The 68,198-nt window shown below is 33.0% G+C and overlaps 11 protein-coding genes, 1 long non-coding RNA gene and 1 pseudogene across 18 annotated transcripts; 5 read left to right on the forward strand and 8 right to left on the reverse strand.

The window, feature by feature from the left end:
* Window positions 1-1,090: 1,090 nt before the first annotated feature.
* LOC130512922 (uncharacterized) lies at window positions 1,091-1,756 on the forward strand. The gene is made up of 2 exons (XR_008946556.1): window positions 1,091-1,456; window positions 1,599-1,756. It is a non-coding gene; the product is annotated as an uncharacterized LOC130512922 (long non-coding RNA).
* A 7,926-nt stretch (window positions 1,757-9,682) lies between these two features.
* On the forward strand, window positions 9,683-11,497 carry LOC108860065 (protein IQ-domain 26). Of its 2 annotated transcripts, XM_018633970.2 has the most exons (4): window positions 9,683-9,783; window positions 9,920-10,317; window positions 10,511-10,693; window positions 10,775-11,497. In XM_018633970.2, exons 2-4 carry the CDS (start codon window positions 9,955-9,957, stop codon window positions 11,360-11,362), a joined length of 1,134 nt encoding a protein of 377 aa, XP_018489472.2. In that variant the 5' UTR covers window positions 9,683-9,783; window positions 9,920-9,954; the 3' UTR covers window positions 11,363-11,497. The 2 variants fall into 2 exon arrangements, with proteins under 2 accessions (XP_018489472.2, XP_056842694.1); XM_056986714.1 differs by having other exon boundaries at window positions 9,734-10,317.
* Window positions 11,498-12,639: 1,142 nt separating this feature from the next.
* On the reverse strand, window positions 12,640-14,388 carry LOC108857496 (PYK10-binding protein 2). 2 transcript variants are annotated; one of them, XM_018631484.2, is made up of 4 exons: window positions 14,233-14,388; window positions 13,906-14,140; window positions 13,361-13,801; window positions 12,640-13,095 (listed from the first exon to the last, which is right to left on the reverse strand). In XM_018631484.2, exons 2-4 carry the CDS (start codon window positions 14,104-14,106, stop codon window positions 12,844-12,846), a joined length of 894 nt encoding a protein of 297 aa, XP_018486986.1. In that variant the 5' UTR covers window positions 14,107-14,140; window positions 14,233-14,388; the 3' UTR covers window positions 12,640-12,843. The 2 variants fall into 2 exon arrangements, with proteins under 2 accessions (XP_018486986.1, XP_018486987.1); XM_018631485.2 differs by having other exon boundaries at window positions 13,906-14,115; window positions 14,233-14,327.
* Window positions 14,389-18,484: 4,096 nt separating this feature from the next.
* On the reverse strand, window positions 18,485-20,053 carry LOC130512360 (histidine-containing phosphotransfer protein 4-like). The gene is made up of 6 exons (XM_057010268.1): window positions 19,922-20,053; window positions 19,636-19,766; window positions 19,476-19,544; window positions 19,123-19,194; window positions 18,870-18,942; window positions 18,485-18,742 (listed from the first exon to the last, which is right to left on the reverse strand). The coding sequence occupies exons 1-6, from the start codon at window positions 19,964-19,966 to the stop codon at window positions 18,695-18,697; spliced, it is 438 nt and encodes a 145-aa protein (XP_056866248.1). The 5' UTR covers window positions 19,967-20,053; the 3' UTR covers window positions 18,485-18,694.
* Window positions 20,054-27,896: 7,843 nt separating this feature from the next.
* LOC108860698 (transcription factor MYBS3-like) lies at window positions 27,897-29,129 on the reverse strand. The gene is made up of 2 exons (XM_018634555.2): window positions 28,651-29,129; window positions 27,897-28,370 (listed from the first exon to the last, which is right to left on the reverse strand). Exons 1-2 carry the CDS (start codon window positions 28,973-28,975, stop codon window positions 28,093-28,095), a joined length of 603 nt encoding a protein of 200 aa, XP_018490057.1. The 5' UTR covers window positions 28,976-29,129; the 3' UTR covers window positions 27,897-28,092.
* Window positions 29,130-29,857: 728 nt separating this feature from the next.
* LOC108860772 (CASP-like protein 3A1) lies at window positions 29,858-31,434 on the forward strand. 3 transcript variants are annotated; one of them, XM_057010325.1, is made up of 3 exons: window positions 29,858-29,920; window positions 30,335-30,791; window positions 30,899-31,434. In XM_057010325.1, the coding sequence occupies exons 2-3, from the start codon at window positions 30,520-30,522 to the stop codon at window positions 31,251-31,253; spliced, it is 627 nt and encodes a 208-aa protein (XP_056866305.1). In that variant the 5' UTR covers window positions 29,858-29,920; window positions 30,335-30,519; the 3' UTR covers window positions 31,254-31,434. The 3 variants fall into 3 exon arrangements, with proteins under 3 accessions (XP_056866305.1, XP_056866306.1, XP_018490126.1); XM_057010326.1 differs by having other exon boundaries at window positions 29,861-30,421; window positions 30,501-30,791; XM_018634624.2 differs by having other exon boundaries at window positions 29,861-30,269; window positions 30,358-30,791.
* A 338-nt stretch (window positions 31,435-31,772) lies between these two features.
* Window positions 31,773-33,401, reverse strand: LOC108857583 (aquaporin TIP2-1). Its single transcript, XM_018631579.2, has 3 exons — window positions 33,199-33,401; window positions 32,859-33,109; window positions 31,773-32,280 (listed from the first exon to the last, which is right to left on the reverse strand). Exons 1-3 carry the CDS (start codon window positions 33,323-33,325, stop codon window positions 31,912-31,914), a joined length of 747 nt encoding a protein of 248 aa, XP_018487081.1. The 5' UTR covers window positions 33,326-33,401; the 3' UTR covers window positions 31,773-31,911.
* Window positions 33,402-35,960: 2,559 nt separating this feature from the next.
* LOC108856222 (uncharacterized) lies at window positions 35,961-38,771 on the reverse strand. 3 transcript variants are annotated; one of them, XM_018629988.2, is made up of 14 exons: window positions 38,620-38,771; window positions 38,438-38,486; window positions 38,245-38,359; window positions 38,080-38,162; window positions 37,959-37,996; window positions 37,797-37,876; window positions 37,655-37,722; window positions 37,315-37,585; window positions 37,111-37,223; window positions 36,969-37,034; window positions 36,777-36,867; window positions 36,636-36,703; window positions 36,511-36,548; window positions 35,961-36,420 (listed from the first exon to the last, which is right to left on the reverse strand). In XM_018629988.2, the coding sequence occupies exons 1-14, from the start codon at window positions 38,649-38,651 to the stop codon at window positions 36,237-36,239; spliced, it is 1,296 nt and encodes a 431-aa protein (XP_018485490.1). In that variant the 5' UTR covers window positions 38,652-38,771; the 3' UTR covers window positions 35,961-36,236. The 3 variants fall into 3 exon arrangements, with proteins under 3 accessions (XP_018485490.1, XP_018485488.1, XP_056842580.1); XM_018629986.2 differs by having other exon boundaries at window positions 38,080-38,168; XM_056986600.1 differs by having other exon boundaries at window positions 38,080-38,168; window positions 38,245-38,355; window positions 38,434-38,486.
* An 889-nt stretch (window positions 38,772-39,660) lies between these two features.
* Window positions 39,661-40,979, forward strand: LOC108860123 (putative F-box protein At3g16210). Its single transcript, XM_018634028.2, has one exon. The coding sequence runs from the start codon at window positions 39,746-39,748 to the stop codon at window positions 40,832-40,834; it is 1,089 nt and encodes a 362-aa protein (XP_018489530.1). The 5' UTR covers window positions 39,661-39,745; the 3' UTR covers window positions 40,835-40,979.
* Window positions 40,980-43,398: 2,419 nt separating this feature from the next.
* Window positions 43,399-44,350, reverse strand: LOC108856856 (60S ribosomal protein L37-2). The gene is made up of 4 exons (XM_018630753.2): window positions 44,201-44,350; window positions 43,983-44,118; window positions 43,693-43,794; window positions 43,399-43,598 (listed from the first exon to the last, which is right to left on the reverse strand). Exons 1-4 carry the CDS (start codon window positions 44,201-44,203, stop codon window positions 43,555-43,557), a joined length of 285 nt encoding a protein of 94 aa, XP_018486255.1. The 5' UTR covers window positions 44,204-44,350; the 3' UTR covers window positions 43,399-43,554.
* A 315-nt stretch (window positions 44,351-44,665) lies between these two features.
* LOC108856854 (BAHD acyltransferase At3g29680-like) lies at window positions 44,666-46,598 on the reverse strand (annotated as a pseudogene).
* A 585-nt stretch (window positions 46,599-47,183) lies between these two features.
* On the reverse strand, window positions 47,184-48,009 carry LOC130495006 (probable inactive poly [ADP-ribose] polymerase SRO2). The gene is made up of 3 exons (XM_056985892.1): window positions 47,977-48,009; window positions 47,596-47,875; window positions 47,184-47,458 (listed from the first exon to the last, which is right to left on the reverse strand). Exons 1-3 carry the CDS (start codon window positions 48,007-48,009, stop codon window positions 47,184-47,186), a joined length of 588 nt encoding a protein of 195 aa, XP_056841872.1.
* A 519-nt stretch (window positions 48,010-48,528) lies between these two features.
* Window positions 48,529-49,538, forward strand: LOC108858905 (MD-2-related lipid-recognition protein ROSY1-like). The gene is made up of 4 exons (XM_018632759.2): window positions 48,529-48,705; window positions 48,810-48,908; window positions 48,999-49,162; window positions 49,265-49,538. Exons 1-4 carry the CDS (start codon window positions 48,606-48,608, stop codon window positions 49,370-49,372), a joined length of 471 nt encoding a protein of 156 aa, XP_018488261.1. The 5' UTR covers window positions 48,529-48,605; the 3' UTR covers window positions 49,373-49,538.
* Window positions 49,539-68,198: the final 18,660 nt, after the last annotated feature.

Consider the following 68,198-nt stretch of genomic DNA (forward strand, 5'->3'; position numbering starts at 1 on the left):
ATTGCTAGTACCTACAACGCTGTATATACAGTGAAACTTATTTCTCCGACATAATCTTTAACCATAGAGAACACTTGACGAATATATCTTGAAAAACAGTAGGAAATTTGGCCCACATTAAGAAAAGCAGTAAGATTCTTAGATATATATCCTCTGTTACACTAGTCATAATTTGCCTTATCTACAATATGAATAATATATCCGTATATGTATGTGTATTGTGGTGATAAGAAGTCAGTTATTCATGGACCAGCTCTCATATTCTAGGCGCAACAAATGTTTCAATACTGATCACTGACTAAGTTGTAATTTTGCTGAGTTAGGGGGCTTGACGTTGATCAATATGCATTTATAACTTTTCTCCATACGTATGTTCAGTTTTTTTTCTCAATTATGCATACTATGTGATTACAGTTATTAACATGAAATATTTTCAGTAAAAAACATGAAATATATGAATATTGAGAACGGAAACTCAAAAGCAGTACTGATCATGGCTATTGACAAGGACACAAGATTCTCCAATATATAAAGAATTCACCAAGTGGAGGCGCCCATAACTGTTGAATTGTTGACAAGTACATATTATTGTTTCTAAGGAAATAATGAAATTGAGGGTTGAAATCCTTCTCATTAATGTATATCCCACATGATGGCCCTTTGCACATGTCAAAATTTTTTTTTCTTTAAACGTGTATATGAACAACGCAGCGGAATGATGCAATGCAAGTTTATGGGAATGTTCTTCTCGACACTCACGAGCCAAAGAAAATAATCTTCTTAATATTTGGACGTGAATATATAAGAAGAATTGACATTGGCCTAACCAGCTTAATGTGTGCTTACGTAACTAGGTATAAACTGAATATATTATAAGGTGAAAGAGGGTTAAAAAAAAAACTTTTTTTAAGTTGTGATGGACCTATCGGATTACTTGTGTGCTCATAATGTATATGTATAATCATTGAGTTATATGAAAAATATTTCTATTGGTAATGATCTCTCCTAGCAATCGAGTGCTTCTAGAAACATCATTTTGACATATTATAGGTTAAGACTTATTCGCTTCATCAGTTAAAACATTCAGAAGGTTGCTTTTTTTTTTTTTTTTGTAAACCCAAATTCAGAAGTTTGCTATATCCTCCTTTATATATGTGTGTAAATTTATTCAAGTAGAAATATGGTTCCAGAAGGGTAGTATTGTAAATCCAAGCGAAGAACATGGAAGTTTATGAAAAAGAAACGACTTATGTCTTCTTATTGTTGTATCTACTTCCTCGGAACGAAGCAAGAGACAAAGTGAGGATACTGGATTTGGCAAGGAAGATGAAGAAGCAGCAGAAGCAGAGGTCCCTGAGAGATGGCCTGAAAAGAAACCTTTAAAGAATCCCAATGTCATAAAAGGGGTCATGGCACACAGGGTTTATTCAGGCAAAAGAAGAATTTAAAAGAAAAGGTATATATATATGTAGACTTCGATCAAAACAAAAAAAAATATATATATATAGACATAAAACTGAACTTTATACATTTTAACGTTTTTTTTTAATACATTTTAACGTTAATTAGTATGTTGATCTGGATGCGTTCTTGTGCAGCATGTATTAGCATAGATATGGAACTTGAAGCTCATTTCGATTATAACATTAAAGTTCATAACAATCGGATTCAACGCATATTGACAAGGTTTCGTTTAGCTGTTCATTTTTAAGTTTGTTGGATACCTTGAATTTATTTATCAAGTTCGACTTTCGAATGAGTGCATATTCTTTTATAAATTTAAAATTCATTGATTAGCAGAAAATAAGATTGGCTATAGCTAGCAGAGAGAATGAAACTTGTAAAGAAATAGAAAATATAGGATTCTAGGTTAGCTGAACCACGTACGAAGGAGGTCTTCCAATATGTGAGAATTGTTGTTGTGGAAAGAGGATATCCGAAGGTGATATGAGAAGATGGAATTTATTTTGCTTTTCGTTACTTTAGAGATAGATATCGGTTCAAAATGTGTGGTTTTAAAGCTATTAATGGCATTTCAAGAAAAAAAATCTACTAATGAAAACATAAGAGCATGTCTAACCTACTTCTATATTATTTTTGAAAAAAAATTATATAAATGGTTTTACTTTAGTGTATGTCTATGTAATAATGTTCTTTTATTTTTAGGAAAATATATTATTTTCATTTCTATATTCAAACATGAACGAAACTAATCTTGTTTCAGTACAAAAATAATGATGGGTTGTAAATAGTGTAAACTTCGTATTATTGTATAAGGGTTGTAGATGATCTAACCAATTTTACTAATTTCTTTCTCTTCTTTTACCGTGGATAAAAAGAGATATGAACGTATATTCATAAACTTGGAGATATATATATTTTTTTGTTTTGTTTTGTTTTGTTTGGAATGAGAATGTGCGTGTTCGATCGCTGGTCTATAGTATAAGACGAATTGGAGCTATATATTGGAAGAGTCTTATAGTTAAAAGTAGAGATGTCATGTTCGCGTCTCAGCAGCTATAGCTGTAGATAGAGAATTTAGCAATCAAATATTATCCTGGTCCAGAGAATTTATGAGTTTTGGTTCATAATTTTAAAATTAAAATATAAATAATAGTAAAAATAAAAGGAATCTGATGTGTGAAACTAATGGTAAACGTACTAAAAAGTACTAAAACATTTTTATCGTGTGTAATCAAATTTATAATGCAAGTCGTCCGTTCCCCGTCAGATCGGACTCATCTCCCAAACTACATTCTAGTGGGCTGTAGTCGGACAACGTAATGGCTTATGCATGGAGGTTCACAATTCGTCTCACCTGGAATGGTTCTAAACTTCTAATATATGCTTAATATTTTTTACTAGTAAGGATGAAAACTGTGACACTTAGAAAGTACCAGTGCTGGCTGAACTTGTCCTAATAGAGTTCATCGTCCAAAATATCAAGACTCGTCTTATACGGATTGGACGAGACCGGTACGGCAAATCCCTTTTTTAGTTTTAACTATGTAGCTGGATCATGTCACAAATCTACATTTTTGTTCATTTTAGATGAAAAAGATAGATAGTCTCTTGAGTTGTTTATTTGTCTCGTTAAGTGAAGTCATTGATCAGTTTTCTTACTAAAATTATATATTTTGGTACCGTGAAGTCATTGATCAGTTTTCCCATAACGACTCTAGAATCTATACCCGAAACCAAATAAACCACATCCAAGAAGTACAGAGAAGAACGTTAAAACTTAAAAGGTACATTGTTTCACAAAGTAAGTTTCATTTTTCGAGGTAGACAGACACAATGCTAGCATGCTACTACATTCTTTTCATAGTTTCCAATTCCATATTCACATTCGTTTTTCATAGTAAGCCACACTTTGGCATAAGCATATATCTTACCCATGATGATGGAAATGTCTTAGCGTTCGTCAACCAAGACCATAGTTTACAGTTTGGCCATGGTTGCTTTATATAATAACCTTTTTCGAACTACAAATCGTCAAATTACACTCATTTCACTTCTAAACCAGACTTGACTTCCAAACACGTCAAAATAGTTTCAAAAATAATGCAGTTAGCTTATGTTTTCAAAATTTACAAATCTTTTAACTTAGGAAAATGATATATTTTAGTTAGCATTTAAAAATAAATGGGATTATGCGTTGAATAAGGAAAATGGGGTACTTAAATTAACTAATAACGGGAATTACGAGAAGGGTATCTCTAAAATCGAGTAAGAACACAATGCTCTATAAAGACATATTTTGCTGAAGGCAGACACAGCACTTTTGAATCTTTGACGATGTGTTTATTTTTTATTTCCTATTAGAAAAAATACTTTTAAAAGTATAGTTTACTCTGTTCGTCTTCATTGTTCGTCTGCAGATCCGTGTTCCGTCGTGTTTGATGTGCTGTCTTTCTTTCTCTATTTTTCTTTCATATTTTACAGAATAACTCGAATAATTGATTAATATAAAAATGGGGTTCTTTCAAAACCAACCTAAAAATTCAAGTCAACCCCAAAACCAACCTCTTTTTTTTGTCATTACTATTCACCATTGAAAATTCCTATCCATCCTTATGTTTTTGAAATATTTACAGAATTGCCATTATTGATTAATTTTTTAATTATTTCGAAAATGGTAAAAATCCTATAACACCCTAAACATTTCTTCTTATTTACAACCATGCCATTATCATCAATTCTTCAACCACCATTAACAACCATTTTTGAGCTCTTTACACCTCTATCATTCAATTCTCAACCATTTTTGTGTGTTTCTAAACAAACAAATCTTCATTTCCTCTCATTTCCTCCCATTTCCTCTTCATTCTCATCTAAAAAACTCACATAACTTTCATTTTCATAAATACAACTTCAAATTTTCGAGTGTTATCTCTTGTGGATCGTCAAAGTTCCTTCTTTTTGCTCATATTTGGAGTTTGGACGGTGGAAAAGGGTGGAAACAAGTTTCACACCGCAAAAAGGTAACTATTTACATAGTTTTCGTCATTTTTCAGATCTGTGTCGCGAAAGTAGACAGCTTTGTACGTCTACGGGCATATGTAGACTTACATTGCGGTCTACAAGTCAACGCACATGTTAGTTTTGCAATTGACCAAAATGCTAAAAACCTATAAAGTAGACTTCTTTGGAAGTCTACGACTTTTCCTTTGATAACAAAAAAAAATAGTGCGTAAACTTACCAAGAAGTCTACATAAAGAGGTTAGTTTTTGCATTTGACCGAACTTTTGACTTTTCAAAGTAGACTTCTCAAACAGTCTACAATGTGTAGACTGCTAGTGAAGTCTACAGAAGGTCAGTTTTGCATTTGACCCAAACTTTGACTCCGTTTGTTAAGTTAGTTTTGTATTTGACTAAAATTTTAAAAAGTTGACCAGGATGGAAAAAATGTGTAGATTTCTTATTCAGTCTACTGAACCCAAGAAAAAAAAAGTAGATTGCATATGAAGTCTACTATTTTATTTTAGTCAAATGCAAAACTAACCCATCGGATTATTGCGTAGACTTCATATAACATCTACACTTTTGTAGACGTTCATGACAGTCTATTTTTAGAAAGTCAACTTGGTCAATTGCAAAAACTAACCTGTTCTAAAAAATAAAAAAATTGTAGACTGTTTATGAAGTCTATCTCTCAACTGTAGACTGTTTATGAAGTCTACGTTTTAAAGTCAAATTTGGGATGAGTTCTGGTCAATTGCAAAAACTAACCTTTTCAAAATGTAGACTGAAAACAAAGTCTACTTGTATAAAATCATAACGTTTTTTTAAATACAGATAGTAACCCGTGAATTTTGCAATTACAAAAACTAACTCAAACTGTAGACCTATATGAGAGTCTACATTCATAAACTGATAAAAAGTCTACGTTGTTGTTGACCGAAACGAAAGTCTACTCTTGAAAATCTATAAAAAGTGAATTTGTGTATTATTTATAACGTATTTTCAAGATTTTTTTGTTTGAAATTGTGTATTAGTTAATACTAATTGTTCTTAACTATTTTTAAAAGATAATCTTTTATAATTAGGAAACTATCGAATTTTTGGTTTGAGTATGTAGTTAATTAGCTAACAATGTGTAGACGTCTTTGGAAGTCTACGTTTATAATTTTATCAAACATAAAATTATTGTTCGCTAATTTTTTAAAATGTATTATTTTTGCACGTAATGGTTAATTTGCATGTTGTGTATGGAGAATGGGTGATGAAAGGCTCTTTGTGGGAGTTTGTGGTTGATAAATGGAAAAAGGGAGAATTTTCTTTGTGCATGATTGTTGTACATATGGTGAACTTCTTGAAATGGCACAAGAAGATTATGGGTCCGGATACTCCTCTTATGCATGTCACGAGTGATAGACAAGTACGGAACTTGATCGAGTTATGTAAGACCCACATTGTACGCCTTTGTGTATCAAGCCAGTGTCAAGTACAAGCTGGAGGTGACGACGAGTTATGACTTGTATTGTTGCTTTGGATGTTGTCTTATGTGTTGAACTTATGTTTGATTTGTGGGTCTTTAGTCAGTGTTGAGTTTGTAGGGTATTTTGACATGTTTATTGCATGTCTGATTTCGACCGAGCAGACTTACGTTTTAATCTTCTTTTAACGTAGACTTCTTGGTTAGTCTACTGTATTTTCGTTGAATTTGTGATGAATATTTTGAAAACAAGAGCAATACTGATAATATCTGATACAAATGATGCTGCATGATAGTCTAGAAGTAGACTTAAGTATTGGTCTTCTTTTACAGAAGACTTTCACAGAAGTCTGCTGCATGCAAATTACATAGTCTGTTACACCCACAAGTCTGGTACAAAAGCCTACTACATCAGTTTTAATTGTTTGGTTGATTAGAGTGTCTTGTGTAAAAATTGACAGCTAACAAAAATTAATAATATCATACAAGTGAAACACAACTAAAAATGAATAGAATATTTATAAATTATGCATCAAACAATTATTTACAAATAAATATTTTATTATGAAAAATTATTACAAATCATTTTATTAAAAATATGTTTTTAGTGTGTTTGATTTTTCATAATCTTGATGCCTCAAATAAAGTCTTGGAAAAGAGTACCTGCAAAATAAGATAAAGTTATGAGAAAAACATAAGAATAAATATAAATCATATTTTAGTAGACTTTTTATTAAGTTTACTTAAAGTTTATGGTTTAGTAGACTTTAATTGAAGTCTATACTAGCGGAAAATTTTCAGATCTATTAGTGTACATTTAGAAAATTTGAAATACTTTTTTGTTCTGGAAGTATGAAAAATATATACATTAAAATATGAAATAAGTTTAAATGTAAAAAACTTTAAAAAATATATTTTATAAGACAAAATAGTAATGAATTAAAGAAATCTGGTTTTAATATGTAATTTTATTTAAATATAAGTATAAAAACATATTTAAAATCTATAGATGTAAATATTACATTTTTGGGAGGAGGAGATAACAACCATGGGAGAAAATATCTGCAAAATTAGATAAAATTATTTAAAGAACATAGGAAAAAATATTCATATTTTTGTAGACTTCCAATGAAGTCCACTTAAAATTTTGTGGTTTAGTAGACTTCATATGAAGTCTACTAGCCTTAGCTTATAAGCAAACTTCACTAGCAGTCTATACTATCTGATATTTTTCAGATCTGGAAAAATATGTATATTTTTAAATGTGTATCTAGTTTTAAATCTGTAAATACTTCAAAATAGAATTTATAAGATAAAATAGTGTAAATTAAATGCACAGAGATTGATCTATAATTTTATTTGAATATAACATATAAATACACATTTAAAATCTATAGATCTAAAACTTACATTTTTAGAGGAGAAGATGAAAATCATGAATGATAATACCTACAAAAAAAGATAATATTGTGAGAAAGAGATAACATAAAATTACACATTTAAAATCTATAGATCTAACACTTACATTTTTAGAGGAAAAGATGAAAACCATATATAATAATACCTACAAAAAAATAATATTGTGAGAAATAAATAACATAAAAGTACATACTTAAAATCTACAGATCTAAAACTTACATTTGTAAAGGAGATGATGAAAACCATGAATCATAATACATAACATAACAAGATAATATTATGAGAAAGATATGAGAGAAGTGAGAGAATTTTAGAGAGAAGGGAGAGAGTTTTAGAGAGAAGTGAGATATGCAGCCATTTTGGAGAGAGGTTGTGTAAATTTCATTTATATAGGGAGACAAAAATGAAACTAGGTTAAAATTTACGACACTGTAGACTTCTTTTGATGTCTACTAAAATTAAAATTCTTAGAGTATATCTTATTGTAATTTAGTAGACATTTTAGAAAGTCTACTATGTTAATTTCATTATTTATTTTTTCTTTATTTTTTGATAATTTTAATATATGATTTATTTATTTTTCTTTATTTTTAATAGTTATAGTATATTATTTTACATTTTTATTCTTAAGGAACTCACTTTATTTTAAAATAATGATATTTTGTAAACAAAATTTAAAAATGCAAACTGAAAAAGACGTCTCCAGATATAAAGACTTTATTGTAGGTCTACGAAACCCTAAGCCACAAAATTCAAACCCTAAATGTTAAGGCTTGGTTTAAATTGAATTAGGTTAGAATTTACTTGGTTAAATCCGGTTAGGTTAAATTCGATGAGAATAGACCTTAAAGATAGTCTACGGTCACAAAAGTAGATTGATTTGTAAGTCTACGAAACCCTAAACCACAAACTCAAATCTTAAATGTAAATGTTTAGTTTAAATTGGATTAGGTTTGAATTTACTTGGTTAAATTCGGTTAGGTTAAATTCGATGAGAATAGACCTTAAAGACAGTCTACACTCACCAAAGTAGACTGATTTGTAAGTCTGTGAAACCCTAAACCACAAAACTCAAACTCTAAATGTTAATTTGATAATCAAAAGAGTTTCAATTTTATTGTATCAAATATCAAATTTACAAAATATAAACTACTCAGTAATAATATGTTAATTTAAAAAAAAAATTTCAATCTAAATCTAACCCTAAAAATCTAACCTTTAAAGATATAACATGTTATATGACATTTTGTTACTAAACCATAAACATTGTCTCACATGGTTACCAAATCAATATATATTCTTTTTAGTTGTTCACTTATATACAAATTTAGTTTATTAACTTTATATTAACCTTTACATTGATGATTAATTAATAATTTCACAAAAAATAATTTTATATATTTTTAAACATAATTAACTAGATCAAATTAAAATGTAGACTACAAATTAAGTCAACAGTGTAGACTGTGTACGACGTCTACGGATATGTAGACTGTGTTTATTATGTGTAGACTTACGAAGGACAGAACAGTAAAATGACTTTATGTTTTTTTGTTTGGTCAAAAAGGCTAAATAGTAGTTTTAACACCCTTTTAGGTTGGGTTTGCAATTGATTGAATATGGGGTTTACTTTTAGGGTTGCAATCAATATTTGGGTTGGTTTTAGCAATTTCCCCTATAAAAATTAGAGCCCTCCATATTTTCTCCATGACATCATTTTGTCTTATAATTCAATTCTTCACGAGGTTGTGTCAGAATTTTGTTATTATCATATTTCTTTCCTTTTCAAAACAATAATTATTCACTGCCCTAAAATATTGGCTCTGTGCAAAATAATCTGTAAATCGGATTTATTTGCGCTTAAAGGTTTATCTCCTTTTATTTTTATAGTAAATGATTCGCTTTCAAAATTCTGGGCGATGACTATTACAACTGTTGCTAGGTCGTTGAAATTGATTTCAAGTTTTTTTTCAAATGAAGTAAATGTTTTTACAATAACAAAACGAGAAAGAAACGTTTGTCCTTCTTTTTTCAAAGTATTATTTCTTGCAACTTATAAATTTAAAATCGAGTTAATCTATTCATTTATTTGCTGAGAAAAGGAAGTTAGCCTTCAATTTGACGCTTAGGTTATAATATTTGTTAATGTTTTTGAGTTAAAATACATAACATTATACTTGAAGCTATATCGTATAAACAAAAGATTAGCTCTTTACCAATAGGTGCTCCTAAAAACAAAAAATTCCCATAACAAATACAGAGAAATGCTTTTAAAAAAAAAAAAATCCCATAAATAAACCTATTTGTCCTTTGCTCAAATTTAAATTCAAACAATACTCATATATAAATGTGAACCTGATATATATATTTTCAAGAATGTAATTCCATTGCTCCATCCATCTCTCTCGCTCTTTTGTTTTTTACGGTGCTTCTTTCACTAAGCATCGTTTTCAGTTTCAGTGCCATAATTTTTGTTTTCCTCTCCATTTTCTGCAGATAAGTTCTTCTGAGTATTTGTGATTTGTCATCTCTCATTCTTTTTTTCTCTTTAAATCGCGCAGAAAACATCTTTGACCGTTCTTGAAGCTGAAAGAAGATGGGCAGAGCATCGAGATGGTTTAAGGGCATTTTCGGTATGAAAAAGAGCAAAGAGAAAGAGAACCGAGTTTCCGGCGACGGAGGAGGAGAAACCGGTGGGTCCCTCATTCGCGGAAAAACACTCCAAGCAGACTCGGTCTGGCTCAGAGCCTACTTGGCAGAAACAGACACAGAACAGAACAAACACGCCATTGCGGTTGCTGCCGCCACTGCCGCAGCCGCAGACGCAGCGGTTGCAGCGGCCCAAGCTGCCGTCGCGGTGGTCAGGCTAACAAGTAACGGAAGAGGGGGAGGATATTCACGGACCACAATGGAACGGTGGGCAGCCGTTAAAATTCAAACAATCTTCAAGGGCTATTTGGTAAATTACTAACATTTCGTAGAACTCTTTGTGTCATCAATTCCGACACAAAAGCATGTCTGTACATTGCTTGCTCCTTATACATCTCCCTTAATGAAACAGTACACGTATTTGCTAGATTCTTTTGGAATGTGATTATTGAGTTTTTCTTGGAGTTTCTTGAAATATTAAATTATAGAATATATTGTTACAGGCGAGGAAAGCGTTAAGAGCGTTGAAAGGTCTAGTGAAGCTACAAGCTTTGGTGAGAGGATACTTAGTCCGCAAACGCGCCGCTGAAACGCTTCATAGCATGCAAGCTCTCATCAGAGCACAAACGAGCGTTCGATCTCAACGGATCAACCGCAACAACATGTTACATCCTAGACATTCTCTTGTAAGAAGAACAATATTCACTCTTTTACTCTCAATTCTATCATATAAATAGTCAAACATATGTTTTTTTGGTATATAATAGGAGAGATCTGATGATTCCAGAAGCGATATCCATAGCAAGCGAGTATTAGTATCTGTCGAGAAACATAGCAACAACAACACGTACGATGAGACTAGTCCCAAGATTGTTGAGATTGACTCTTACAAGACGAAGTCAAGATCGAGGAGAATGAACTTTGATGTATCTGAACATGGAGATGATTTCGAGTGGAGTTTTCCAGGAGATAAATGTAAGTTTCCTACGGCTCAAAACACGCCGAGGTTTTCTTCATCAGCCGTGAATAATCATCATCACTACTATTACACACCACCTTCGCCAGCTAAGAGCGTTTGTAGAGACGCTGGTTTAATAAGACCAAGTCATCCGGGTTTGATGTCACCGAGCTATATGGCTAATACGCTGTCGTTTAAATCCAAGTTGCGCTCACATAGTGCACCGAGACAGCGTCCTGATAGAAAGAGGTTGTCGCTTGATGAGATTATGGCGGCTAGAAGTAGCGTTAGCGGCGTGAGGATGGTCCAACCGCAACCGCAACAAGAAAAACGCTCTTCTTGTTCTTATGATCGTCAGCTTCCTCAAGAACCGGATGATTTTAGATACTATAATTAGAAAGAAACGTCATTCTCGTCCTTAAAGAAGAGATCGTCAGTCTTTAGACTTTTCTTTTTTATATTTGGTTATTTATTTCTCGTTCTTATTTTTTGTAAATTTTTGCTTTTGGAAAAGTGTTACATTTTTTCAATTTATTTACGAGACTACTTTAACTACTTACTACATACGAGACGTCTTCATGTTAAAATGCTTTTATGAACTAATTTTATACAACAGAAAAGTAAGAATTTTTTTTAGAAAGTTCATGCATTACAGTAGAAAATTAAGGTTAAAGAATGAATGTTAAAATGTTAACTGAAATTGGATAGAGAATTTGAATATTCAAAGATGCGAGTTATCGAGAAGATATTCTTAGCAACTTAACAATGATGACGAAATGAGGTTGAAATTTGCGATAAATTGAGTCAGACAAGTACGATATGACGTTATCATTGTTATGAATTTTTCAAAATCTTTTGTAATGTGTCTGTATCTAATCATTGTTTAAAACCACCAGGGGATATGATTGGCGGAGGCAGATGCGTGCATGCGTCATCATATTCGTTCTTCTGAAACAGACTACAATAAAATTTTACTGTATTTCATAGGCTTTTTGATAAGCTCTGTTTACCATGTAAAAGACAAAAAGGATAAGAGCTACATTTACCTCGCAATCTTCCAAAACGAGTCCCTAGTACCCTTTTAGTTAAGGTTTATCTACCTTAATCATAGTTTAGACTTTTAGACTCTAGACGAATATACTTTTACATTTTTAAAAATCATGAAGATGTTTGTTTTACTGGTTCCAACTCTTTCCTCGGATGCAAAAAAGATCTTCTTTGCTTTGAGCTGCTTCAAGAAAATCCACTGCCGTAAAAGAAAAAAAAAAAAAAAAGATCTACTGTGCAACCATAGATTCCAAACAATCCGGCTTGTTAGGCCCATAAAGTTTAATTAGTTTGACGAGATCTGTTTGTTACACACCCATAAAATTTAAAGCCCATGATCATAATGCATCTTATGTCACATCCGTTTGTACGTTACAATATCATATTTTATCGAAATATGACCTTGTTGCTGAAATCGTAGGAGATGAACATACATGGAAAGAAAACTATGCTTGATTTCAAATCCGTACTTAGTTCTTCTTCCTTTCTACTATTTTATTTACATCAGATGATTTTCTTTTTCTTATGGACTAGTTCCAAATTTGTTTTGTTTTGAGTTACTTTAATTACAGTTTGAGCTCAAATATCCAAGTGAATACATCAAGGCAGTGGATGGCACGTACGGTATAACCGAGATGGAATAAACTTCCTTTATTGAAATGGATTACACACACATCAAAGAAAAAACAACATTACAAGAAACGTTACTTAAAACACTTATTCAAAGGTCGCCAGAGGCACGAGGAGACTTCACATAACAAATTTAAAAGATAGATATAATAGCTTATTTTAGATTCACAGAATGGAAGCAAAGTGAAAGATGTCATATGATCAGTTGGTGACTGGCATGACATAGACTCCAAGCTGATGAAGCAGGTCACTGACTTTTCCATGGAATCCCACGATCTTGTGGCCTTCCTCTTTTAGCTCAAAGGCTGTGCCAGCTTCAAGTCCAAATGGAGTAGATGTTTGCTTATTAGTCTTGAACCTAAGCATATTTATGACCATTGCATCACTCCCAAAGATTTTATCGTAGGTGCCTTGGACAGCCGTGATGTACTCACTTGGATAGTCAAGTTCGAACTGCAAATCAATTAATGGAAACCAAACAATTCAATAATGGCTTATCTGGTATATTCATCTGTAACACAAACAATGATATTTTTTTTTGAAAAAATTATGGTCTTCTAACTTAAAACTAATACTTATCATTGTAAATGCAACCCCATTTCGTCCCTTAATAAGCATTTTATATGTAAAACACACATCTTAGGATTTATTCTCTCTACAACACACACACATATATATATATATCACAATTAACAAAAATAGAAAGAAAGCATGATACCTCTTCGAATCCGAGTAGAGTACTCGTTCCATGTTCAGCTCCGACGATGTCCTCAGCGCCTTTGTCGTACACAAACTTAACGACTGATATACCATCTTCGGCCTGTCCTACGTACACCTTCTTAACACCATCGTAAGCACCATCATCCCATGCAGTTCCTGCATCAGCACCAAGTGCCGGCAGCTTCTTGGCAGGGGTCAACGGGGTTGAAGTCAACGGAGCAAAGTAAGCTCCAAGAGAGTTGACACAGTCTCCGGCAAACCCATGAAAGCCAATGATCTTCTTGTCTTGAACTTGGAGAGTGAAATGAGTACCGTCATCGTATCCAATGACATCAGAGGTTTTCTTGTTGGATATGAACTTAAGCCCTTGAATGAAACCATCAGGGTTATACCAACCTTCTACAGAAACTAGATGCTCCTCTGGATGGTTAATAACAAACTACAAAGATCGAGATAAAAATGTGACACACTGAAAAAAGTAAACTTGTATATAGTTATATTTATATATATAAAGGTCAAAGGGAGAGGAAGAAGTAAAGGAACCGGATCAGCTGCGATACTACGGCCTTTGACTCCGCGAAGAGGGGCTTCTTCGGTTTGTCCGTTCTTCACATAATCAAACTTGACGTATTGAATGCCGATTCCACCTGCTCCGACCTGAATCTTGGTTACGGCATCGTGTTCGGATCCATCGTCCCATTGAATACCTCCTTTCCCTCCTTGTGCTTCCACCTTTTGGGCCATCTTTGTTTGCTTTACGATCAATATTAAAAGTTACCTAATTAAAAAGATGTTTTTTTTTTAAATTAAAAAAGATGTTATTTGCGCTATAAATGAAATTGTACAAACAGAGAAGAAAAGAGAAATGACCTTCAAAGGGAGAGTAGATTGTTACAGGTGCTATGCTCAATTGCAGAGAACTCTACGTGCATTTATATTGACATCATGGAATATATCCATATATCCGCATCTAGAACATTAATCATTAGGCGAAATAATAATCTACAAGTTCGTGATCCACGAGGGATATTTTATAAATTTTACTCAAGAAAACTTATGTTTAAGTATTCATATACTTGTATATCTTCGCAAGTAATCGTTGTTTTGGTTGGGCCAAGTTAAGACGATATTATGGCCTTTTTGATTAGCAATTTCAGTCTTCGCAGGGCCACTCGCATTTCAGTTTCATTATGAAAGATCAATTATTAGTAGTTCAGTTTTGTTATAACAGATAAATTATTAAATTTACAATTAAATAGTGATCTTATCAGGAGTCTATTTTGTTTTAACATGCATGCGATCTAAAGCAAAATACTTTAAACACAAATTTTAATCTAAAATCTAATTACATAGATCAAAATTATGTAGATTACAAATTTAAAATTGAAGTACTTTAGTTCTATCCATTTATCACGTGAATCATAATTTATTAGTTACTTGATATTATGTACAATGGTTACTTGGTACTTACCTACTCATTGACATTAGTAATGATATATTAATTACTGATACCTACTCATTGACATTAGTAATGAGTAGGGTACAAATTTATAATATCACAAATCTATAATATTAAGAGGGTACCCATTTATAATATCACAAGTCAATAATATTAAGAGGGTACCCATTTATAGTACTATCACAAATCTATTATTATACAATGTAATCATCTTATCATAATGCATAGTAACTAACCCTAATTATTTCGCCAAGAAAAAATAATAAATGTTGAGATATGAAAATCTTTGAAGATGGCAACATCGATTAGATGTTGAAAATTTGAAATCAAGATAAGAAGAAACCATATTAAACTCAACAACCATAATAATAATATAATTACTATAATATAGTTACTAGGTTAAGATCTGCGACAATTAACGAAATAAGCATTATATGTATTTATATTTGCTTATTTTATTATTAATTATGTTTTTATATATTATAAAATAATAAATAAATATATCTACTAACTAGGAAGTCATTAATTATCACGAGTAGTATAACTCACAACTAAAAAAAGAACAATAATAATAGATTAGAAAATTGCTATGCATAAATATTCTATCATCACTTCTATGACTATGAGCAGCTCACATGTTCTTTGTAGCCATTCCTTGTTGGACCATCTTATTACTATATGGGCACTCTGTTACTTTTTTTTTTTTTGAAACTGGGCACTCTGTTACTATACCGTATGTGTTTATGTGTTCTCTTCTTCGCCAATAACAAATGTGCTGAACAAATGTCTCTGATCTTTTTATGTCGAATTGGTTCAAAATGTTGACCCATGTGACCTCTAAGTTGATATTTTCTGCAGGCTTATACCTTTGACAAGAGTGGCGCTAAACAGAAACTGGTCTTTAATGAGCAGAGTGAACAAAATTTAGAGGCAGACACTTGTTCCAAAGCGGTCACATATGCTGAAAAACATGAGGAAGTCAGGGAAATTAGCACAACTTGAATTTGCTTTTCTCACTGCTTAGATATTACACTCTGTTCCTTTTGAGCTGTTCGTTACAGTGGTATGTATTTTAAGAAATTCGATGTGTAGATCTGTGAATCACAACTGGTTTAGCCAATTTTCACCATTTTGTTTTTGAAGCAGAGTATATATTGCTTGAAACTTCTTGTTGAATTGCTGAGCGTCTGTGTTGAGTCTTGAACACACAACCTTTTTCATGGAAACCGAAAAGGGTTCTTGCAGCCGGAAGACATCCCGTTTTGAGGCAGAGAAGTCACAGCTATCTTCCTCGCTCCAATCGCGTACACTTGCTGCATCCACAAAGATTCACCATCTCCTCTTACAACGTTACCTTGATAAATGTAGAGAAGTTATTGAGAAGCATAGAACCGTGATGGTTCTTTCCTGAAGCTTCGGGACTTAGATAATTAAGCTGGTGGGTATTTACTGAAGCTCAGTGTTTCAGCTGTAACAGAGAAACACACACACACAATATACTTCAGTTCTGAACAACTCAAGGGAGCTTTAAGAAACGATAACTTGGGCTACAAGTAGAAGCTTTTACTAGTAATGTCAGTGACTAGTTTGCCGTTGCAGAAATGATCGGTGGGTTTGTGGTTAGCAAATTTGACGGCCATAAGTTGGTTAATCCTCTCTGAAAGTGTCGGAAGATAGTTGTTTTTCCGACAGTGACCACATAGTCACCAAATGTTGCAGGAACAAGAGTCGTTGAAGCCCCTTGAGTAAATAAATTTTTTGAGGATGGAGAAAGTTGAGTCCAAGAGGAGAAGAAAAACGACGTCGACGTCGTGTGATGGTCCATTTTCTTGATTTGGTTGTGTGAATGGTTCACTTTCGTTTATATATACATATATGCAGTGAAGAAAGAAGAAGGTTGCATACTTGCATAGATTTTAGGAGTTAATTTACTTCAGTTTTGTGTCATCTCTCTTTTAGTTCATTATTTTTTCAACTACTTTTCTTTTTTCTTTAGTTTTTTTTTTGTAAACTCTTTTTTCTTTAGTTACATAGGTAATTTTATTAAACAGATTCACCTTTATATGGGAAAAAGCTGCACATGGATGCCACAAATAAGATTTTGTTTGTGCGAGTGAGTTAGATATAGGTAGGCTAAAAATGAGAATGGTTGTGTGTCCCTTGGGAGATTATTATAAAATTTATAAATATCAAGAACAACATATAGTTTTTTTTTTGAACAACATATAGTTATGTACAAAGGCTATTCCAGAAGATAAATTTATTGCTCTCTGCTTCTACAAGTCACATATATAGCTGAGTTAGCATCTTCATCGATAAGGGTTTAGAACATTTTCAACTCATCCATATGTAGTATTTAAAAACAAACTTTACTTTTGACCCGCACGTATGTACGGATACTTTTTCATTTTACAAATATATAATTTTGATATCATCATAAACATTTAATATGTATATTTTATATTTAGTGTTATATATTGTACAATTCTTTAGTTTTATTGTTTAGGTTTTATATTCTTCATGATTAATATATAAATCATAAAAATTTAATCAGTTGTTAAAATTTCAAATTTTCCAGTAACATATTTTGTAAATAATACATGAACTAAATACTAGTATTATTATATTTTGTATATAATCATTTTAAGTAATATATTGCTTTGAGTTTCAAAATAAATAAAAAGATAATATATAGTTGTAAATAAACATTTAATATATGTTAATTATTTTAATTTTTGCATAAAATATTTGATAATTTACGATTTTTAGCAATGAATGATGAATTTATTTAAAGAAAACAAATTTAAAAATAAGTTAATCTACCAATTTAATATTACTATCCACTTCTATTTTTTTTTCTTAAACAAAAAATACTACTAGGAAGTAACATTCTTTTACCTTTTACTCTATATTTTTAAAAATACTATTTTGAAAAAATCTTATATCTATTTTTATTTATTTTTAAAAAAGATATCAAATTATATTAGAGATGTTGGTCTTAACGTGGGTCTTTAACCAGCACTTTATTTATATTTTAAAGCAACTGAATTGTGGAATAGACAAATGGCAATGTAGTTTCGCATCTTGTTTTGTAATTCAATGAAAATTGTTTTTTCATTTCTCCTCTTTTTCTTTCTTACTTTTTATTTTCTATATCATTATTTTGGATGATTTTTTTTTTTTGTAAAAACTACTAATGTGGATGACCTTATTTAGATATCTCTCTGTATTTTAACAAATAAATGACCATTTTATGAAAACGTTTGATCTATATCTCTGCGACGAACTTTTGTAATTTTTCACTGTTAAAAGAAACCCCATGCATCAGACCTATGTGTAGTTAGCTTATCCCATCATATGAAAAAACTAAGATATGTTAAGACTAAAAGTAATAGAATAGAGAACTTCTAGACTGGTAAAGAAAATTAATACATTATTTTGCTAAAAAATGCATTATAGTTTGCATAACTATTATATCTTCTATGTTTTTTTTTTTTTTTTGCTTTTATGATGAGTACTGTATTCGCAGTAGAGACTATACTTTCGAAGTGCCTACACAATAATGTATTTAATTATTGTTAAAGACTTAAAGGCGAATCCATAAAGGCATGTTTATTTTTGTTTGCATACCTTCATTAATGAGAAAAGCTAAAATGTTACGAATAAGAGGCAAATCGCAAATAAAATAATATCTAAGGAGAATATTAGCCATATAAGGAAAAAAACATGAGAGAAATTTGGACCGTTTATTGACATGCATAATATTAAAAATCCAAGATCTTCTTTATTACATACATTGAGGAACTATATATGTATTTATAGCATTTTCTACTACAAAATTCGCTGACGATTCCTCATTGATATGTCCCTGTATTACTTGGGCCTACGTGCTATCTCCTTAGGCCCCGCCTGTCTTGCCAACTGTTCATTACAAAATCTAATTCAGGTATATAACTAAACAGTTACTGTGATAAAGAAAGTGATTAGAGGTACTGAGTGATCATCACATAATTTGTGATTCGTTAAGCATAGCTAATAATTTGCTTGCCTGGAAATATTGTTCAAGCTTCTTTCTCAACGTTGCGTGCTCCTTCTTCAGTTGCTTGAAAGTCCTCAAGCATCTGCACTCGTCGCAAGTACGGAATAATGAGAAAATTATCTAGGGTATCGAAAATTGAATAAAATAGAAAAGTTCAAAGTTCAACGGATATTGCTGCAATTTTTACTCCATATTTTTGTTGTTTTAATTTTCATCCCGTGTTCCGTTATAAAAAGAAGCACGAAGTGTAAAGGGAAAGTACCCTTCAGCATTTCCAGCTCTGCAGTATTCCCTAAACATAGTGCATTCAGTTTTCACCTTACTCGCACCGATGCTACAAGAAAAAGCACATTGTGTCATTACTAATTACGTCTTAACAAATACTACTATCTATTATTCTATAAAAACTAGAATAAAAAATATTTATGTTAAGTCTTAGTCAATTTTATCATAAAATCATGAATGAGAGTGGAAGTAATTAATTTTCTTGATCGAATATGGAAGTAATTTAAATCTGCTTGTGTTACACTCTTTTTCAACTTAAACACATACTACTATGTACTCAAGTAGTCGCATTTCTATATGTAAATTCAACAAATTTAAGGTGAAATTTACCTTGTGCTGCTGCCCTTAAACTGATGCATGTAATTATCCAGCCGATTGAAATCAAATGATCCTCTTTCCCTGCATAGTTAAAGTAATTTGTGTACATTAAATTAAACTCCAAGTCGTGTTCAAAAATAGAAAAATAATTATGAATATTAAAGTTACTCACAAGGCTTGCTCAATGTTATTGATTAATCGAGCTGAATCTTTGAAGTATAATGTTGCCACTTCTTCAACAAAATTAGGGTTTGCATCATCTTGGAGCTCTTCTAACTCCATGAATTGTTCATCGAGATATCCCTGCATGTATTTTTTCCATTTGAGTTTAAATTATTATTTTCTTTGAAGAAATTCACAACTGGTACTACTTTAAATACTACACTAACACTAAAAAGGAAAAACATATGTTCAAAAAAACAAACAAGAAAAAAAAAGGAAAGGAAAAATCATTGTACCTGATCAAAGAGGGACTGCTTGATGAGTGCCACTTGCCGCTGCATTTTTGTTTGAAAATATTAACAACAAGTGAGTATTACCAATCTACTAATTCTTTTCTTTATGTTAAGTAATTCGAGTGGCGGTGCTATACTGAAACGGTGGACATCGGGGATATATATAGGGGAAGAATATAAAATAAATTATTAATTTCATATTACATAAAAAGGTGAAAGCAGAAAAGAGGAGAATATTTATAAAAATGATGGGAACCTGCAACGTAAGGGACATGAATTGTAGGTATTCTACGACACACGCAATTGATGTATTCGTTATTATCGGCTTATTTTGGTATGACAAATGGATGCATTTTCGATAGAGAAAACTGCCAAAATAATCGTGAACTTTCAAAAAAATGCCAAAATAACTTCAAACTTGTATTTAAGTAATTTAAATCATCAATTTTTCAAATCTGGCAATTTTAATCTTACATTTATGTTGACTTAGCCATTTAAACTCAAATAAAGTCAACAGTTAACTTTTCATTAACATCCGTTTGTTCAATATGTTGCCGTTTTGAAAAACACCCATCTTCATAAAAAAACCCAGATCGAGCATATCTCTAGACGCAAAAGAAAACCTACACTCCTAAATTCCTAATGACTTTATTTGCCTTAACTGAAGAAGAAAAGAGCACATCAAACTCATGTTTTGGACAAACTAAGTTCAAACACGCAATTGTTTCTAACATCTGTTTCCGCATAGTACTGAAGTTTTGTCAGTTCTAGAGATGGAGTAGCAGGTTATGTATACTACAATTAACAAGCCTTGGGATCCAGCTGGTACTTCTATGGCCAAAACTCCATATTAAAGACTCATATGACATTGAGATGGCGAGATACAGTGAGAGAGAATCAGACAGTGTTGCTGGTACATCAAAAGTTACCAATGAAGCAGTAAATGTAAAAACGATTTTTTTTGCTTGAATCTATTTAACATTATTTCAAAAAAAAAGTTACCGATTCTGTAGAAGTTACTTGTATCTTTCCAAAACGTGATTAACATATACATACAAAGATTGCAGTGTGATCATGAGTAAAGAAGTGTTCTGCAACAATTTTAATCCTTGAGGAATTTAAGAAGATAGAGCATTCACTTCATAGAAATCTTTCTAGTGGAGAAAAAGAGGAAGAAACATTATGGATCTCTGTTTTTCTCAGAAAAAGAGGAGTAAAGGCAAATGGTTAACAGCAAGCTGGATGTTTATATTCTAAGAACCAAGAAAGCGACAAACAGTAACAGAAGCTCATGTACAAGAGTGTGTGAAGACCCAGAAGAAGAATACGATGCCAAAGTCTTGGAGGTTTACGTTCAGAGGTTTGATTACAAGAAGCAGCAAAACAGGAGACACAAACTTGCTATGAGGTGGAGATTTCTCTGAGAACGTACTACTATGCTGACGCAAACTTTCTTTGAGGTTCACATTAACATTAAGGTCAATGTTTTCTGAAAGGGGAAGATTTGATACAGGTAAAGCTACTGGATACGTCAAGGAACATGTCATGTGTGGGAGAGTAACAACTTGTTACATATAAAAAACAGAGTACGCTTCATTTTGGGAACATCAAGAATAGTTAGAAATGTTTGCTAGTTCGTCTCTTTTGCTCTGTAATTTTCCAGGAAAGCTTTGCTCTCATTTTTATTTTAGAATCTATTCTTCAATTAAGATATTTTACAAGTGAGATGAGAATCTGTGTTTCTTGAACATTGATTCTTGAGTCTATCAACATATGGATGAACCGTATCACATCACCGATCCAAAAGTGAGACGAACACGACCAACTCGCTTGGTCTTAGCCATCCTTACCAATTGTTGGTGAAGCTTCGTCGTCAACAGAGAGATGATCGAAGATTAGGGGTTTGAAAATTTGAGATTTAGAGATCAAGAAGCTTTACTTCTAAGTTCTAACTCTGTTTTGTTTAAATTCAACGACATATAGATTAACACTTAACAGATGTTTAATGTTTATTAATAAAAGTTAACGGTTGACTATCGTTGAGTTTAAATGGGCAGAGTCAACAAAAATGTAAGATTAAATTGGCCAAATTCGAAAAGTTGACAATTTAAATTGCTTATATAGGAGTTTGAAGTTTTTTTGGCATTTTTTTGAAAGTTCAAGGGTTTTTTTGGTGGTTTTCTCATTTTCGATATAATCTATTTTATTTAGTACTCCTTTCGTTCATATTAAGTTGTGTTGTAGAATAAAACTTTTGCTAAAATAAATATTATTTTAGAATTTAATGTAAAATTTATTATTTTAATATATTATAATGATTTTATATTCACTAATTTATTTTTCTATTAGTTAAAATATAATGAGATATATAGACAAAGATATTTAGAAATATAAAATAAAAAATATTTTTTTAATTTATGTACATAAATCTAAAACGATACTTAAAATAAAATATATAAAATATATATTGCTGGTAGAATCAAATGGTATGTATCTTCATATAAGCTAATTTGTACGGTAGTGTCTAAGTTTAAGTTTATGATGAGTTGATTTCAATATATCAGAAACTTATTAAAGTAGATTGTTCACTTAATGACGACAAAAAAAGATTGTTCCCTTAATTACGTGTCCGTTATCAAAAATGAATACTACTGTAGTTGATCGATCTATTTCTTCTAAATTATTAAATTAATCAAAGGATCTCAAGAATGGCGAATAATATAATATATTATTTAATTAGGTGCATCATAAACAGGTAAATTTCGAATTTATATCCTAAAAACTGCACACTTGAACTATGCAAAACACATCATTGGGAATGGGGGCAAAATATATACTAATAAAATGTATTTGGAAAAAGATAACCCTGAAAGTGAAAAGAAAAGTTATAATTTTAAAGAGTATACAATTCAAGAGAAATATATTCTTAAGAATGACCATTTCCGTCTTGATTAATTACTGAATATTTTATACATGTTTTCACACAATTTTCTTTACTAGCATTTTCTTACAAATTCTTGAATGGCTTTAATTTCACGAACAAGCATTCTCATTAAAATTGAGCGTTTAGTCACATGATTATTGAAAGTAACAAAGTTATATACATCACCTGCATACAAAACATTTATATGACTCAATAGGAAAAGAAAAACTTTATCTATCATTATTAACGTACTAATCTCCAAAACATCCCAAATGTGAGAAGCAACTGATAAGTGATATGTGTTTGAAAGCTAAATATTTTCTCTAATTAACGGCACACCAAAGTTGTTGAGAGACAAAAAAGTTTTAAACCACGTCAAATATTTATTGCAATTTCTAATTTATAAAATTTTATGATTGTACTAATTAAGGAGAATGTTAGTTTAAAGAAATTCTAGAACATGAATTAATATTCATATTATTTTGTTAAACACTTTACTTTACTGTACACTTGTTTTTGCCAGTTTGAACTTTCCATCACATTAGTCGGATAACTTTAGTTGTGAAAACAATAATTATGAGATAAATTCATTTTAGTTAATCTCAAAAACGTTTAGCTTCAAAGTTTTTTTTACTGTATAAATGACTGAAAAGATAAAATCATTTTGATGATATAAATAGTCAAATTAATTTTTTAAAATTATTTCATATATACCATAAACTGAGATGTTACAATTACCGTTTTCACAGAATGCAATGAAAACGTTGTGTGCAAAAATCCTAACTTATGTTTGTGTAATCCCATGTAAAATCTTTTACTCATCTAATTATCTTCTTACCATTTGTAATGTTCTGATCGTTTATTAATGGAGTTTTCATATCCGTCATTCGGTTTGTGGATAACATTTCATATGACTGATGGTGCATTAATTTTTGGAGTCTCAAATAATTTGTTTTCTAATCATACAATCATCACATGATTTTTTCATATATTTTAGTTTTATTTACACGATATCGTGAATCAATTTTCAATAGATTATTCTTCTTTTAACTACTCAAAATAAAAATGTTTTAACCCTGAAATTTTGAATAACCGAAAATACAAATACAGTTTGATGATTAGTGGTTAAATCTATTTTCTTAAGCTATTTTACATATACTACAAACCACAATGTTAATATACAATATATAGAATATGAAACTGAAACGAGAAATTTGAAGTTGAAATCCAGTTATAGTTATTTTTCAGAGAAATCAGAATACTTAACGTTAACCCTCACATCCATAACTAAATATAACTTTATTATATAAAGATCTTGCTAGAAAAAAAATCAAGTTATCAGTAAAATTTATTTATTATATCATATTTTCAACTCCTATATTAAACACTGAAAAATTGTTAACATAACATTGAAATCATAGTCTAAATTTGAATATGAAAATTGTATACTTCATTTTTTATTAGTCGGAATAAATTAATAATCCTACACCAAAACCTAGACTAATTCCTAGCTAGGAATGATTTCGGATTAGTTTTTGTCTACAAATAACTAGCCACAATTAAATCACAGATAAACCATAATCGCCAACTAAAATAACGAATCCTCAACCATTAATTAAACAAACATGAATTGGTTTAAATCCATCTAACAACCAAAACTTTGAAGGTGTGTGCAGGTAAGAGTGTGTTGAGGAAGGTTAGTGCTTGTGCGGACGCATGCGGATCATACTTCTAATTCATTTTTTCTAATATTATAAAAGTTAAAAGTTAATGGAGGATATGAATAATATGAAATAGGTGCCAAAAAAGAGAGAATAAGATACATATGGCCAACGAAAAATAAACTAATAATAAACCATAATTTTCTGTTATTAGAAATAAGGAACAAGTATCTAAAAAGGAAAAAAAAAAACTGAACCAAAAGCAGAGCACATTACAAGTGTGATCTAAATGATTGACACAATGACACATACGATCTTTTTTATCATCACAGCATAATTTGTTCCTTCTCTCTCTGTCTCTTTCACTCTCAGACAAGCATCGTGACATCGAATTACAGAAGAGAGAGATTGATCATATACTTCCAACTTTATTTATTCTTCCGCCCACCAAACCAATCTCAAATAAAGACTTGTCTAGTACATATTGTGGGTGTAAGTGGGTTTAGAATATAAGTTTTATTATTGCTTGCTGTCTCATCTCGATTATTCTCCTTAATTCCGACCTTCGCTGTTGCAGAAATTACACCATTAAATGAAAAAAATCATGCCAAAAATATATTTAATCATTAAAACTAGCTTGATAAATTTCTACAACATACTCCTTTTATTTGAATTTTCTTAAAAAACTAATTACCTTTTTGTATATTTATAAGTTTTAAGGCTGTCTAACTTTAACTGGTCAGGATATGATATGTAGAATTTAATTTTCATGCACTATTAGAAAATCAATAGACAATTTAAACTAGATTGATGATATTTCTCCTTTTGTACATTATGAAAAACTATAAATTTCAAATATTTATGTATAAATGTGATAAATAAATTTCTTTATAATTAATACACTAAAATTAGTATTAAATTATTTTTACTCAACATTTACATTAAAATATAAAACGATACTTCTTACAAACAAAAAGGTTAACAAGACATTTTTGGGAAAAAAATGGAAGGAATGTAACTTAACATATGTTTTAGAAGTCTAGCTTGTTCCACCGTTAGTTTTATATGATTAAAAGATTAATAGATGTTTAGATATCTTTTTAAAACTATAGATATTCTTTGGAAAGTGATATTGAGATTTTTTGTTGGATCTACATGATGCGAAATTTTTGCTACTAAAATCATTGTAAGTAGCTATTAGCACCTAGTTAATTTAAACTAAGTACTTTATAAAGGGCACATTGTTGACTTGACCTAAGATGACTAGTTTCAAAATCGAATGTCGACACGGAAGCAGATTTTTCATGCTGATGATTACTCTATTAAAGTTTCTTCTCAGCATACAAATTCAGAAAAAAAGAGCTATGTGAAACCGGTAAATTCAATCATCTATCACCCTCTTAGATAAAAGTATATGCTATTATTTTTTATCCTCCATCACTTTCATGAATTTACCCCCGATATTATGAACATGATTCCCCCCAATCCGAAAAGCTATAATCCCATAAAATTATTTAAACCAAATAAGTCACCTGAAAACGACTTATCATAATCATAAAAGTAAAATAAAAAGAGTCGAATTTAGGTTAAATCATAGGGGACCGACTTCCGACAGAACTATGAAATAGCTAATTTCATTTACTCATCCCAAATAAACATACCACTATCCAATTATGAGTAGATCTCGCAATTGATTTCAGATTCGGTTTGGGTCTATTAGAATTTAAAATTTTTAGATTAAATATTTCATCTTTATTCAAGTATTTATAAATTTTGGTTCAGATTCGGTTCGGATCGTTGCAGGTCCAGGGTCAGATAATGCATTTAAATTATTTTAAAAATATTAAAATGCATATATACTAAATTTTCAAAATCTAAAAAAAAATATATAACATAGAAATTTGAATAATATATGTCAAAATACCTAAGCTTCACATCAAAATTGGTTTGGATTGAATATTTAGATGGAGAATCATTAAATATTTTAAGTAGATTTGGTGTTTTGAGTATTATGTAACAATTTTAGATATTTGATTTTCACTATTAGTATATATTTTCAAATAATTGGACAACTTCAAAGTATCTTATATATTCTGAATATTTTATTGGATATTAAATCTAAAATAACTAATATATTTAAATACATAAATATGATTCAGATATATTCAGATCATATTCTTTTTGATTTTTAGATATTAAATTTTTGAATTTGTTAAAATATTTAACTAGTTTTGGTTCGAATTCAATACTGTTTTTTAGATCAGATTCAGTTGAGTTGTTCATGTTTTTGAGCCATAGTTGAAAGTTAAAACAAAAAAAAATCAGAGTGTAAATGTTAATGGTGCGAACATGATGGTCACTGCGATTATTAAAGTGCTATCGGAAGTTTGACTACTGTGTTAGTTACCAGTCGGCCGGCATATAATTAGAGGCTACAAAATCATACAGTATTTATATTATTTCCTTCTTGTGCTTGATTCCCCCCGATATTGTTATGCCGTTGATATCATATGCAATTTGATTCTTGGATAGCATAAATACTTGCATAATTTAGTACTTAATTAACATGAACTCATGAATGCATAGTTATGGTTCCAAAGAGGCGATCAAACTAAACCAAAAAGTACCTTCAAAGAGGTGACGGACTCATAATTAATGCATCTAACGATATATTGTTCTTAATAAGATTTGTGTTGTCGCTTAGTGTGATTTGATGTTTTGCTTATATTGCTTGCTTGAGAATATAGACTCATGCACAGTATGTTTTTTCTTTCTTTCTGAAAGAGCACAGTTTGTTGAATTGCATAGACATATGGGTTTGCACAGCATATGACTGTAGTGGGCCTAGTGGCATGTGCTCGACTGCTCGTACAACATCAAACGCTTCTACATATATAATTGAGGACACACCCGTCATAACTATAGGTTGGATCCATTCAGAACATCAGCTTATTAAAAAGGATAACGAATATAAACTATGTACTGGTCGTTCGAGGAACGAAAGAGGCGGTACATTGAAGCACAAGCAAGGAACATAGTTAAAAGAGTGTGAATACACATTTGTAGAAATGTTGTCACAATTTTACTATTTTAGCATTAGAGAGTGGCTTGTTTGGAATATTATTGGGGGGCAGAATTGCAATCATTTACAAATTAAATTCGACTATTTTTTGTATGAAAATTAATAGTTATTCTCAAGCAGCATTGATTCTCTTTCTATCTCCTCCTACTCATCCTTGATTTGATTTTGGCTTTGCCATTATTGAAAGCAGCTTCACTACAAAGAACCAATACTCTTGTCTCTTTTCTTTTCTTCTTAATTTTATTTATCTTATATCCGGTTTAATGTTCCACTAGAACACACTCAACAGTATAACTAGTTGTACGGAAAACATTTGATATTTGATTTGTAACATTTGTTATTGTCGAATCTCTAAATAATAAAAAAACATGACGCGACATTAAAAAGAGGAGTATTATAACGTGTAGTTATCTTATGTAAAAATATGACGTGATGCTGAATGTATGGGACTATGGGTCATCCGGCCCCCAAACTATCTACAACATATAAATGCAACTTGATCCAGCTTTTATACCGTAATTGTTTCATGTCCATAGATCTCAGGGGCAGCACTTAATATCACTAAGAGATGATGCCAACTAACCATGTCGAAGAGGCTAGAACGTTTTTTCCTGCGGGTAGCCGAACAAGTATGATGGCGGATGAAATACTTTTGAGCATGACTAGCAACTTGTGTAGGAGTTCTTGAAATTACATAGTTTCTTGAAATACCACGCCAATCTCCTTTACCTAGCTTCTGAAGACCCACTAAGAACAGCCTGTGCTCCTCCTCGCTCCAAGGAACACCTGTTGACATGTCAAAGTTTTACATCACATTCAAGAACGGTTAAACACACATAACCATAGACTCATGCTCAACAACATGATACACAAATTGAGATGGTGCTTAATTTCACCCAAACAACTTCACTAAAACCGGTGGTAAGACCCAATCAATTTCAGCAATTAAAACTCTCACACATAAACCATGGACTCAAGTTCACTAAACCGGTGGTACGACACAATCAATTTCAGTAGTAAACCGATACCGGTTTGAACACCGTAAACTCACACCAAACATATATACCTCTCTTCCTCTCCACACGACAGTGGATAGGCCCGGAACCACGAGCTGGATCATCTGATAAGTAACCTTCGCTATCTTGATTCGAGTACCGCGCGTGATCCGACAACGGCGAGTCGTTGGACGGAGATAAACGGTGGTGCACGGCCAATGCGGAGAGATTACACATACTCGCACTCTTTTTTATAATGGACCCATCCGTTAACCTCACGCCGAATAGCTTCACGGCTGATGAAGATGATCCTCCACCCCACATGCCAGTCCCACGCGTAGGACACGTGCGAGAGTTGTGCCCATTGCTGCTACAGTGCGAACACCGACGAGCCATCCGCACAAACACACAATCGAACGAGAAACCAGAGATGAGGAACTTTTTTGTTTTTGAGATATTTTTGAAAGACCAGAGAGGATTGCGGTGGAACGTACGTTTGAATTCGTGTTTAAATGTTTACTATTATGAGCTTTTATTTTATATTATCTTTACCGGAAAAAAATTCGTTTAACGACAATGTTAAGATAAGTTTTTTTAGTCACAATGTTACCGACAAGTTCAGTTCTGATAACCAAAGATAATAAATGATCGATTTAATTATTTTGAGGATAATATTGATCAATCTATTTAATCTAAATCTGTATAATGATTTGATCCACTTGTGAATCGATCTATCCACATACAAGAAGAAACAAGCTTTTTGATATTATGAGATGGATCAAGTGGTCTAGACGTAAAGGATTTGGATATATTATTATTATCATAGAGATTTAGTTTATTTAATTGGCGTGTGATTTGAAGATATTTGATCGTATTCCCATTCTCCATTTGTGTTTACATTTAAAAAAAAAAACTTTAGTCAATAAGAAGAAATAAACACGTTTGAACTCTAAACACTTAGGAATTTAACATTTTTCAAGCCCAAGGCAAATTTAAAAGAAAAAGAAAAATAAAAAGCCCATAAACACAACAACCATTGAACCTATAAAACTTGGGTTGTACTCGAAGGCTGAATCAATTGGCATTTTGTTAACTAAAGAGACTAGTGTAGCCCTATACAGTGTTTTCTTTTGTTCAACTGTTAGGCAGACTACTTCCAAGTAGGCCCAAGTCCAGGTCATAGGATTCGGCTGTTGTTTAAACTAGAGGTTATTCTTATCACTTCGTAAAGACTCTTGAATATTAGCGGTTTAGGTTTAATTTCCCCCCCCCCCTCTGAAAACTGGAAACAGCTCAGTTGTTTGCTCTCTCTCTCACGAACCCTTCAATAGTATGATTCGGGTATGGTTTTCGATGATTTGCATGAAGCTCACTCCCTAGATTAACCTATTCCGTGATGAGGAAGTTAGCTATTTCAATTTTTGTTGCCTTTGCAAGGGGAGATAGAGAAGACTCTGTTGAGTAGATATTTTTGGTGCTCAGCAAGTTTCAGGCAGTCAGAGTTGGTACCGTAGTAGTAGTACTGAGCAGGATTATAAAGAGAAGGGGTGGTTTAGCAGAGCTAAAGCCTCTTCTCGTCCTCACTACTTACATAACGGAAGTCGTTGACTTGATTTTCAGTGTTTGAAGTGGCATTTTCTTAGTAGTTCAAACTTTAAAGTTGTCTTTGTATGGACGACAGCTATAATTGGTAACATCTGATTATAATTTTCTTCTCTTTTTTTTGCATTTAAATATTTGTTTGTATTTGAGCAGACAAAGGTCCATGCCTCGTGCAGAACGACCAACGACTACGAACGCTTGAAAGACACTGATTAACATCTAACCTGAGAAGCCTCACGGGTAGTGTTTTGAACCTCCAGTAGAAACTAGCCACGTGTCCAGCTTGTGTGTTTATATACCAGTCTTTGGCTCGCTTTAGTATATCATTACGAGACGCCATGGCGAAAGTTACAGAGCAGAAACAGAACTCTCTAACTGTGGAAGAGACGAAGCTTGATATCCGCGATGTGGTCACCACCAGATACGAAGAGGATGACCGTCACGGGGAAAGACGCGGTGACGTGGCAATGGTTGTGCTACGAGCCATGTGCATGGCCGTTTCGGCGGTGGCTGTGTTGTTAATGGTGACAGCTCGTGAGACTAGCATGACCACCCTCTACGGTTTCGAGTTTCAGCTCCACGCCGTCTGGTCTCTCTCAGATTCCCTCATGTAAGCCAATTTTCATAATCACAAATGAATACATGAAAAAAATAAATAAATAAATAAAGAATACATGTTAGTCATTATATAAAGTTGACTGGTCGTTAATGTTCCAGATATCTAGTGGTGGTTACATCGGCGACGGTTATTTACTCATGCTTGCAACTGGTTTTAAGTGGGACCAGACTAATGAGACGATCACCAGTGGTTCCGACAAGAAGACAAGCATGGTTTTGTTTCGTTGCAGATCAGATACTGGGATACGCGATGGTGAGTGGAGGATCAGCGGCTTTAGGAGTGACGAATATGAACAGAACAGGTATCAGACACATGCCTCTTCCTAATTTCTGCAAATCTCTTGATTTCTTTTGCGACCATCTCGCAATCTCCATCGTCTTTGCCTTGTTCGCGTTTCTTCTACTGGCTGCTTCTTCTATTCTCGACGTTGTCGCTCTCTCACGCGACTGCTAGAGAGTTATTACTGTTTTACCCTTTTATGTCATGTTTGTTTCCTACGTATGATGTTTTATGAGTTGTTATGAATGTGTGGTTCGAAAAAGAAAGCATGTTATGAATGTTTTTTCTTTTTGATATTTGTTTGTTTTAGTTGATGTCAGTGAATCTTCCAGTTCCAAAGTTTTGATTTTGTTGACTGAGTTCCGTGTAAACGACAAAAACGCTTCAAAGAAAAACTTTATTACCTTTCTTGGCTACTTCGAGCACAGACACTCTCTTCGTATATATATGAAAACAAAAGGCTTATCTGAAACTACACCCTTATTTCAAAGAACAGTTAATGACTCGAAACAAGAGGAAGAAAAAATAGCAAAAAGCTTGAGAAATTACCAAAAATACAATATTATTAAGAGATACCACTATTGATGTTTATCTTATCCACATTTACTCTCATTTTAATTTAAAAATGATAAATAGAAAATTATAACTATAGGGTTTAGAGTTGAGTGATGGAGTTTTGGAATGTAAATAAAATAGATTCAAAAATAATTTTCATACAGATTGGATAAAATTACAACGAAATGGTACGAAGTTGTAAAGAAAACATATCAATCGAGAGACAAAGAAACCAAAATACAGAAATATGAATCAAGAATCTTAGCATTTTATATGCTTAGAAGTCAGATGCAAGAGGAACATGTTCGGAAGTCATGAAAACATTTCCGTAGATAAGTCCAGCGAGTCCACCACCGATGAGTGGTCCCACCCAGTAGACCCAGTGACCAGAGAAGTCTCCAGCTGCGACAGCTGGTCCAAAGGAACGTGCTGGGTTCATGGATCCACCGGAGAATGGACCGGCGGCGAGGATGTTAGCACCGACGATGAGACCAATGGCGAGAGGAGCGATGGTTCCAAGAGAACCTTTCTTGGGGTCAGCGGCGGTGGCGTAGACGGTGTAGACCAAAGCGAAAGTGATGATGATCTCCATCACTACTCCTTCTATCGCCCCTAGTCCAGCTGCAACGCTGTGAGTTGGAACCGCCTGCGTTTTTCCATAATTTGAGGCACTTTTTTCATTAGTTTCTAATAATTAAAAACCGTCATTAATGGTATATTACTGGGAAGTAGACATACGAAAATCTATTAATGTTCAATTGAATTTGACAAAACTGACAGTATTATATATACTTCAACGTGGTATTATATACTTCAACTTTAAGCAAATCTCACGTCTACTATATAGTTAACATAAATGACACGTGACAACAATGGACAAACCAAAAACTACCGAAAAAAACATGAAGAGGATTTTGAGGATTATAAGTAATTTAGTATGAGTTTTCATAAAATCTTTTTTAGATATTTGGGCATCGAAGTTAATTTTGGAGACAATAAACTAATGTTTCACTTGTCTATGATCATAAATGGTCATGATTGTAACATACATTAACATACTTAACTTTTTGTTTCCAAAAGGTTTGTTTTTCTAAAAATATTTAGAGATTTAATTCATTTCTTATTTTCTTGTAAGTGAATAGTTGATTTTTGGTGTATGTAGAGTTTCCATTAGTGGAAACACAATTTTATTGTATTAGTAAGGACGTTGTGAAAAAGACATACCAAACCACCAGTGACGAACTTAAGAAGGAAGCAAGCGGCGGTGGAGCCGAGAAGCTGAGCAACCCAGTAGAAAACTCCGGTGATGAGCGTGATTTGACCACCAAGAGCAAGGCCAAAAGTGACGGCTGGGTTCACATGGCCACCGGAGATGTTGGCTCCGATGGCAACCGCCACGAAGAGGGCGAAACCATGGCACACAGCGATGGCGACAAGCCCCGGAGTATCAAGAGCAGCATCCGATGTCAACTTACCTATATACATTAATTTGACACATACATTAAGTATAATGGACCCATTGTTACAGATTATAAAAGGCTATTTAGATATGATAGTAACGAACCGTAGGCAATGGCGGAACCAACACCAGCGAAAACAAAGAGCAAAGTGGAGATGAACTCGGCGAGGTATGCTTTTAGAGAAGCCAAGCTGAAAGAATCATCAAAAGAACCAAAAGCAACTCCTGCCATTGTTTTAGATGAAGAATGAAAAAGTGTTTGAAAGTTTGATTTTGCTTAATGAAGAAGATGATAAGACCTTTTGCATGCGAATCTCTTTTTATATAGGAGTCTCGTCATATATCCATGCATACAATACCATATTTTAAAACTAATCTTCTTCTTTTTAATTATAATTATGAGTTTGTTTTCGTTGTGCGTTGGACACAAATTAATAAATGATTTCATGTGTTTACATTTTACTCCATAGCTATTCGTGACTTGTGTTAGAGCATGTCCATCGGACAGGTTATTAAAAAAGAGTTCTAGTCAGAAAAATATTAGTATTATAAGCTAATTTGTATTTTTAATTAAAATTTATGTTCTCTTGAATGCTTAGACAAATAAAAAGAGGACCCGTCTCTTTTCTTTTACTGTTTGCAACAGTTCCTAAACTAAGTATTTTAAGAGGCTTTTCCTTCTTTTCTCTCTAATTTTTTTTCTCCTTTTTCTAAATAGTTAAGAGATCTAATAAAACTTACCGGACATGCTCTTAGAAAGTTCATCTTTTTGTTTGAACGACAATGTAAGAAAGTTTCCAAAAAATATTAAAATAATGAAATTTACATGAAACCGAACACTAGAAAAAACAAGAATATATATACACGCACATCTATGGTAATGCTTTTACTATATGTTATGTAAACATGCTATATAATTCATGACCTAGTCGTGGTTAGTCTTTACGAAGTTCTCACCATCTAAACTACAGCCTACAGGGTAACATTAATCTGACAAAGTTTGCTACTTGTAATCCTGTAATCCTTTGCTACTTTTAAATATATGCCATCAAAGTTTCAAAAAAAAAAATTAATCCGACAAAAAGTGAATATTCAACTAATGATTTTCTAACGATTTATGTTTCATTAGTTAAAAACTATATAGGAAAACTCTCAAGATACCAATTTTATGTGATGATTTTTAAAGCACCATCAAAATCCTGTTTTTTTTTCAAAATTCCTATATATTTCAAATTTACAAAAAAAAAATCTAAATTGACCAAGGGGGTTTGAATCAGTTAGGAACTCTCCCTAAAGTTGTGAAGATTCTTCTTAGATTTAAAGTGTGTATTTTGAAAACTTCTTTTTTTTTTGATCAAATGTATTTTGAAAATTTCTAAATGATGTGAATCATGTGATACAATGGACACAAAAGTTACACTACTGATATAAATTTGAGCTATATATCGCTTTTTTTAATATAAGAAATTTTCGTTTGGCAACATTTTGTATAGAGCGGCTTTATGTCTAAAAACATTGTCAACTATTTGGATCGAATTTTTTACTCGGGCTCGGATATTCAAAATGAGTAAAAAATAGCCGGCTTAAATAATGACCGGTTTGAAGTGATTGAAATGAGGATGATGGTGTGGTGGACCCAAAAGATAGAGGAGCTTCAAAATTCAAAAAAGGATAAAACATAAAGATGGGAATAGAGTGAAAAGAAAACAAATGGATATGAACAAGATAAATTGAGGGACAAGTGTGAGCTGTATGGCTGATAGACCGGCCAAAATACGAGGTGGTTGCATGTGACATGATCTTTTTGAAGATGTGACTCGTTGATAATTATATTCCATCTCACAATGTTATATTTCCCTCCATTAGTTACCATTTATATGAACATTCTCCCTCATACTCACTGATTCATCTTGTACATTAGTTACCATTTCTATGAACATTCTCCCTCATACTCACTGATTCATCTTGTACATTCTTACTCTCATTGAAGCCAATGATACCTAGATACATTTGTTGTCTAACCATCAGTAAACTTTAAAACAACGTTTGTATGTTCAATTTTATATTTTCTTATAATAACAAGAAAGGAAGTTTTTTAAAAAGGTTTTTCAGAACCAAACAGTATGTTGAGATATCAAATAGATTTCACCCAAAAAAAAGAACATTATGCTAAGATGGGAATGACATGTGCTGATGTTTTACGTATACTCCCTCTGTTTTCTAAAGATGTATGTTTTGGTGTTTTCACACATATTAAAAAAATACATTAATTATACATCATTTTTAGAAATTATCAAATTCCAATGCATTTTAACCAATAGTCTTTCAATAAATTCAATTAATTTTATTGAAATTTGCAATTTTTGTATAGAAAACATAAAAAATACATCTTTGTAAAACAATTTATTTTTCTAAAACATCTATCTTTAAAAAACAGAGGGAGTATAAGTTAACGTTCTTACAAATTCAAGAAACTGAATACATACTTACAAGATTCATTACTGCCAGCCTGCCACCTTATCAAATACGCCAAGAGTCGTTTCGATGGGATCATTATTCATTATTCTCTTAATTAACTATATCTCTATATTAAGCTTAGTAGTTGAATGATAACTCATTTAACATGCATAACTATATAATACTTTAGTTAGTTATGATTAGTTGTAAGCCGGTGGAATTATACGAATATTAAGAGTTTAATAAGATTGATTCTTGTAATTCAAAAAAAAAAAGGTTCGATTCTCGTTGTCATGTTGCCTCCATGGCCAAGAATCTTTCAAATTTTAGATCTGTTTGAATTGATAGTTAGCTCACTTATTAATCAGTAGCCTATAATAAAGCTGCTCTTGACCTTCTGATTAACCACGTTTTAAATGAAAATGTTTAATATTGTGTTAATTCAAAAACCTTTAAAGTTTGACTGTTTAAAAGGTACAAGAACGTTGTAGCTCGGTTTATTGAAGACTAAGACAAACCAAACCGAAGACGCTTATTTGGGTAACACAAGATGGCCGGTACAATTTTACAATCCGGTTCACTTCTCACAGTTATAAAATTTCAGTGTTGTCACACACATAGCTGAGACATGTTGCCACTCAGGTACAGCTTGAGACTTGAGATTCTGACCGGTTTAACGTTTCTTCTCAGTCTCTGTGTTCTCCGGGAAAGGGTATGGAACCACAGCAACGGTAATAACCGCTCTGGTCAAACACAAAACGCTGCGAGAGATGAGCTTCTTGGATCAGATACTCTCCCCAATCTTCATTTCCAAACTGTTTATGTATCTCCCTTGCATCAAACGTATCCATCTTCTTTCTTTTGTCCTTTCTGAGAGACCACACAATGTTCTTCAGATAATCAGACATACAATTGTTTCTGAGACATAATATCTGAAGTTGGGATAGAGGATTAAATCACCTTTTCCTGTGCCTAGCGTTCATCACGGTCGCGTGCAGCTGCTCAAAAGAGATGTTAGCCAAAAACAATAGAGTGACTGCAACAATCTCACCATAGGTAATAAAACTGGGGAAGCTCTTTTTTACCTTCAAGCTTTGGTTTGCATCTTTTTCAAGAACAAGTCCAGCTTTCACAAATGCATCAGTGATAACTTCTGAACTCGCGGTTAAGAAAAAAATCAAAAAAGCACATACGCTGGCTAAACTCTAACATGAAAATTAGGATACTACAAGCACGTAAAAGCCTGCCTTCATCACCAATTTCTTCAACAGGAATGTAGAGAACGCGAGCCTTAGCTAGTGATCCTCTCATACAATCCTTAACAAGAATAACAAAACGACAGATGAGTGAACCCAACCAAACAGTAGGTAAAAAATGAACTGGAAAGCAAAGCCATGGAGGAACCGTATCAATCTCACCAGTCCTTTAAGTCTAATGAATAACGGCCGGTTATCCAAAGCATCCATCACACTAGGAGATATACTCTGTTTTTTGTTTTCAGTAAGCAAAAACACTCAGATTCATGAAGAATGAACACAATCTCTTCAGAAAAGAGATTACCTTCAGAACATCACGGGCCGCATTGATTCTATCTTTGTTCCATAGCTTTAGCATAAGCACAGTCAAGTGAAAAGTACTCGGTTTAATAAAGATTGACTTTTCAATTCCCAAGTCTGCCATTTTATTAAAAAAAAGTACTGAGCATGTCAGAGGAATAAGCTTTTTTCTACCGGAGATTTCCACAGATTTAGTTCATGTTCTTACCAAATAAAGTAGATGACCTTGCTTCTATTGCCTTAGGCGGGTAACTGACAAGTGGTATGCTCCTGATATCCACATTGACTTGTCTTGTCTCACTATTAGCTTTTAGATCAACCGCCACACTTGTGGTTTCATCAACTTGTTGATCACCAGATACGCCATAGTTTCCGAGTATAGAGTTCTGAAAGTTGAACAGCTTCCCCACTAACTCAGGGTGTATGGCTAGTGGAAGTGATACAAAGTGTGAGTAGTCAAGACTCGGACTTTTTACAACCTGTAATGTGAATTCCAATGAGCACAATCTAATAAAAGACAAGTATGATACTAAAGACCAAAGGGGAACCTCATTGATAACAGTAGCTATTCTTTCTGAGGCTTTCGTCACACAGTCCACTGATCCACCTTCAATGACTGGAAAGAAAGAAAAAGGATAAGGGCATAGACATCAGGTGGGTGAATTATAGATAGGTTGAAAAAAATCTTACTGATGTGATCTTCGTTTCTTGATGATGGGAAGATGATCTTCACTCCCATCTCCTCTTCAATTTTCATCTGTGTAGTCCCTCTTTTTTGCAAAGATCGCAAACCCCATTAGCACTAAACTAAACCCCACAAGTATATAAGATTGAAAAAAACAGAGCTCTTACTCTTTCCCTCTGATGAACTTCATCAAAGAAGCCCCAACCTGCAAACCAATCAATCACAGAGAGTCAGTCAGACGAAAATTTAGTTAAAACAAGAGAGGGTACAGGAGAAAGACATCAGGACCTCAAGAGAAACTGAATGCTTTCCAGCTGAGGCTCTCTCATTCCCTTCTTCAGAAACACCACTTGATTTGCTACACTGGGCTTCTGCTTCTGTTTCAAACATGAGAAGCAATAATGTAAGATATTAAACCAAGACGGCTCATAACATCAAAACTGCCTACATAACCTGCAACAACAAAAACTGAAGAGGAGTGAGTGGAGATGGGTCTCCACACCATCTTTTCCTTCTTGCTTCCATCCATTGCAGCGTTTCCCCTATAATTCATGATACTGAAACCTTCCTGCAACGTCACAAAACATTCAATTCAATGCTATGAAGAGAAGACAAATGAAAGTTTGATATAAAAGAAGTAACTTACTTGTTTCGATTTAAGACATCTACTCGTAAACGCAAGTACACGATCAATCCTAAGATTCCAAAAAAAAAAAAAACGATATGAAACCTAAAAACAGAGCTTGTAAAGGTTCGATTTTTAATGCAGAAAGTGTTTTTTTTTTCTGTTGGATACACAATGAAGAGGATAGAGAAAAAGAACCGAACCTGAAGAGAGACGACCTGCAAGTTGTTAACATCTGTCTGTCTTTCCTCCGACTCCTCTCAGTCGTGCCGCCGATGTCTTTTTTTTTTTGTATTCGGCCAAGTTTTTTTTTTAACTTATCACTAATAACCCCATTATTTATAAGCAATTATAGTTTTCACCACATACTTTTAAAATCGACTGTTATGACCTTAAAAGTATTGTCGTCGTGTCTGGAAAAGGATGCTTTGTTTCAGTGTTATACAAGCTGCTTCTACCCTCTACTGTTTCCTTGCTATAAACATGATTATGATTATTATGATTATGATTTGATGATTGATAGAGAACCTTGTAGAAGAGAAAAGATCAACCTACTAGAAAAATTGTAGTAACGTAAAGCCAAGCATGTTCCATCTTACCAATCCTTTTAGTCGCATGAAGATGAGTCTTGAAAAAAATCTGTTTTCAAATGATTATCATCAAAATCAAATCCAAAAACACTCGATGAGAATCAAGAAAGAGAGAGACTTTACTCATACTCAAAGCGCAACTTTGCCGACGTTTAAGACTTAGTTTTCACGTTTAAATCTCTTGTTACTTCATCTAACAATTAACATATAAATAAATATGCGTAAAGAAGTTGCAAAAGGCTTGGTCAATGACTCCATCAAAGCCTCACAGAAAACTCGTAGTCTTATTTTTTTTTTTGGTTACTATTAGATCAACAAAACCCGATCCATAGCTAAAACTCGAACTCCAGTGGGAAAGACTTGCCGAGGTGGACAATTAGCCACTCGACTAAAAACATTCATAGTCGTAGTTTGAGAAACCATGCTGCTTTGCAACGACCTTAACCATATTCAGTGCAACTTAATCAATGTCGTCAGGCACTAATTCTAATTCTTAAGCTTTAAATTGATCAATGATTATTAACGGAAAAAAAAAATTAATGTAAAGGTAGTGATCACGGAACACACGAGGAGTAGGTGTCTGAAATGTTCTCTTTTAAATATTATAATCACATTGCAAACCCAACGTAACTTTTTTTCTGCACTATATTGCGCCTTACGCATCTCGTTGTATAAGAAACCACCTACATGAAAAATAACACCAGAGGAAAATCATTAACCATAAAAAAATACAGAAACAATGTCTGAGTTTCTCCCGGAAGTGTTAGTCGTTGAGATACTCGCAAGACTATCCATGAAGGATCTGGCTCGATACAGATGCGTATGCAAGACATGGAGATCTCTCATCAACCACCGTGGCTTTGCAGAAAGGTACCGGGACATTTCTCCGGTCAGGTTCGTGTCATTTTACGACAAGGGTTTCTACTTGCTTGACGTGGAGGGGGAGAATTTAGTTATCAAAAATCCACATAAGCTTGAGTTTCCTTTGGATGAGTCCATGATCGATGAATCCACATGTCTACTTCATTGTCATGGGACGTTATGTGTGACCTTAAAGAATCACACATTAATCGTTTGGAATCCATATTCCAACCAATTCAAGATCGTACCAAATCCTGGTATATACCGTGATTCAAACATTCTTGGTTTCGGTTATGATACGCTTTCCAACGATTACAAACTCGTAACGTTTATCGACCAGCTTGGTTCCTCTACGGCGCAGGTTTTCGAATTCAGAACCGGTTCTTGGAGAGGGAGTGTAACGATTCCTAATCCGGATTGGCATTACAGGGAGAGAGTAGGTACCTTCTTGGATCAATACCTCTATTGGATTGCCTACCGGTCTAGTATCAACAGGTTCATCCTATGCTTTAATCTCTCAACCTATGAATACCGGAAATTAGATCTCCCGGTTTACAACCAAGGTGTCACCTGTTCTTGGTTAGGCGTTACAAAAGAAAAGCTTTGCGTTATAGATTATGTAACGTGCGAGAAGGAGATTCGGATTTCGGTTATGGAGAAAACCGGATCATGGAACAAAATCATAAGCCTTTCAGTGTTGGACTTTATCTATGTGCAAGATCGTAAATGCGATTATCAAGTCGAGTTCGTGTCGTTTACGAGAAAGAACGACTTATTCATAACGTTCACTGGGTACTACGATGATTTCGAGACGGAAGCTGAAGATCGTGAGAAGAAGGAGATGTTCTTATACAAAACCGGTGATAATACAATCGAACAAGTCCGGTTATGTAACTCTTTACCCGGGTTTCGGTTTCTTGGTGAATATGTGGAGACTCTTGTGCTTGTTGATCGTATCTTTATTTGAACTAAGAAAACAACATTAGCTTTGCTCAATATGAGAACATATAATTATCTATGTGTTGCGCTACTGCACGGATATTAAACGTATTAAAATGGCAACTAGAGAAACTTATACGTCTACGTAATGTAATGTACAGTTTTTCTCGAAATGGTTAGTCCAATTTAATGATCCACATGCAAGAACCGATTTCAATTGAGCCCACACAAGACAAATTTCATGACATAGTAAATTGCAAAGATAAAATGTTTTCAACGGTTGTCCACGAATTCAGATTTATTACTAAGAAAACCAAAGTTGATGTTAAAATTCAAAACTAATAAAGTTTCTAACCGGGTTCCGGTTTGTATTTAAATATTTTTTTGAAAAAAATGCTATTTGGAAAGTTTACACTTTATAAAGAACTATTGTACCGAGAGAAGAGAGAATCCGGTGAGAAAATCGTAGCCGGCCGACGGCGTGGCTTCCACAGCCTCCGTCGGTCCGGCCTAATCTGTTGCGCCTCTTTGTTTCCGTCCCCGAGTCTGTAAAAAGTTAGATTCTTTTAGCTCCCGGCGTCGCTCTTTTCCTGCGGTGGACGTTCGGTTCTGACCGCCGCCGTTTGCATCCTTCCGTCAAGGATGAACGGTTGGCTCAAGCTTCCGCGTCGTCTAGCCTTTGTAGTCGACGGCGGCTCGGTTAGGGTTTGGTTTATTTTTTTTCTCCTTTAGTATAGATCTGTGGTTTGGGGCTTTGCTTCAAGATGAGCTCTCGATGATCGAGTAAAGCTATCTGTGGAAGAAAGTGTTTGGTGGTGAGGTTGAAGCGGTTGACTTCAATGGCTCGGATGAGAGCTCGGTTTGACCCGATGAAGCTCTTTGCTGGTAGAGCCAGTTGAAGGTTACGAGGTGGTGGGGCAGACTCCAGCGTGCCGTGGTGTTATTTTCCGGCGGTCCTGACGAATCGAGGTCCCGGCCGTGTTTCCCGGCGTTGATGCTGAGCGGTGACGGTCGATTGGTCGTGGGTGTGACGCGTGGACTTTGGGCGCAGAGGATGAAAACACGTGGAGTGGTGTCGGTCGCAGGTTTTTGGGTCTCGGCCGATTGGGCTTCTTGTCTCTTAGTGGGCTTTAGTCAGTTTGTGGGCTGTGATCGGGTTTTGTGCTTATGGGCCTGGTTGTTTTGGGTATAAGCTGTAATATTTGGCCTTGAGCCTTAATGATTATGAATCTCAATTTGTGAAAAAAAAAAAAAATAAAGAACTATTGTACATTTGAGATTGTGATTTATAAATTATGATGACATTAATTTTTGTTGATAAATGAATATTCTTTCCGAATTTTTCATCAATAGGTTGTATTTTTAAATATATTTTTTTTGAACTGCTTTTTTAGAAAGTTTTCATTTTATAGAGAAATAAAGTTGATTTGGAATTGTGATTTAAAGATTAGGAATAACATGAATTTTTGTTGATAAATGAGTATTCTTTCAGAATTTTTCATCAATAGGTTGTATATGTAAATATTTTTTGAAAAAGCCGCTATTTTTGGAAAGTTTACATTTTATAGGAAACTATTGTCGATTTGAGATCGTGATTTATAGATTAGGATAACATGATTTTTTGTTCATAGATGAATATTTTTTTCAGAATTTTTCATCAATGGGTGTGTTGTATTTTTAAATATTTTTTTAAAAACTGCTGTTTGTGGAAAGTTTACATTTTATAGAGAACTTTTGTAGATTTGAAATTATGATTTCTAAATTAGGATAACATGAATTTTTATTGATAAATGAGTATTTTTCATAATTTTTCATCAATGAGTTGTATTTTTAATTTTTTTTTTTTTTAAACTGCTATTTTAGGTAATTTTACATTTTATAGAGAACTATTGTAAATTTGAAATTGTGATTTATAAATTAGGATAACATGAGTTTTTGTTGATAAATGAGTAGTTTTCATAATTTTTCATCAAATATGTTGTATTTTTAAATATATTTTGAAGAAACTGCTATTTTTGAAAAGTTTACATTTTATAGAGAAATATTGTACATTTAAGATTGTGATTTATAAATTAGGATAATATGAATTTTTTTTATAAATGAATATTTTCTGAATTTTTCATCAATGTATTATATTTTTATATATTTTTATGAAAAATTGATATTTTTGTAAAATTTACATTTTATAGAGAACTATTGTAGATTTGAGATTATGATTTATAAATTAAAATAACATGAATTTTTTCCGATAAATGAGTAGAATTTCGTAAATTTTCATCAATATGTTTGATTTTTTAATATCCACAGATTGAGAAGCATTACCAGTCTGATCTTGTCGTTTCTATTTCGTCAGGACACTCTAGTGATATCAGAAAGGCCACTGTTTAGTTCGTTAGTTTATGTTGAATTTCACTTTCCATTATGTTTCAATCAAATGCAAATTAAAATATTTTTCCACGGATAACATTTTGTCAAATTTCGATTGCGAGAATACACGGTTCCAAGGATTTGGATTAATTTTGATCAAGCTCATGACATGATAATCTATTAGAGCCGGGACGCATTTTCATAATTTGCAAAGGGTAAAATAAATGCTTGTTAAAAATGCAAGATGATATTTCAACCAGGTTCAAAACTTTTATAAGCAAATGGAATCAAACCCCATAAAACATGATGATTGTATTCAGATTTATCCAAGGACCAGCAATCTCAAACTAACATAGATCCAAAAGTGCTAAGTTTTACTTCTTAGGCTGATGAAGCCACCTTGTTCCTTGGCTTGGCTTCAGTACCTAATGGTAACAAATAAAATGTAAAAAGAAAACATATTTTAGACTGAAACACAACTTTTAAAACCAATCAAAATTCAATGCAAGACAACAATACCTTCTCTGAAACCAGTCTTGAACCGGCGAGGAACATTTTTGAGATATCTCATCCTACCGGTACCGGTAGTCTTCCTCCTGATCGCCTTCACACTCCAGTTGTCTACAAAGATTTAGGAACATCAGACTTCAAATGAACATACATTTGTCTGAACTCAAACGATTACTACAATTACACACCAAACCAATTGTGTCTAGGCATAAAACGACAACACCACTTTCAAGTATCCAATTCCAAAACGCAATGGATGATATGAGAACAATAAAGAGCTAAAGGAAATGGAGTCTTACATGTCCTCTTGCGAGCGGCAGGGTAAGCGCAGGCGGAGCAGCGACTCTTCTGGATGTGAAAGCTACGACGACCGCATCTCACACAGAGAGTATGACTCTTGTTCCTCCTCTTACCGAAACTCCCTGTTCCCTTCGTCTGTAATACTCAAAAAATAACCAACATTTAGACTATGGTTTTCGACCGTAAGATCAAAGAGGTGGTGGGATAGAGAGATCACCATTGTTGCAGAAACCCTAGGATTCCAGTTCAGGTTTTGTGATAACCCATTTATATGAAGGTTGGATTATTGAGGATTCTAGGGTTCATGTGACGTAAATGGGCCTCTTTCTATTTTGACGTAAATGGGCCTCATTGCAATTGTAATTTCTTGTATACCCATTAGCAAGGTTCAATAAAAAAATTTGAGAACACATATCTACTACCAGTTAAGTCATGGTGGATTCCTTTGTTCTTGTGTTAGTCTTCTTAACAATGGTTACTTTGAGCTGTACACTTTTCCTTAGATATTTACTGGATCCCGACCAAAATCCTGATACTAAACTATCTATCTCGTGGCATAGCTCCCACAGGCAGTTGAAAACATTTGTATAATATATTGGCATAGAATAAGCTACTGTGTTTTAGGCCTGTGGTCGTTTTCATGCCGCATTAGATTCCCTACATTAGCTAAATACCAAACTGATGCAACAATAAGCGATTTATTAAGAGAATGAACATATGTTAATTGATACAGATAATTCTTTATCAATCTATCTAGCCAAAATACTTAACTGCTAATCTGTAAGCTGCAAAATAGAAAGTTATAATCAAAAAGATATATAACTCATTACAGATTGAATGAAAAGTATACTGGCAAAAGTAATCATTGTTAAGAAGACTTCAAGCAAGATCAAAGGGAGATTGTGAAGTTCACTAGCCTTGATTCAACAAGTGCTTAAGTACGTATTTCGTAGATGTAATATTATAATAACATCGTTTTAGATTTTAGATACCTCCATTTTGAGTATGGCGATGGTCTTAGGCCATCCCCAAATAAAGAAAGAAAAGTGTTCATCTCCCTCTTGTTCAAGCACAACCCAATCTCAACACCACCTGACTCATCCCTCCTTTCTGACATAGAGAAGGCTTCATTGCGGTCAATGTGCACAACCTCTACTTGAACGGGCTTGCCCCATCCAAAATCTAACCCGTATATCCCTAACCTGGTAGACCCGGCTACAGACCCGAACTGTGCGCCTGTTTTAAATTTCTTTTTTGCCTCCAGAAAGTCCTCAAAGAACGACTCTATCCCTCGTGAACCAACAACACCTTTGACCGAATCACTTAGAATCTCAACAGCTTTAACAAAACCACCTTCCTTCAAAAACGTTCCTGCTTCGTAATTGAACCAACCTGTCGGAAACACAAAGCTCCCAACGTACGTGGCCGGAAGTGGCGGGTCTAACCGAGACCTAAAGTCTGCTGTATAACATAACACTACTGGTCTGCTCGCGTCGCCACCACGCGCTTTCACCAGACACGTCCATGCGTAAGCATAGGCGATGACAAACGTTGACAAATGAAGCTCACGCTGAGGGCGAGATGAATCGTTCTTGACTCGTTCCCGGAGTTTCTCAATGTCCTCCAAAGTTAACTCGAGAGAGACACGGACAACGTCGGTGCTTACCTCACCGATGGGAGGTGGCTTTAGGGTTTTAAAATCAGCGCTCTCGTTTGAGAGATATGACATCATCTTCGACTCGAGCCCGGGAGGAAGATTGATGATGGTACGATCAAATTTGGGAGTTAGATCCTCTGGAAGAAGGGGAGACTCCATGACGTCACCATGTTCTTGCAGTCGTTTGCAAATATGTGACCGTGATTTCATAAACAATATTGATGTCGGAGCGTCAACGATGGAGTGGTGTGATGTAATGCAAATAGAGAATCCTTGGTTCGGGAAGAACGTGATTTGGAGAGAAAGAAGGGTGGCCGAGACATCAGAGACTGTTAACTCTGGTGCCAGAGGATGAAACTCGGTAGCCGGACGTGGTCCTTTGCCGGATAAAAAGGAGAAGTCTGCTTCGGACTCTGCGACAGTGAGTGAAACCGTGTCGTGCTTGGAAACGGTGATGCACGGCTTTGGATCTTGCGGGGACCACGTGAGGCGGCCGGTAAGGGGGAGATAGTAGCTGAGGACAAGGGAGAGAGAGAGAGCTTGAGGTTTGGGAGAATGTGAGAGTGAAACGACTCGTGTGATGATGATGAGTCGGTGAGTCTATAGAACATGACTTGCTGAGTAGCATAGAACTTTATCCACCGGAACTCGAAGAACGTCAGAGGGAGACTGAAGGAGTCATCGGAGGATTTGATACCAGGGCTGACTCGGACGTTCTCTATCACGTTTAGCGGCGCCATTGATAGATGGAGGAAGCAAAATAGGAGCCTCTCTTAATATCTGAACATTGAATAGAAGCACCAACAGCTGAATCCAGACAATTCAAATTATCACCAAACTTTGATTTTTTTTTTTTTTTTTTGGTAAAACACCAAACTTTGATTACATGAAGTTTCAAACAAAAAAATAAAGTTTGATTAAATGGACTAAAGTATGACTATCACTTGAAAAAATAGCTGTATTGCAATAATAGGGACATTACTTTTTGGTCAAGACAGAGGGACATTAAATAGCAAAGTCCCACCATTATTGTATGCATGTAAGCACGAGGAAACAGCTAGGGAAAAAATAATATATATATATTATTCTACCAAATTTGAAGGTCCTCGCGGATAACGTTGGAGATTATTGTGTATATATATATTATTCAACCAAATTTGAAGGTCCTCGCGCATAACGTTGGGGATTATTGTAATGTAGGGATGTTATTTTGAATAGCCAAGCTGAATAATCTACCGACTATAAAATAGAAGTCAGGCATTTATAACACAAAATATAAAGTCTATCTACTGAGAGCATCTCATTGGAGTCTTTAACAATATAATATATATTTTTTCTGTTTTTTGAATGGTTAGGAACTTTACTCTAAATGTATGTTCAATGGTGTTGTCCATATGGAATCCTTAAAATTTAAAATTATTAAATTTGTAAAACATTTAAATTTGATAAAACATTTAAATTTGGTGTTGAATACACTTATTACCTTTGAATATAAAAATGCATCTCAAACTGCTTGCAAATTTGCTAACACTCTCTCTTATCATCAAACAAACCACTGTAAATAAGAAACATAAACTTCATGATTACCTTCTTTGGAGCAGGCTGTGTAATGGTTACCTTCTTTGGGCCAGTCAAAGGAAGAGCAGGCTGTGTAACGGTGAAGCCAAAGCGATAGAACTTGTTCTTGTTCCTCTTCTTCCAGCTCTGATATCAAGTTCATTCTCGAAGCATCCATAGACTTGGACAGCATTGACATAAGCGCAGCAAAACTAACCCACGGCGAGCTTGGTCTTGCCGGAGTAGCACCTCTACCTATAACTGAAAGAAAAAAACACACATATTACATATTAACCACTAATAACAAACACAAACATAACATACAAACAACCATATTAGAGATCACTCACCACTAAGAACAAACACAAACTCATCAAACATTGAAAGTAAACATATACCTCTAAAACGAGGGGACCTGAAACTGACGATGTAACTCGGTAAAATGTACGAGTTCATGGCAGAGCTCCACACAACATACTTCCTAGGATTCTCCAGATCATCCACACCGGAATCGAACTCATTAGAGCTCGGCTGCGTCTGTTTAGACCCGGAGACGATCTGCTCAGGCTTCCCGAGAAGTACACGGCATAAGAGAAGATGCCTCAAACCTTCCCAAGAAGTACACGGCATAAGAGACGATGCCTCAAACCTTCCCCGTCTGGCTTTGCACCTGCAGCTCTGCAAACAATACGTCACGTTTCATCACAATCTACATTAGATTATCAACACAGAGACTGAAAAGTAGACTAATCAAAAAGAAAAAGATAGGCAGTAAGTACTACAGAGACTGAAACGTAGACACAACGACACATATTTGCTAAACTAAGATCACTACAGAGACTTGCTAAAGCTAATTATCTCAAAGAAAATCACTTTCCTTTCTTATCCAACCGCTAAATCTAACCCAAATCGACAAGTAAGAAAACCCTAATCCAAATCTCCACTGGAATCAAAAACCCTAATTCTCAAATCGAAAAAAACTAGAAAAGTCAAGAGAATTTTACATGATGGGGACTCTGGTGGAGATCTCGGGCCATAATCGATCGACCAGTAACCCTCCGGCGGAACTAACAATAGCGGCGGCCATTGATTGAAGAAGAAAGCAGTGATCTGGAAGGGACCCTAAGATCTCCTTCCTCTTCGTCTTTTTCGTTTTGTTCTCGTTTTTTTTTCGTGATGGAGAAAAGTGAATGATTTTTTCACACCCGAAACACAACCCCGCCACTCACGCTTTGCCATTGCCACGTCATTAAGAATTTGATCCTTAAATCCCTTAGCTAAGGATCAATCCTTCTGTTATCAATGTCTTTTATTATTATTTTATGTTATTTACCTAAATAACTGCGCTAAGGATTCATTAAAATCCTGCATTGCGGCTGCTCTGAGGATCGATAGCTAACTAATATACATGGCAATATCCCACGCCCAGCCTTTGCTTCTTTCTCTCCTTGTGTCACTCTTTTTCTTGCCTTCTGCTTTGGGCGGAACCGATTTCCATAACTGCAATCGTAAGTAGCTGTTAATGTTAATTTTATCTTTTACTTTCTGAAAAGACAAATAAAGTTACTTTGATAATCGTTGTAATATAATGGTATAAATATTTTTCTTGTAGCCCTTCGTTCTTATCCCGTTAAAGTCAAGATTGTGGAGATATCTCCAGATCCGGTTAAAGTTAGCACGAATGGAAACATTACGATAACCGGTTCTACAAGTAAATAGTTTCCCTTTTGATTTTCTTGATTATTTTCAAGTTAACTCGTCCAGTATTGTTTTCTTGATTAGTAAATCTTGGTATGAACAGGTGTAGATATCCCTGATGGAGCAACTATAAATCTCGACCTTAGGTTTCCCGAGCCTATATCTAAAAGAAGCTACTCCTTATGTGATATAGTGGCGTGCCCTGTTGCAGCTGGCCCCATTGTGCTTAATTTTTATAACGTATTCACTCAGCAAGAACTAACACCAGTAAGTTTTTCTTTACATTAACCACTAGCTATAATCGCTGCATTTCAGATCACTTTTCTAATGAACTAACGAAACTGCTTTTTTTTAATTGAAATACTTTAGTGGGGATATTTTGTTTTAATAACCATTACCGAGGAGCACCAGGAAGACCCAATGATGTGCGTCTCCTTCCGTTGTAGGATTACACGTGAACAAACGTCTCTGCTTTAGGCAAGATACCGAGTAAAACTTTGTTCCAAGTCTTTTATGAGTCTGATCTATTCTTGTATGCATGGTAATCCTAATGTTTGTATCCCTTTTTACCTTTAAGTGTCGTTCAACAAATAAAACAAGATTTTAATAAACACACTCAAATGATTTGGATTTGTCTATGTTTTAATCTGATTTTCAAGCACCTCAATTTTTTTTAAACGTTATATATTGTCTTTTTATTGGAACTTATGCTAACATATTAACTGTAAGGTAGATTTGGTGCACCTTAATTCTGTACCGATAAACAAAGTTGTGTGACTATGAGAAGAGGACCTTTTGTTGGTAGGATCACTATTCCAGATTTAGCACTCCGTACCATTCACATTGGTGGAGCCATAAGCAATATCACTAACAGTTCTGCTGGAGACACTTAACATAGAAATCATATGAACTTAATTTTGCATGCATTGAGTCGCAATAATTACAAATCCATTACCTAAGGTAAATATGATATACTTTATAGAAAATTTTGTAATCAACCGATTATTGGACGCATGCTACACTACTACATACTTCATTTGTCAAACCAAACAGCCATACAATTTTAACAACCATATTTCAAGATTTTCGCGGGTATAACGTGTGAGATTTTTTTTAATACAGACATATTATTTTGAGTGGCAAAATTTGATAATCAGCCGACTATAAAATAGAAGACAGTCACGTAGACATAACACTTACTGCAAACACAAAGCATATATGATATAACTTCACAAAGGTCTAATTAATATTACATGGTGATATCCCAAGCCCAGGCTTTGCTTCTTCCCCTCCTTGCATCATGGTCTCCTTAATTGTCTGTCAAGGTATAACCAAAGCCTAACAGTGATATTGAAAGAATAGCATATGAAGAGTATATGAGTTTCATTCAGTTATTATTTATCGAGCACCTTTCTTGGAAGCATATAGATTCCAGAATATAATATAGGGACATTACCTTGAAGCAAAATCAATGACCACCGTTATTGCATGCATGTGTAAACACAAACAAGGATACAGCGACACAAATATACATACTATTTCTTTTGGTCAAATATATTGTATATACACTATTTTTTTAATCAGCACACAAAGCATGATCAGTGTTACAGATCTCGCAGCCTGTACCATGTACATTGGTTACAGGAGAGACAAGCAGGGGCAGACGTATGTTGCGAGGAACAGGGTCTCATGCCCCGGCTAAATATTAATTTTCTTTAAATTATTAGCTCATAATTCTGATATTAAGACATAATAAGCTATGAAAATGCCCCTGTCTAATTAAAATTTAATGATAACGCCCCCGGTTACAAGTTCTCCTTGATCCGCCCTTGAGTGTTGAGACACGAACAGTTTTGCAGAGACATAGCATGACAATCAGCTGAATAAGCCTTCCACCAGTTTCATTCAGTACAAAACCATTGCCTGAGAAAGCTGATATTGGAAATAAGAATAACCGAAGGGCAAGCAGTGCCTAAACCCAGATGGCATATCTGGGACTGGGACTATGCAACCTGCGTTCAATCAATCCCAGGTGTTTATCACATAAAAATCATTGTTATTTGTTAACCCCTTCACCCAAAGTGAAAGGAGAAAAACTGACATGATTGAGCTCTCTATCGAGCCATTTTATATGCAAAATTCCCTGCTGGTCTATCATTATCGTGTGAAATAGCTTTCTGTGCATGTCTTACATTGTAACATTGATAATCAGATACTAAATTCAAATGATAATTTGAAGGAAAGTAGAGGATCTTAAAAGGACTTTGTTACCTGAGACATAAACCTAGTATAAGACCCCAATATTTTATTTCACTATATAAAAAAAGGAAAACTGATATTGTTAGCAATCTAAACAGCTCTTTCCTTGAAGTTAATGCAACTCCGTCTCTAGAGGATCGGATCTTGCTTCCCCACTTTGAGATAGATTGATAGTTAATTGAGGCTTTTATTTCTCCCAGATAAACATGTTAGAAAAAGAATATAATATACTATCCCCATGTGTGTGTAGCGTTATCATTGAGATATCGTAGATGATTAGTTGCGTACTAACACCAACTCACATAGTCACATACCAACTCACATACTCACCTCATCCACATGATCTGAGGTGTCATCTTTAAGATTTCAATTGTAATCTAGTGTATTGCGAGATCGGTGACACAAAGGGGTTGAAGTTTCCTATAAAATTTCACAATCTATCTGCACGTTCTAAATTGAAACTGATAAAGATGCCAAAATTTTCGATATATATTTATCTTTAAATGCTTATTTGCCTAAAAATGTAAGACCTAGAAATTTTAATAAATAAAAATGATTTTTATTATTAAAACTAGGTAATGAACCCACGCGATATCGCGTGGAACGGTGGAACTCATTTCTTATAAATAAATAATCATTATTTAATTTATATTTTATAGAAAAATTAATTTTATTTTCAAATAAATTTTTCATGTCAAAACATATGAAAATATTTATTTATAGATAATATTAGAAATGTATATTTTATAGTTTGAAATTACAACTAAAATAAAAATACATCAATACCAATAAAATTATACATTTTTATTAATTTAGGTAAGTTACTCTAAAATTTTAAATTATATCACTTTATAATAAATAAAATATCTCTTTTTAAACATTAAAATAGTTTTAAATAAAAATAGTTTTAAATAAAAATATATTGTTTACTGGGATATGTGTAAGCTAATTTAATTTAGTTAATATTACAAAATCATGAGTTATGTGTAATATGAAAAAATAAAGAGACATATTTGTATAAAATTTAAATATTAACTTATACACAACTCTTGAAACAAATAATAAAAAGACACATCTTAATATATAATGAAAAGCATAATTTTTAACAAGAAATAAAATTCCTAAAAAATACACAATTTTTTACACCGTTTGGGATTTTTTCATGTAAAAAATTATGAGATGCAAATTTCATGTATAAAACTTAAGAATTTTAAATTTTCATATCAATACACTGATTTTTAGATATAAAACAATTACAAATATTTATGAAATATTAATAATAGATATTATCATAATAAAATGAAAATACATAAATATTTGTATAAAAAATTAAGACATGCAACCTTCCATATATATGAATAGTCACATATTTTTTAATTTAAAGGTGGTTATTTTCAAATGATAATTATATGAATATTCACAACTTTTCAAGTCAAAAAGTCATATGTTTTCAATTTAAAGGTAGTTATTTTGAAATGGTACATATACGAATAGTCACAACTTTTCATTTAAATAAGTACATCTTTTTAATTTAAATATTAACTAATATACAAATCTAAAAATAAATAATAGAATGACACATCTTAATATATAATGAAAAGACACAATTCTTAACAAAAAATAAAATTGCTATCAAATTCTGAAGATTAGTTGTTTAGATAATCAAAATCTCTACTGTTTCTGAAAAGATGAGCTCACTATCACCATAGTTAATTCTCTATCAATAGATAAAATTCTAAAGATCCTGTGCAATTATACAATTCAAAAAACTTAAAATCTCCTAAAGTTACTTAAAACAACCAGTGGGCAGAGTAATGACGATCACATAAAATTCATAAAATTCTGAAATTTCTGTGCAGTTATGTATTTTAAAAACTCTAAAATCTCTCAAAATTGCACGAAACAAACCAGTGGATAGGATAATGACGTTTAAATACAATTTAGCAACGTCTCAAGACATTCCAAAGATGTCTGGTGACATTCCACAACCTTATGTGCAATCCACATATGTCTTAGGATATTAAGTTTTTCTTCGAGCGTCAAACGACCACTCTTCAGTAAAACTACCATAACTTTTGACTAAGAACCCCAATTGACCTCAAACTGGTGGCATTGGAAAGGTTATCAAAATCTTTACCGTTTCTGAAAAGATGAGTTCAATTTCACCATAGCTAGTTTTCTATCAATAGATAAAATTCTGAAAATTATGTGCAATTATACATTTAAAAAAACTAAAAATCTCTTAAAATTGCTTAAAATGTATCAGTGGGCAGGGGTAATGACGTTCACAGACAGTTCAAAAATGTCAGAGGACATTATACAACTGTCTCTGGAAGTCCACAGATGTTTTAGAATAGTAATTTACCTCTTCAAGCGTCAAACGACCACACTTCATTAAAACTATCATAACTTTTTACCGAGGACATTCCAAAAGAGTCCTATGACATTCCAAGAAAGTCCTATGACATTCCAAAGAAGTCTTATGACATTCCAAAGATGTCTGGTGACATTCCACAACCTTATGTGCAATGTCCACAAATGTCTTAGGATATTAAGTTTATTCCTCGTGCGTCAAACAAACACTCTTCTGTAAAACTACCATAACTTTTAACTAAGAACCCCGATTGACCTCAATGGTGGCATTGGAAAGCTAACCAAAATCTGTAACGTTTCTGAAAAGATGAGCTCAATATCACCATAGCTAGTTCTCTATCAGTAGATAAAATTATGAAGATTATGCGCAATTATACATTTAAATAAAAAATCGAAATCTCCGAAAGTTGTTTAAAACGTACCAGTGGGCATGATAATGACGATCACAAAAACTTCATAAATCTCTGAAATTTCTGAAATATCAGAAAATTTTGTGCAGTTATGTATTTACATAACTCCAAAATCTCTCAAAATTGTTCGAAACAAACCAATGGATACAATAATGACGTTCAAATACAATTTAGGACCATCTCAGGACATTCAAAGGAAGTCTTATGACATTCCAAAGAAGTCTTATGACATTCCAAGGATGTCTGGTGACATTCCAAGGATGTCTGGTGACATTCCAAGGATGTCTGGTGACATTCCAAGGATGTCTGGTGATATTACAAGGATGTCTGGTGACATTCTAAAGATGTCTGGTGACATTCCACAACCTTATGTGCAATGTCTGCATATGTCTTAATATATTAAATTTCTTCTTAAACGACCACTCTTCAGTAAAACTATCATAACTTTTGACTAAGGATCCTGATTGACCTCAAATTGATAGAATTGTAAATTTCATAAAACTCTGAAATTTCTGAAAATTTTGAAAGTTTTGTGCAGTTAAGAATTTAAATAACTCCAAAATCTCCCAAAATTGCCCGAAACAAACCAAAATAGGGTAATGCCGTTTAAATACAGTTTAGGAACGTCTCAGGACATTCCAAGGAAATCTTATGACATTCCAAAGAAGTCGTATTACATTACAAGGATGTCTGCTTACATTCCACAACCTTATGTGCAATGTCCACAGATGGCTTAGGATATTAAGTTTTCTCTTCGTACGTCAAACTACTATTCTTCAGTAAAATTATCAAAACTTTTGACTAAAAACCCTGATTGACCTCAAACTAGTGGCATTGGAAAGCTATTCAAAATCTCTACCGTTTCTGAAAAGATGAGCTCAATTCACCATAGTTAGTTCTCTATCAATATATAAAATTTTGAAGATTATGTGCAATTATACATTACAAAAAATCTCAAAATCTCCCAAAATTGCTTAAAACGTATCAGTGGGCAGGGTAATGACGATAACATAAAGTGCATAAAACCCTGAAATTTTTGAAAATTCTGAAAATTTTGTGCAGTTATATATTTAAATAATCTCAGATTCTCCCAAAATTGTTCGAAATAAACGAGTGGATAAAGTAATGACCTTCAAATACAGTTTAAGGAAGTCTTATGACATTCCAAAGAAGTCTTATGATATTCCAAAGAAGTCTTATGACATTCCAAAGATGTCTGGTGACATTACACAATCTTATGTGCAATGTCCATAGATGTCTTAGGATATTAAGTTTATTCTTCGTGCGTAAAGATCACTCTTCAGTAAAACTATCATACTTTTTTACTAAGAACCCCGATTGACCTCAAACTGGTGGCATTGTTAAGTTCATAAAACTCTGAAAATTTTGAGCAGTTATATATTTAAATAACTCCAAAATCTCCCAAAATTGCTCAAAACATATCAAAATAGGGTAATGACATTAAAATACAGTTTAGGAACGTCTCAGGACAATCCAAGGAAGTCTTATGACATTCCAAGGAAGCTTTATGACATTTCAAAGAAGCCTTATGACATTCCAAGGATGTCTGTTTACATTCCACAACCTTATGTGCAATGTCCACATATGGCTTAGGATATTAAGTTTTCTCTTCGTGCGTCGAACGACCACTTTTCAGTAAAATTATCACAACTTTTGACTAAGAACCCCGACTAACCTCAAAACTGGTGGCATTGGAATGCTAATCAAAATTTCTACCGTTTCTGAAAAGATGAGCTCAATTTCACCATAGCTAGTTCTCTATCAATATATAAAATTTTGAAGATTATATGCAATTATACATTACAAAAAACACTCAAAATCTCTCAAAGTTGCTTAAAACGTACCAGTGGGCAATGTATTGACGATCACATAAAGTTCATAAAACTCTGAAATTTTTGAAATTTCCGAAACTTTTGTGCAGTTATGCATTTAAATAACTCCAAAATCCCCCAAAATTGTTCGAAACAAACCAGTGGATACAATAATTACGTTCAAATACTTATGAACGTCTTAGGACATTACAAGGTAGTCTTATGACATTCCAAGGAAGTCTTATGACATTCCAAGAAAGTCTTATGACATTCGAAAGATGTCACCATACATTCCACAACCTTATGTGCAATGTCCACATATATTTTAGGATATTAAGTTTCTTTTTGGTGCGTCAAACGACCACTCTTCATTAAAACTATCATAACTTTTGACTAAGGACCCCGATTGACCTCAACTGGTGGCATTGTTAAGTTCATAAAATTCTGAAATTCCTGAAAATTCTAAAATTTTTGTGCAGTTATGTTTTTAAATAACTCCAAAATCTCCCAAAATTGTTCGAAACAAACCAGTGGATACAATAATGACGTTCAAATACAGTTTATGAACATCTCAAGACATTTCAAGGAAGTCTTATGACATTCCAAATATTTCTGGTGAAATTCCACAAGCTTATGTGTTTTGTCCACATATGTCTTAGGATATTAAGTTTATTCTTCGTGCGTCAAACGACCATTTTTCAGTAAAATTATCATAACTCTTGACTAAGGACCTGATTGACCTCAAACTGGTGGCATTGTTCTATAAGTTAATCAAAATCTTTACCGTTTTTGAAAAGATAAACTCAAAATCACCATAGATAGTTCTCTATCAATAAATAAAATTCTGAAGATTCTGTGCAGTTATGTTTTAATAACTCCAAAATCTCCCAAAAATATTCGAAGCAAACCAGTGGATAGAGTAATGACGTTTAAATACAGTTTAGTAACCTCTCAAAATATTCCAAAGAACTCATATGACATTACAAAGAAGTCTTATGATATTCAAAAGATGTGTGGTGACATTCCACAACTTTATGTGCAATGTCCACATATGTCTTAGGATATTAAGTTTTTCTTCGAGTGTCAAACGACCACTCTTCAGTAAAACTATCATAACTTTTGACTAAAAATCCCAATTGACCTCAAACTGGTGGCATTGGAAAGCTTATCAAAATCTCTACCGTTACTCAAAAGATGAGCACGATTTCATCATAGCTAGTTCTCTATCAATAGATAAAATTGTGAAAATTATTTGCAATTATACTTCTAAGAAAACTAAAAATCTCCAAAAGTTGCTTAAAATGTACAAGTGGGCAAGGTAATGACGTTTACAGACATTTCAAAAATGTCACAGGACATTATACAACTGTCTCTGGAAGTCCACAGATGTTTTAGAATAGAAAGTTACCTCTTCAAGCGTCAAACGACCACACTTCATTAAAATTATCATAACTTTTTATCGAGGACATTACAAGAAAGTCCTATGACATTCCAAAGAAGTCTTATGACAATCCAAAGATGTCACGTGACATTCCACAACCTTATTTGCAATGTCCACATATGTCTTAGGATATTAAGTTTATTTTTCGTGCGTCAAACAACCACTCTTCTGTAAAACTACCATAACTTTTAATTAAGAACCCCGATTGACCTCAATGGTGGCATTGGAAAGCTAATCAAAATCTGTAATGTTTCCGAAAGATGAGCTCAATATCACCATAGCTAGTTCTCTATAAATAGATAAAATTATGAAGATTCTGTGCAATTATACAATTAAAAAAAACTCAAAATCTCCCAAATTTGTTTAAAACGTACCACTGGGTAGGATAATGACGATCACAAAAAGTTCATAAGGCTCTGAAATTTCTGAAAATTTTGTGCAGTTATATATTTAAGTAACTCCAAAATCTCCCAAAATTGTTCGAAACAAACCAGTGGATACAATAATGACGTTCAAATACAATTTAGGAACGTCTTAGAACATTCCAAGGAAGTCATATGACATTCCAAAGAAGTCTTATGACATTCCAAGGATGTTTGGTGACATTCCACAACCTAATGTGTAATGTCCACATATGTCTTAAGATATTAAATTTCTTCTTCGTGCGTTAAACGACCACCATTCAGTAAAACTATCATAACTTTTGAGTAAGGACCCCGATTGACCTCAAATTTGTAGCATTGTTAAGTTCATAAAACTCTGAAATTTTTGAAAGTTTTGTGCTGTTATTAATTTAAATAACTCCAAAATCTCTCAAAATTACTCGAAAAAACCAAAATAGGGTAATGACATTTATAAATACAGTTTATGAACGTCTTAGGACATTCTAAGGAAGTCTTATGACATTCCAAAGAAGTCTTATGACATTCCAAGGATGTCTGCTTACATTCCACAAACTTATGTGCAATGTCCACAGATCGCTTAGGATATTAAGTCTATTCTTCGTGCGTCAAACTACCACTCTTCTGTAAAATTATCAAAACTTTTGATTAAGAACCCCGATTGACCTCAAACTCGTGGCATTGGAAAGCTATTCAAAACCTCTCCGTTTCTGAAAAGATGAGCTCAATTTCACCATAGTTAGTTCTCTATCAATAGATAAAATTTTGAAGATTATGTGTAATTATACATTGTCCATATATGTCTTAGGATATTAAGTTTTTTCTACGTGCGTCAAACGACCACTTTTCAGTAAAATTATTATAACTCTTGACTAAGGACCTGATAGAATTTAAACTGGTGACATTGTTAAGATAATCAAAATCTCTACTGTTTGTGAAAAGATGAGCGTAAAATCACCATAGCTAGTTCTCTATCAATAGATAAAATTCTGAAGATTATGTGTAGTTATGTATTTAAATAACTCCAAAATCTCCCAAAATTGCTCGAAACAAACCAGTGGATAGGATAATGACGTTTAAATACAGTTTAGGAACGTCTCAGAATATTCCAAGGAACTTTTATGACATTCCAAAGAAGTCTTATGACATTCCAAAGATGTCTTATGACATTCCAAAGATGTCTGCTGATATTCCACAACCTTATGTGCAATGTCCACAGATGTTTTACGATATTAAGTTTTCTCTTCGTGCGTCAAACGACCACTCTTCAGTAAAACTATCATAACTTTTGACTAAGAACCCCGATTGACCTCAAACTGGTGGCATTAGAAAGCTAATCAAAATCTCTATCGTTTATGAAAAGAAGAGCTCAATTTCACCATAGCTAGTTTTATATTAATAGATAAAATTTTGAAGATTATGTGCAATTATACATTACAAAAACTCAAAATATCCCTAAGTTGCTTAATACGTACCATTGGGCAAGGTAATGACAATCATATAAAGTTCATAAAACTATGAATTTTCTGAAAATTCTAAAATTTTTGTGCAGTTATGTATTTAAATAACTCCAAAATCTCTCAAAATTGTTCGAAACAAACCAGTCGATACAGTAATGACGTTCAAATACATTTTAGGAATGTCTCAGGACATTCCAAAGAAGTCTTATGACATTCCAATGAAGTCTTATGACATTCCAAAGAAGTCTTATGACATTCCAAGGATGGTTGGTGACATTCCACAACCTTATGTGCAATGTCCACAGATGTCTTAGGATATTTAATTTCTTCTTAGTGGGTTAAACGATCACTGTTCAGTAAAACAATCATAACTTTTGACTAAGGACCCCGATTAACCTCAAGCTGGTGGCATTGTTAAGTTCATAAAACTCTGAAATTTCTAAAAATTCTTAAAGTTTTGTGCAGTTATGAATTTAAATAACTTCAAAATCTCCCAAAGTTGCTCGAAAAAAATCAAAATAGGGTAATGACATTCAAATACAGTTTAGGAACGTTTGAGGACATTCCAAAGAAATCTTATGACATTCCAAAGAAGTCTTATGACATTCCAAGGATGTATGTTGACTTTCCACAACCTTATGTGCAATGTCCACAGATGGCTTAGGATATTAAGTTTCCTCTGCGTGCGTCAAACGACCACTTTTCAGTAAAATTATCAAAACTTTTGACTAAAAACCCCGATTGACCTCAAACTGGTGGCATTGGAAAGCTAATCAAAATCTCTACCGTTTCTGAAAAGATGAACTCAATTTCACCATAGCTAGTTCTTTATCAATAGATAAAATTTTGAAGATTATGTTCAATTATACATTACAAAAAAACTCAAAATCTCTCAAAGTTGCTTAAAATGTACCAGTAGGCAGGGTAATAACGATCACATAAAGTTCATAAAGCTCTGAAATTTTTGAAAATTCGGAAAATTTTGTGCAGTTATGTATTTAAACAACTCCAAAATCTCCTAAATTTATTTGAAATAAACGAGTGGAAACAGTAATGACATTCGAATATAGTTTAAGAACGTCTCAGTACATTCCAAAGAAGTCTTATGACATTCCAAAGAAGTCTTATAAATTTTTTGAAAGTTTTGTGCAGTTATGAATTTAAATAATTCCAAAATCTCCTAAAATTGCTCGAAACAAACCAAAATAGGGTAATGACGTTTAAATAAAGTTTAGGAACATTTCATGACATTCCAAGGAAGTCTTATGACATTCTAAGGAAGTCTTATAACATTCCAAAGAAGTCTTATGACATTCCAAGGATGTCTGCTTACATTCTACAACCTTATGTGCATTGTCCACATATATGTCTTGGGATATTAAGTTTTTTCTTTGTGCGTCAAACGACCACTTATCAGTAAAATTATTATAACTCTTGACTAAGGACCCGATTGACCTCAAACTGATGGCACTGTTAAGATAATCAAAATCTCTATCAATTGTGAAAAGATGAGTTCAAAATCACCATAACTTGTTCTCTATCAATAAATAAAATTCTAAAGATTCTGTGTAATTATGCATTTAAATAACTCCAAAATCTCCCAAAATTGCTCGAAACAAAACAGTGGACAGGGTAATGACGTTTAAATACAGTTTAGGAACGTCTCAGAATATTTCAAGGAACTCATATGACATTCCAAAGAAGTCTTATTACATTCCAAGGTTGTCTGCTGACATTCCACAGCCTTATGTGCAATGTCCAGAGATGTCTTAGACTATTAAGTTTCCTCTTTGTGCGTCAAACGACCACTTTTCAGTAAAACTATCAAAACTTTTGACTAAGAACCCCGATTGACCTCAAACTGGTGGCATTGGAAAGCTAATTAAAATCTCTACCGTTTCTGAAAAGATGAGCTCAATTTCACCGCTATCTAGTTCTATATCAATAGATAAAATTTTGAAGATTATGTGCAATTATACATTCCATAAAAAACTCAAAATCTCCCAAAGTTGCTTAAACGTACCAGTGGGCACGGTAGTGACGATCACATAAAGTTCATAAAACCTTGAAATTTCTGAAAAATTCTGAAATTTTTTTGTAGTTATGTATTTAAGTAACTCCAAAATCACCCAAAATTGTTCAAAACAAACTAGTGGATACAGTAAAGATGTTCAAATACATTTTAGGAACGTCTCAGAACATTTTAAGGAAGTCTTATGACATTCCAAAAAAGTCTTATGACATTCTAAGGAAATCTTATGACATTCCAAAGAACCCTTATGAAATTTCTAAAAGTTTTGTGCAGTTATGAATTTAAATAACTCCAAAATCTCCCAAAATTGCTCAAAACAAACTAAAATAGGGTAATAAAGTTTAAATACAATTTAAGAACGTCTCATGATATTCCAAGGAAGTCTTATGACATTCCAAAGAAGTCTTATGACATTCCTAGGATGTCTCGTGACATTCCACAACCTTATGTGCAATGTCTACATATGTCTAGAAACAATAGCAAATGAGAACAAATTATCTAAGCAACATGACATATTTTACAATTGTGACCAACTGATGACAAATTGACCATTTATTCTATTTTTTCTAGGTCGTTTCTTATAGTGACTTGGAGAAGAAATTTTACGGCTAGACCTAGGTTTTAGTAACTGATGGTGGTCAGTGGTCAATTTTTTATTCAATTAGTTGACCAAAATTTATTAATTTTAATTAGCTAACTGAAATTTTTAATTATAATTGGTTCAATTACTAAACCGGAATCAAGGTTAAAAAGTCTGTTACTACATATTACTCGTGAAGATCTGTCATGACGTAGAAAAAGTATGCTAACATTTATAGTTAGTTATGTTATTAATTTATAAGTCTGCTGCAAGCATTCTTATTCGAAAAGTTTGTCGTGTATAAACGAATAAAATATGTATGTTACCTCGAAAAAAAAATAATCTGCCAAACTATTAAAAAGTCTACGAGACAAATTTCGTTTACTGTGTGAAAATATTCCACATATTAAAAATCTGCCATATAAAGCTGTCAACTGAAAAAAATCTTTCAACGTAAACAAATCTACTGTAACGTATGGTGGACTTATTCCTAAAATTCTTTAACAATTTTAAGTCTATTTTGATAAGTTTTCGATAGATAATACATATGCCAGAAAGTAGAAAAACTGTTCTCTCGTGTGTCATAGATTTTATTCGATAAATATTTTTATTTATTTACGGCAGATTTTTGATGATGTGGCAAAAAATAATAATGGCGTTTTTGGTAATATGTTTTTTAACAAAGAAAAAGGGTATAATGAGTATGCAAAATATTCTAGTAATTAAAAAAATAAACAAACTAATCTAGTAATAAAAAGATGAATTAGTGTTATTATAGTAATCTTTCTAGTTTTTATATAGATATTTGGTTCAAATGAGTTATAAGAGGTTCTGACTCCATATACCAAAAAAGAGAAAATATAACATCAAGATATATTACAAAAAAATCAAAATCTCCCAAAGTTGCTAAAAACGTACCAGTGGGCAGGGTAATGACGATCACATAAAGTTCATAAAACCCTAAAATTTCTAAAAATTCTGAAAATTTTGTGCAGTTATGTTTTTTAAATAACTCCAAAATCTACCAAAATTGTTGGAAACAAACAAGTGGATACAATAATGACGTTCAAATTTAATTAGGAACGTCTCTGGACATTTCAAGGAAGTCTTATGATATTCCAAAGAAGTCTTATGACATTCCAAGGATGTCTGGTGACATTGCAAGGATGTCTGGTGACATTCCACAACCTTATGTGCAATGTCCACATATGTTTTAATATATTAAATTTTTTTTTCGTGCGTTAAACGACCACTCTTTAATAAAACTATCATAAATTTTGACTAAGGACCCTGATTGACCTCAAACTGGTGGCATTGTTAAGTTCATAAAACTCAAAAAATTCTTAAAATTCTGAAAATTTTGTGCAGTTATGTTTTTAAATAACTCTCAAATTTCCCAAAATTGTTCGAAACAAACCAGTGGATACAGTAATGACGTTCAAATACAGTTTAGGAACGTCTCAGGACATTTCAAGGAAGTCTTATGACATTCCAAGGAAGTCTTATGACATTCCAAGGAAGTCTTATGACATTCCAAAGATGTATGGTGACATTCCACAACCTTATGTGCATTGTCCATATATGTCTTAGGATATTAAGTTTCTTCTTTGCGTGTCAAATGACCACTTTTCAGTAAAATTATTATAACTCTTGACTATGGACCCGATTGACTTTAAACTGGTGGCATTGTTAAGATAATCAAATCTCTACCGTTTGTGAGAAAATGAGCTCAAAATCACCCTAGCTAGTTCTTTATCAGTAGATATAATTCTGAAGATTATGTGTAGTTATGCATTTAAATAACTCCAAAATCTCCCAAAATTTCTCGAAACAGACCAGTGGATAGGGTAATGACGTTTAAATGCAGTTTAGGAACGTCTCAAAATATTCCAAGAAACTCTTATGACATTCCAAAGAAGTCTTATGACATTCCAAAGATGTCTGCTGATATTCCACAACCTTATGTGCAATGTCCACATATGTCTTGGGATATTAAGTTTTCTCTTCGTGCGTCAAACGACCACTCTTCAGTAAAACTATCATAACTTTTGACTAAGGACCCCGATTGACCTCAAATTGGTAGCAATAGAAGATTATGTGCAATTATACATTACAAAAAAACTCAAACTACGTACCAGTGGGCAGGGTAATGACAATCAAATAAAGTTTATAAAACTCTGAAGTTTTCTGAAAACTCTGAAAATTTTGTGCAGTTATGTATTTAATTAACTCCAAAATCTCCCAAAATTGTTCGAAACAAACCAGTCGATATAGTAATGACGTTCAAATACATTTTAGGAACGTCTTAGAACATTCCAAGGAAGTCTTATTACATTCCAAGGAAGTCTTATGACATTCCAAGGATGTTTGGTGACATTCCACAACCTTATGTGCAATGCCCACAGATGTCTTAGGATATTAAATTTCTTCTTCGTGCGTTAAACGATCACTGTTCAGTAAAACTATCATAACTTTTGACTAAGGATCCCGATTGACCTCAAGCTGGTGGCATTGTTGAGTTCATAAAACTTAGAAATTTCTGAAAATTCTTAAAGTTTTGTGCAGTTATGAATTTAAATAACTCCAAAATCTCCCAAGATTGCTCGAAAAAAATAAAATAGGGTAATGACGTTTAAATACAGTTTATGAACGTCTTAGAACATTCCAAGGAAGTCTTATGACATTCCATAGAAGTCTTATGACATTCCAAGGATGTCTGCTTATATTCCACAACCTTATGTGCAATGTCCACATATGGCTTGAGATATTAAGTTTCCTCTTCGTGCGTCAAACGACCACTCTTCAGTAAATTTATCAAAACTTTTGACTAAGAACCCCGGGTGACCTCAAACTGGTGGCATTGGAAAGCTAATCAAAATCTCTACCGTTTCTTAAAAGATGAGCTCAATTTCACCAAAGTTAGTTCTTTATCAATAGATAAATTTTTGAAGATTATGTGCAATTATACATTACAAAAAAACTCAAAAATTCCCAAAGTTTCTTAAAACGTAACAGTGGACACTATGTATAAAGTTCATAAAACTCTGAAATTTCTGAAAATTCTGAAAATTTTGGACATTATGTATTTAAAAAGCTCCAAAATTTCCCAAAACTGTTCGAAATAAACGAATGGATACGGTAATGACGTTCAAATACAGTTTAAGAACGTCTCAGGACATTCCAAGGAAGTTTTATGACATTTAAAAGAAGTCTTATGACATTCCAAGGAAGTTTGGTGACATTCCACAACCTTATGTGCAATGTCCATAGATGTCTTAGGATATTAAGTTTTCTCTTCTTGCGTCAAACGACCACTCTTCAATAAACATATCATAACTTTTGACTAAGGACTCCGATTGACCTCAAACTGGTGGCATTGTTAAGTTAATAAAACTCTGAAATTTCTAAAAATTCTGAAAGTTTTGTGCAGTTATGAATTTAAATAACTCCAAAATCTCCCAAAATTGCTCGAAACAAACCAAAATAGGGTAATGACGTTTGAATACAGTTTAGGAATGTTTCATGACATTCCAAGGAAGTCTTATGACATTCCAAAGAAATCTTATGATATTCCAAGGATGTCTGCTTACATTCCACAACCTTATGTGCAATGTCCACAGATGGTTTATGATATTAAGTTTCCTCTTCGTGCGTCAAACGACCACTATTCAGTAAAATTATCAAAACTTTTGACTAAGAACCCCGGGTGACCTCAAACTGGTGGCATTGGAAAGCTAATCAAAATCTCTACCGTTTCTTAAAAGATGAGCTCAATTTCACCATAGTTAGTTCTCTATCAATAGATAAAATTTTGAAGATTATGTGCAATTATATATTACAAAAAAACTCAAAATCTACCAAAGTTTCTTAAAACGTAACAGTGGACAGGGTAATGACGATCACATAAAGTTCATAAAACCCTGAAATTTCTGAAAATTCTGAATTTTTTGTGCAGTTATGTATTTAAATAACTCCAAAATCTCCCAATAAATTTCGAAACAAACCAGTAGATACAATAATGACGTTCAAATATAATTTAGGAACTTCTCTAGACATTCCAAAAAAGTCTTATGACATTCCAAAGAAGTCTTATGACATTCCAAAGATGTCTGGTGACATTCCACAACCTTATGTGCAATGTCCACAAATATCTTAAGATATTAAATTTCTTCTTCGTACGTCAAACGACCACTCTTCTGTAAAACTATCATAACTTTTGACTAAGGACTCCGATTGACCTCAAACTGGTGGCATTGTTAAGTTCATAAAACTCTTAAATTTCTGAAAATTTTGAATGTTTTGTGCAGTTATGAATTTAAATAACTTTAAAATCTCCCAAAATTGCTCGAAACAAACTAAAATAGGGTAATGATGCTCAAATACAGTTTAGGAACGTTTGAGGACATTCCAAGGAAGTCTTATGACATTCCAAGAATGTCTGCTTACATTCCACAACCATATGTGCAATGTCCACAGATGGCTTACGATCTTAAGTTTCCTCTTCGTGCGTCAAACGACCACTCTTCAGTAAAATTATCAAAACTTTTGACTAAGAACCCCGATTGACCTCAAACTAGTGGCATTGGAAAGCTAATCAAAATCTCTACCGTTTCTGAAAAGATGAGCTCAATTTCACCACATCTAGTTCTCTATCAATAGATAAAATTTTGAAGATTATGTGCAATTATACATTACAAAAAAAACTCAAAATCTTCCAAAGTTACTTAAAACGTATCAGTGGGCAGGGTAATGACGATCACATAAAGTTCATAAAACCCTGAAATTTCTGAAAATTCTAAAAACTTTGTGCAGTTATGTATTTTAATAACTCTAAAATCTCTCTAAATTGTTCGAAATAAACCAATGGATACAGTAATGACGTTCAAATACAGTTTAGGAACGTCTCAGGACATTCCAAGAAAGTCTTATGACATTTCAAAGAAGTCTTATGACATTCTAAGGATGTGTGATATTCCACAACCTTATGTGCAATGTCCACAGATGTCTTACGATATTAAGTTTCTTCTTCGTGCGTTAAACGACCACTCTTCAGTAAAACTTCATAACTTGTTAAGTTCATAAAACTCTGAAATTTTTAAACTTTCTAAATTTTTTGTATAGTTATGTATTTAAATAACTCTAAAATCTTCCAAAATTGCTCGAAACAAACCAGTGGATAGGGTAATGACGTTTAAATACAGTTTAGGAATGTTTCAAAACATTCCAAAGAAGTCTTATGACATTCCAAAGAAGTCTTATGACTTTCCAAAGAAATCTTATGACAGATGGCTTGGGATATTAAGTTTCATTTTCATCAAACGACCACTCTTCAGTAAAATTATCAAAACTTTTGACTAAGGATCCGATTGTCTTCAAACTGGTGGCATTAGAAAGTTAATCAAAATGTTTACTGTTTTTGAAAAGATGAGCTCAATATCACAATAGTTAGTTCTCAATCAATAGATAAAATTATGAAGATTCTGTGCAATTATACATTTCAAAAAATTCAAAATCTCTGAAAGTTGCTTAAAATGCACATGTGGGCAGGGTAATGACGATCACATCAAGTTCATAAAACTCTGGAAATTCTGAAAATTATGTGTAGTTATGCATTTAAATAACTCCAAAATCTCTCAAAATTGCTTCGAAACAAACCAATGGATACGGTAGTGACGTTCAAATACAGTTTAAGAACTTCTTAGAACACTCCAAGAAATCTTATGACATTCCACAAAAAAGTTTGGATATAGAGTGAAAATACTGTATAAATAATTATATGTTTTCATACCAAAACATTTATACATCTTTTATTAATTTAAGTAAGTTACTCTAAAATTTAAATTATATAACTTTATAATAAATAAAAAATATCTTTTGAAAGATTAAAATCTTTTTAAATAAAAATATATCTTTTATTATGTCGTCAACGAAGAAGTACGAACGCCTCTTAAAATAATTTGATTTAGTTAGTATTACAAAATCATTAGATATGTGTAATATGCAAATTTGAAAACAAACATATTTGTAATATGCAAATTTGAAATCATTAGATATGTGTAATATACAAAATCATTAGATATGTGTAATATGCAAATTTGAAAACAAACATATTTGTATAAAATTTAAATACTAACTTATACACAACTCTTGAAACAAAAATAAAAAGACACACCTTAATATATAATGAAAATATATAAATTTTAACAAGAAATAAAATTTATTCAAAAATACACAATTTTTCAACAATGTTACGGTTTTTTTCATGTAAACCATATAGGAGATGAAACTTTCATGTATAAAACTCAAGAGATTTAATTTTTCATTTTAATACACTGATTTTTAGATATAAAAAGTTACAAATATTTATGAAATATTAATAAATAGATAAAAGCATAATAAAAACGAAAATACATAAATATTTGTACAAAAAATTAAGAGATGCAACTTTCTATATATATGAATAGTCACAAATTTTTAATTTAAATGTAGTTATTTTAAAATGATAATTATATGAA

This window comes from Raphanus sativus, chromosome 5 (assembly GCF_000801105.2).
Source record: "Raphanus sativus cultivar WK10039 chromosome 5, ASM80110v3, whole genome shotgun sequence".
Taxonomy (NCBI): domain Eukaryota; kingdom Viridiplantae; phylum Streptophyta; class Magnoliopsida; order Brassicales; family Brassicaceae; genus Raphanus; species Raphanus sativus.

What these genes read in the sequence shown, in the direction of transcription:
- LOC108860065 (XM_018633970.2), top strand. Translation starts at nt 9,955, where the DNA reads ATGGGCAGAGCATCGAGATGGTTTAAGGGCATTTTCGGTATGAAAAAG. An exon ending in CAATCTTCAAGGGCTATTTG is followed by an intron (nt 10,318 to 10,510) that starts GTAAATTACTAA and finishes ATATTGTTACAG; the next exon opens with GCGAGGAAAGCGTTAAGAGC. An exon ending in TACATCCTAGACATTCTCTT is followed by an intron (nt 10,694 to 10,774) that starts GTAAGAAGAACA and finishes GGTATATAATAG; the next exon opens with GAGAGATCTGATGATTCCAG.
- LOC108857496 (XM_018631484.2), bottom strand. Translation starts at nt 14,106, where the DNA reads ATGGCCCAAAAGGTGGAAGCACAAGGAGGGAAAGGAGGTATTCAATGG. An exon ending in GTAGTATCGCAGCTGATCCG is followed by an intron (nt 13,802 to 13,905) that starts GTTCCTTTACTT and finishes CGATCTTTGTAG; the next exon opens with TTTGTTATTAACCATCCAGA. An exon ending in CTCTACTCGGATTCGAAGAG is followed by an intron (nt 13,096 to 13,360) that starts GTATCATGCTTT and finishes ATTGATTTGCAG; the next exon opens with TTCGAACTTGACTATCCAAG.
- LOC130512360 (XM_057010268.1), bottom strand. Translation starts at nt 19,966, where the DNA reads ATGCAGCGGCAAGTGGCACTCATCAAGCAGTCCCTCTTTGATCAG. An exon ending in AATAACATTGAGCAAGCCTT is followed by an intron (nt 19,545 to 19,635) that starts GTGAGTAACTTT and finishes TTAACTATGCAG; the next exon opens with GGAAAGAGGATCATTTGATT. An exon ending in TTTAAGGGCAGCAGCACAAG is followed by an intron (nt 19,195 to 19,475) that starts GTAAATTTCACC and finishes TTTTTCTTGTAG; the next exon opens with CATCGGTGCGAGTAAGGTGA.
- LOC108860698 (XM_018634555.2), bottom strand. Translation starts at nt 28,975, where the DNA reads ATGGCTCGTCGGTGTTCGCACTGTAGCAGCAATGGGCACAACTCTCGC. An exon ending in TCGTGTGGAGAGGAAGAGAG is followed by an intron (nt 28,371 to 28,650) that starts GTATATATGTTT and finishes ACATGTCAACAG; the next exon opens with GTGTTCCTTGGAGCGAGGAG.
- LOC108860772 (XM_057010325.1), top strand. Translation starts at nt 30,520, where the DNA reads ATGGCGAAAGTTACAGAGCAGAAACAGAACTCTCTAACTGTGGAAGAG. An exon ending in TCTCTCTCAGATTCCCTCAT is followed by an intron (nt 30,792 to 30,898) that starts GTAAGCCAATTT and finishes TTAATGTTCCAG; the next exon opens with ATATCTAGTGGTGGTTACAT.
- LOC108857583 (XM_018631579.2), bottom strand. Translation starts at nt 33,325, where the DNA reads ATGGCAGGAGTTGCTTTTGGTTCTTTTGATGATTCTTTCAGCTTGGCT. An exon ending in TGGTTCCGCCATTGCCTACG is followed by an intron (nt 33,110 to 33,198) that starts GTTCGTTACTAT and finishes TAATGTATATAG; the next exon opens with GTAAGTTGACATCGGATGCT. An exon ending in AGTTCGTCACTGGTGGTTTG is followed by an intron (nt 32,281 to 32,858) that starts GTATGTCTTTTT and finishes GGAAAAACGCAG; the next exon opens with GCGGTTCCAACTCACAGCGT.
- LOC108856222 (XM_018629986.2), bottom strand. Translation starts at nt 38,651, where the DNA reads ATGTTAACAACTTGCAGGTCGTCTCTCTTCAG. An exon ending in TAGCTACTGTTATCAATGAG is followed by an intron (nt 37,586 to 37,654) that starts GTTCCCCTTTGG and finishes TTCACATTACAG; the next exon opens with GTTGTAAAAAGTCCGAGTCT. An exon ending in AAGGTCATCTACTTTATTTG is followed by an intron (nt 37,224 to 37,314) that starts GTAAGAACATGA and finishes ATAAAATGGCAG; the next exon opens with ACTTGGGAATTGAAAAGTCA.
- LOC108860123 (XM_018634028.2), top strand. Translation starts at nt 39,746, where the DNA reads ATGTCTGAGTTTCTCCCGGAAGTGTTAGTCGTTGAGATACTCGCAAGA.
- LOC108856856 (XM_018630753.2), bottom strand. An exon ending in TGCCGCTCGCAAGAGGACAT is followed by an intron (nt 43,795 to 43,982) that starts GTAAGACTCCAT and finishes AAATCTTTGTAG; the next exon opens with ACAACTGGAGTGTGAAGGCG. An exon ending in CAAGACTGGTTTCAGAGAAG is followed by an intron (nt 43,599 to 43,692) that starts GTATTGTTGTCT and finishes TGTTACCATTAG; the next exon opens with GTACTGAAGCCAAGCCAAGG.
- LOC130495006 (XM_056985892.1), bottom strand. Translation starts at nt 48,009, where the DNA reads ATGTGTCGTTGTGTCTACGTTTCAGTCTCTGTA. An exon ending in TCTACGTTTCAGTCTCTGTA is followed by an intron (nt 47,876 to 47,976) that starts GTACTTACTGCC and finishes TATTGTTTGCAG; the next exon opens with AGCTGCAGGTGCAAAGCCAG. An exon ending in CAGGTCCCCTCGTTTTAGAG is followed by an intron (nt 47,459 to 47,595) that starts GTATATGTTTAC and finishes TTTTTCTTTCAG; the next exon opens with TTATAGGTAGAGGTGCTACT.
- LOC108858905 (XM_018632759.2), top strand. Translation starts at nt 48,606, where the DNA reads ATGGCAATATCCCACGCCCAGCCTTTGCTTCTTTCTCTCCTTGTGTCA. An exon ending in CGATTTCCATAACTGCAATC is followed by an intron (nt 48,706 to 48,809) that starts GTAAGTAGCTGT and finishes TTTTTCTTGTAG; the next exon opens with CCCTTCGTTCTTATCCCGTT. An exon ending in CTCAGCAAGAACTAACACCA is followed by an intron (nt 49,163 to 49,264) that starts GTAAGTTTTTCT and finishes GAAATACTTTAG; the next exon opens with TGGGGATATTTTGTTTTAAT.